Consider the following 72,089-nt stretch of genomic DNA (forward strand, 5'->3'; position numbering starts at 1 on the left):
GCCCCAGCTTCATCATAAGATGCACAAATAGCTTCCAAGTCCTGCTCTCTGGGCTTCCACTTGTCAAGAATGGGTGCCAAAATGGCCTTATCCCCATTTAGCTTATTCCTCATATCCAAAATCTTTCCTATGTTATTATATAGCAATGAGGCATTCATTGTATCTACAAAAATGGAAATTGTAGCCCTTACTTTCTCCTTGTACTTCTTTGCATATAAGGCCTGAGCCTATTTTAAATTTTCTAGTTCTTGAGGAGTAATCTCAACCATTTGAGAGCTAGAGGGTGTTGGAGATGGTGGAAACTCAACGATAGGGCTAGTAGGTGGAGGTCTTGTAGGAGAAGAGGAGAGCATCAGCGTTGAAGACTCACCTTGATGGTGTTGTCTAGTCAACTAGCTCTGCAGCTTAGCAATGATGCTATCCTTACCTCTTACCTCCTTCTTAGCACTATTATAGGCCTTCAAAATTGTCTCCAACTTGACTTGGAGGATCTCTTTTTCCTTGGCTTCCTTTTCTGCTACTGCAACACTAAATTTTGCAGTCTCTAGCACAGTGCTAGCAGCTTCCACCACCCCTGTATTTTGCACTCTCTTCACCATCATTCCACCAAGGTAACTTGACCCTGGGGTATCTTTGCTTTTCTTACTCTCATTTCTCTTGAGAGACCACATGATGAGTGCAACATTATCCTTACTGAAAGTAATTCCCTCCATGGTTTTGGTCTCTTTTCGCACTGTGTCTAGTACCAGGGCATCTACTATATCCCATTCAGGTAGAATAAGCACTCCAGCTTGTGCCACCATATCTCTCCCTTGCTCAGGGGTGATGGTCTTGAATTCTTCCATCATCTCTTTCTTTATTTCCTCCTCTACCAGGGCTAGATCTTTATTAGGCTGTTCACCTTTTCTCTTTTCACATCTAGCATTGTACCTATCTATGTTTTGTTTCCATATAAATTGCATAAATGCTCCTGATGTGACAAAATTGTTGTCAGCCAAGAAGACATTACTTGTCTGCTTTATCTCAGGATCCCATTCCTGGCCTTTGAGTTCAGTTGTGGTAATGTCTAGTTCAGTAGCAATGGGTTCTTCTGGCATTCCTTCTTTCACTTCATCATAAGTGTAGGCAATTTCCCCTAGATTGCCTAACTATAGGAGTTGCTCAGTTGATGCTTGCTCATTTCCTATGTGGATAGGGGATTGGGATGGAGAATACAAAGGTGCATCCAATTGTACTTCTTTCCCTACCCTCTACTTCTTTGGGCTCTCTTGGATGTTAGTGACATCTTGTATCTTCCTCTTTCCTTTAGAGGTAGAGGGCTCCCCTATTGTAGGCATCAACACACCATAACTAGATTTCTTGTGCAGTGTATAATCACCAGGAGGGATTGCTTTGCTAGAAGCTAACCTACTTAGGACCACTCTTTCCTTTTTAGAGTTGCCTTTAATCATAACTTCCCTCTTCTCCTTCAGGGTCTGCATCACATCCTCAAAGCGAACAATTAAAAACTTTATTTTCTCCTCCAGAGGGAAAAAGCTAGACAAATGGTCATAGCTGGCATCAAACTGATGCACAAAATTCAAGGCTTTCTTATAAGCCACCCATTTCTCCTTCCTCAACTCCTACTCATCTAGATCAAACTCATTTCTGATGAGGTCTTCAGCAAACTGAAATTGATGGGGCCTACCTCTGCACACTGCTCTCTTTCTAAACATGTCGTTGAAGAAATCTTCTAGATTAGCACACCTGGATATTGCAGTAGACAAATGATAAGGCTTCAGAAAATCCTCAAAGAAATTCCAACCTCCCTTTGTTATTACAAATTGGTGGGCTATGGTAACTGTAGGGAAAATAGTCTCTTTACCTCTGCCTGTCAGTTCTGCCTCTTGTACACCACCAATTTCTCTAAGGATCTCTGCGATTCCCACTTTGAGGGGGACCTGATAGGGTAACAAGAATGGGGTGCCTCTAAAACCAAATACTCTGAAAACTGTCGAGACTAGGTACAGATAAATGTCACCCCAATTGTGAACTATTTTTATGTTCTCTACAAATTCTTTTGGTCTTATGAATTCCAAAAGAACCTTGGGGATTCTTGGATTCTTCGAGCAGAGGAGAGTCCTAATCGTGGATGCAAAGTGTTTGTCAAACTTCAAGAAACTGGCATCCTCTCTATCCCATGACAACACAATACTCCATAGTTGTACTGGCACCTTTTCTCCTTCTTTCTCTTTGACGAGGTCCAATCCACTAGCAAAGTAATCAGAAACTTTGAAAAGAAATAGATGCATCAGGAGTGAGTACCATCCAAAAGGCCTATCCACCTTTCCATTCTTTATTCATGTTAACCCTCCATGGATATCATCAGCAATGAAAGAAGCATAATCAAATTTTACTGCAAGAGAAGGATTCAAAACCTGAGCAATCATTAACAAGTAGTGATTGGGCATATTCGCTTTAGCATCTTCTCCCAAAACTTGGCAAAGTGCCCAATACATTCCCTTAGCCCTAAGGGTGAACATACTCAATGAAAAGGGCTCTTCTATGTTGGGTCCTACAACCGTCAACCCACCTATCTTCACAAAAAATTCCTTGAGAGGCCCATTCCTAAGATGATTCCTCTATGCACAATAAATTTGAGCTAATGATTTGAAATTTATGGGTTCTAGAAAATTGGTAAACTCATTGAGCCCAAAAGAATTTCTAAATTCTTCAGTATTAATCTCAATAAGGGCTTTTCCATTTATGTCCTGAATGCTTCTTGTGACTGGATCATAGTCGAGTGCAATTTGGGTCAACAAATCCATATCCATAAATACCCCTGGGACTACCAACTTCCCAACATCTAATTCCCAAATACTGTTTTGCGGGGCCGGAGAATTTCTCATTCCAAATCCAACCTTAAATAACCCCAACCCAAACAATCTGACTTGTGGGTCTCTCAACCAGTTACCCTTGTCATACAGTCCTTTTCCTAATTTCCAAACGGGGAGCTCTAGGCACTAATTCTTTTGCTTTCGATGCCTAGTTAGTTGACAATGTCAGCTGTTCAAGAAAATCATCACAGATGGCTCTTTCCGGATAATTGACTTTCCCAGAAAATTCTCTCTTAGGTGCCAATTTAAAAAATGCAAGAAATGAATACTGCCCCTAAATAATTTTGTGACAAATCAATATATTATCTAAAACACACCACACAAAAATTGCTACACAAGAATACGAGAAAACCTGTTCTTAACTTGAAGGAATTTGCTCTGCAACTGAATTGACTTGCTCTGTATCTGAAGAAAATAGCTCTGTATCTACTCCTCTCCAATAATTCTTTAAAAGGATACCTTCATCCGGTTGATACGAAATCATATATTGTACCCAAGGTCTTAACTGCAACATTGATTCCGCATGCTTCGGTCGTCCTTTCAAAATTGAATTCATGGGAGAATTCATATTTTTCGCTCCAACTAGCCACAATGTTCCTGCAATTCTTTCCTTTTGCTCTTTCGCAACTTCATGAAGCATAACCATTGGGCAGTTTGGTCCTGCGAAATAGCGCCAATCGTCCGATCAAAAGAAACTTGATCGGCTGTTACACTAACTAACAGCCTTGGCTCCGCACTGGGTCCCACTTCTTTATTGGCTACATGCTACCACGTGGCACTCAACTACTGGCTTTGAAAAACCTTTAACATTCAACTCAACATCGGCCACGTGTCTTTCTTTTATACCACCAGTTCCACCTTGGCGGGCCCATGACTTCTTTGAAAACCACATGTCCATGGACATGTTACCATCTATCATGACACATTTAGGGTCCTCTTTTACTTTCTCTATTTCATAGGGTATAAAGCACGAGCATCTTACCCTTGTGAAATCACGCAGGCCGTCAGATCATTTTCTAGTTGCTCGGCACTTAACCATCTGAATAGACCCTGGGATGGGTGGGCCCTCTGACTCAACTTTAAACACCTAGCATCCAGTCACCTTCAGAGCTGACATGTCAGTTTTTCATTTGTCAAGAGAAGGCACTGGGCTCTGATTAATTCTTGACACATGTATCTGCCAGGTCATCTCGTATCCTACGACCTGACTCATCTCTGGGACCCACCTTTTAACCTTTAATCCTGACTTGCTGACTGTTGTAGCTTATGTCGCGTGCCGCCATTCTACTCGCCTTCTTGACTAGCTAGATCATCTACTTGGCATGCCATGTCATTTTCCCAACTTCACTGGTTTTAAACCATGCACAAATTTGCCTAGCGAAATAGCAAAAGCCATAGATCCATCCGTGAGATGCACACTACTTACTAGGCCCAACAACTTTAGGAGGAATACACATAATGCATAAATTTTTGCGATTAATTCACATGACCGCCTAGGCAAAAGACAAGGGGGGACACTTCCTACGATCCCAGGACCCATTACTTAAGTGGATAAAGTAACAAAAGAATAGAAACCAGAGGGTTTTTATCAAACATTAGGCAATTTAAAATCAAAAAACCCTAAACCCTTAAGACCTAACACAGAGCTGAAGTAATTGAAAATGCGTCTTACTCAAGACTTCAAAATCATAGCCAATTATGGGAAAGGAAAAGCCCATATTTAATTAGTGATAACATCAGCTCTGATTAGGGATGGTTGATCACAATGTCAACACAAGAAAACTCAGAAACTCTGGGAAACAGACCAAAACATAGACTCAAATAGAAAAACAGGGAGGAAACAAAATATGTACAAACAAAGGACCAACTGTGCATGGACATCAAGAGAAGTAATGTTTCAGGAATTGTCCATGCACTGGAAATTCCTGTACTTTGTCATTCATATTCTTCACAAAATATGAATCCTTACCATTTATGTCACATACCACAAAAGGACCAATCCATAATGATTCAAATTTTTTGTGCTTTCCTTTGTCCTATCCTTTTGCATTCCACTGAAGAACAATGTCATCGATTTGAAACTTCCTTCTTGATGTCCTTTTATCAAAAAGGTACTTGGTTTGCAATTGGATCTTCTAATTTCTTTTGTGAGCTAAAGCTCTGAGCTCTTCCACCTCCACAATTTGGATCATTCTGTCTACCATAGGTTCAGATAACTCCATATCCTCATCTTGCAAGAACTTGTAAACTGGAAGAAGATTATTTACTGGCAATCTGGCTTGAGCACCATAAACTAGTTCAAAAGGGGACATTCCAATGGCCTTCTTGACTATTATTCTATTTGCCTACAAAGCTAACTCAATTTTTGATCCCAAGATCTCTTATTTTCTTCAATGATTTTTTTGATGATAGTCAAAAGACTTTTATTGCTGGATTCTGCTTGTCCATTCCCTTTAGGGTGATAAGGTGAAGAGTAGGACATGAGTATTCCGTGACTAGTACAAAAGCCTAAAAACTCTTCTAATCTGAAACACATGGCATTATCCATCACCAATCTTGTAGGTGTTCCAAATGTAGTTACAACATTATCCATCAAAAAATCAATGACAACTTTACTAGTAGCTCTTCTTGTAGGGATAGCTTCTATCCATTTTGTGAAATAATCAGTGGCCACTATGATCCATCTGTGACCTCTCCCTGACCTCTCAACAATCTCTCCAATAAAATCAATGCCCCACTGGACAAAAGGAGCTTCTACAGAGACTGGATTTAGGGGTAAGGCTCCTTCATACTTCAGCTTGGATGAGAATTTCTGACATGGGCCACATTTCCGAACATATGCATGAGTATCTTTAAATAGAGTGGGCCAATAGTATCCAGCCCGAATTATCTTACCAGTAGTAGTCTTAGCTAAGTAATGGCCTCCACATACTCCATCATGCATTTCAGTCAACACTCGTTTGGCCTGGAATTCATCTAGACACATTAGTAACTCTCCATCTCTTTTCCTCCAGAAAAGGTCACCCTGAATGAGCACATACTTTTGGGACTTGAGTTTCAGAGTTCTTTTTTGATTATGTGTCATTTCTTCTGATAATGTAGCACCTCCTTAAAATTGGACTATCTCTGAGTACGAAGGTTGCCTCTCAATACTAGTGACTAAAGCATCTCTAACTTCAACATTATGTATTTCTACATTCATGAGATTAGACTCAGTCATGAGCTTAACCAAACCTAAACCTCTCACCAATTTGGTGATATTTATTTCCAAATTGAATTCTTGAATTCTATTGATCCATCTGCATCTCTTCCCAATAACCTCAGACTGAGACAAAATATCCTTAACTGCAGCATGTGGGACATAGGCAGTGATATTTGCATTCACCAAATATGGCCTAAAAGCTTTGACAGCTTTGACCAAAGTGTAAGCTTGTTTTTCCATGGTTTCATATTTTAGTTCTGCTGCTTGCAAAGACTTGTTGTAGAAGGCTATAGGATGTTCATATCCCTCATCATCCTTTTGTAACAATACTACTGCTACTGTATGAAATGAAGCAAAGGAAAACAAAGAGAAAGGCTTACTGTAATCAGGAGATTTTAGCACTAGTGCTTCCTAAATTGCCTTCTTGATTTCAGCAAAATCCTTTGAGGCTTCTTGGTCCCAACAAAATTTGGTATCCTTCTTGAGTAGCTTGACAATAGGCTTCACTATCTCTGCAAAGTTTGCATTGAATCTCCTAACAAAATTTACTTTTCCTAGGAAAGATTGAATACCTTTTACATTCTTAGGTTCAGACACCTTATTGATTGCTTCAATTCTTTCAGGGTCTATCCTTACTCCTTCCTTGGAAACTATGTGTCCCAATAGCTTTCCCTCAGTGACTCCAAAATAACATTTCTTGGGGTTTAGTGATACACCAAATTCCAAGGCTTTATTGAACACCTTCTCTAGATGTCCACAATGATCATCAGCTTTCTTAGAGAAACAGGTTAGATCATCTTGATAAACCACCATGATGATGTTAATGAATTCTTTGAAAGCTACATCCATGGCTCTCTGAAATGTAGCTCTAGCATTTTTTAATCCGAATGGCATCCTCACATAAACATATGTTCCCCATGGAGTAGTGAAGGTTGTTTTAAACTGTTCAGACTCCTTCACTAACACTTGATTATATCCTAAGAAACCGTCCATCATGGATAAAAGGTCACATCCTGTCACTCTTTGTAGCATGGCTTCCATATTTGGGGATGAGTAGTTATCCTTCAAGGAAGCAACATTTAAATTCCTAAAATCTATACACAATCTAATGTCCCCATTCTTCTTTCTTACTAGGACTAGATTGGAGACCCAAGAAGAATGCCTTATTGGTTTGATAATCCCCCCTTCTCTCAATTTAGTCAACTCTTGTTGCATTTTAGTTTCTAACAAGGGATTGATGGGCCTCTGTTTCTATCTGAAAGGCTTACCATCTAGAAGTAAAGGAACTTCATGCTAAAAAAGATCTTGTCTATACGCCTTTATGTCTTCATAAGACCAAGCAAAAACATGTTTATACTTCTTCAATAAATTAATAAGGTTAGTCCTGACATGAGGGGGTAGCTTCTTTCCAATATATACTAATTTAGGGGATGATTCAATCCCCAAGTTTACCTCCTCTAACTCTTCTAGCTTGGTGGTAGACTATTGATGTAAGTGACTATCATTATAATTGAACATGCTTTCCAACTCTACCAACCCTTTAGGTATCTCATTGGTTTCCAACTAGACTAAATCATTTCCAAACATTGTTTCCTTATTGTCAACCACCTCCACTAGTGCATTGCAATCAATCTTTTGTCCATTATAATCATCAACACATTGGATGAACCTAAGAATGTCTTCATCATTAGCAAAAACTTGCCAATTGTACACATTATCAGGAATAGCAGGCCTAGATTTTACTTCCATAGTGGAAATACCGGTTAGTGTTGCATCATCATATTTCAGAGAAACACTAGCTAGGAAATATGCCATAATATTCTTTGCTTGCTCTATCCAATTAATAGAAAATGCATCAAAATGCTCAATAACATCCCAAACAAAATGCTTATACTGCTTTAATCTATCATTCTTGGATGCATATTTAGATCTCACCTGAGAGACAACCAATTCTGAATCCCCCATCACTTTCAACAGCTGGATTCCATGCCTTTTTGCAACCTCAAGTCCCAGTAATAGGGCTTCATATTCTACAATATTATTTGTGCACTGGAAGGCCAACAAAAATGAATACTTAAAAGTTATACTTGATGGGGACACAAAAAGAACCCCTACTCCAGTTCCTTCTTTGGAGCAAGCTCCATCAAAATATATCTGCCACAGTCCATACTGTTGTGCTTGTAATTTAACCACAATAGGGTCAATATTCTTCAATTGAGGTAAAATTGGTTGAAGTCTAAAGTTATCAAGATCTACATCAATCATACAATTGAGCATACTAGGGTCTACATTTTCAATTACCCTAGGAGCTCGTGGCTCTCTGTAAAACTTGACTTGATTTCCATTAATTGGAATGGTGGCATAGGATAAGTCTAGTTGAACATTTCCTCCTAGTGTTGCTGCCCATTTCCTGGAAAGTAACATACCATAGTGGGGTTTAGTGTCAGTAACAATAACATCCATTTTGTAAGTGCCATAAGGGAATGTTGCTATTTTTACCTCAACATCTTTCATTGTGCCTATCATAGGCACTTCCCGGTTATCCATAGCATAACATTTCCCATACATAGTAGTTACTGACAGTCCTAATTCTTTCATAACAACGCAGGGCATTACATTAGCAGTAGCTCTTGAATCTATCATGCAATTTTTTATTAACCGATTGTTTACTAATCAAGTAACGTAGAAAGGATCTACCTGTGAAGGCTCTTGAGTAATAGTGGTTCCAACATATACCTCTGGAGTTTGGAACTCTGATTCTTTTCCCTTTCTAACTAAACCAGTGGGTAGGACTGTGTCACTATCAGATGTACTAGAAAATAAAGACAAGGCTGCATCCCTGTGTTCTTTAACCTTCAATATTTCTATCAATGGGACAGTGACCTTCATTTGAGTAAGAGCTTGAGCCATGTCAAATGTAGAACTACTGCTTATTTCAGTGCTAGCTCTAACTCTTTCTGTCTTGAGCTGACTTGCCTTTTTCATCATTTCGCTCCTTGTATATCACCAATATTTTTGTCATTTGTGCTTTTGGATACATCTTTAACTTGTTCCCCCTTTTCTTGACCGATCTTAGGAACAGTGGTAGCACTACTTGATGCCCCCTTTTGAGTGACCTATTTTATGAACATAGAACCCAATTCACCCTGATCAGTGTCTTTCTTAGTGCTTCTCAGGTTATAATTGTGTTTTGCTTTGGCAATGGCAGCTTTAGTGAGGATTTTAACTTCTTCCTCACTAGGCCTTCTAAGATGAACCTCTTCATCCTCAATTGTTACCACATTCAATGTAGGATGCCAATATAAGGTTAATTGTCCTTGAACTAACCTTTCATTATCTAGTACATCACTGTATTCACTTTGCACTAATTCCTCATCACTTTCTATGATGGTTTCAAACATATTGATGTCAAGCTCTATTTCTGGTCTCATAGATTCTTTGAGAGCCTGAGCCACTGCACACTGATGAGGAGAATGTGGCCCATCACAAGCAACACACCAGGGAATATTTTCTATATTATGTATAGTTTTCCCTTTCAAGGGATCTGGAGTGTCCTGATTTTGGGCAATTTTGGGCTTCTCATTTTGGGGCTTGCCATCCTTCCAATTGGTATTATATGGCATATCATGCAATCTAGGGGGTCTATCTTGCTAGTTATCGTGAGGTTTGTCATTTTTGTTAACCTTGGCAGTCAGATCCTTCATAGCAATAACCAATTTATCTATCTTATCATTCTCCTTAGCAACTTTATTAGGTTGTTGTTTTGTTTCTTGCCATAATCTACCATCTGTCCTTCTTCCTAACTTCCTGGATGCTTTTCTATTACTTTCTACATTTATGGCAATTCTAAAAGCATCTCTCAAGTTATGTGGATTCTTATCTCACAAGATATAGGCCATCTTAGAATCAAATGCATTGTAGTATGTATTAAGACACATATTATCATCTAACCTCATCACTTGATACAATCTGTGCATGGCCTTCTGAAATCTGGCATTGAAATCAGTGACCATTTCATTTTTAGACTTTTTGATGTTGTTGAACTCATTGAGCATGAAGCTCACATTAGTCTTGTCACCATACTGCTCTTGAAAACAATTTTTAAAATCTTCCCATGACCCTATGCTATTAACTAGGAGACCTCTGTACCAATCTCTTGCATCATCAACCAGGGATTGGACAAACAGTTTCATAATAACATCTTCATCTACTATCTCATAATCATTTATTAGATCCCTGAAAGATTTCATATGTTCCTCAGCACTAATTGCATTGTTCCCAACAAATTTATGGAGTCTGTCTCTTAACTCAGTAGGAACATGATTGGGATATCCCGGGATCCCATCAAAGAACAATTGTCTATATTGTTCTAAATTGATCGGTCTCCTTTGAAAAGGGGTAATAGCATTATTATTTCCCATGGTCATTTTAACTTTTGGGATTGGAGATTGGGGTACTTGGGTGTACTGCTTATTTAAAGGGATTTGACTTACTGAGGCAATATTAGCATGTACTACAGGTTGAGTATTAGCCTGGGGAAGGGAAATGTGTTGAGGATTAGGCTTGCTAAGATCTTCTAATGGAAATGTAATAGGGGGAGCCTTTAAGTAGCTAATCTTTCTTTTTACTTCTTCATTCACTGCTTCCAACTCAGCCTTTTCCAATTCCATTTGGAGATCTTCCTTTTCTTTCCTCATTTTTACCATTTCTTTCTCATGTGCTGAAAGCCTATGAGAGATCTCTTCTGTAATTTTAGATTCCATTCCATCATTTACCCATTTCTATTTTCCTTTGTTCGCATTAGTTCTAGGAAGCTGAGAGTAACTAAATACTTCCCTGCTTGGCTGGACTACTGACTTGTAAGCTTGTTTAGTTTTGGGGATTAGAATCTCTCTAATCATAGGACCTTCCTCATCACTCTTTTCTTTCTCCTTAGCAAATACTTCAAGATCAGCTATCTGTCTAAGAAGCCTATCTCTCTGCCTTAATTTAGCTTTGACTTCCTTCTCCTTATTTGCTTCCTTTTGGGCTCTTAGGGAAATTAGATGGTGAACTCTTTTATTCAGATCCTCAATTTCTTGAGATACTTTATCTTCATCAGGGAAAGTTTCCTCTGAATCGGATACATTGACTTGATCTATGTCAATTAAACTAATATTACCATCAACTGTTCTAGGCATTGAGTGTCTAATTGCATTTGAACTGGCCCTATCCTTCCTAGAAAAGCTTGCATGTGATAAATCTTGATTCAAAGCATGAGTATTATCTATATTTCCAAACAATCTAGAATGGAAACCTAATACATCATTTTCAGAATCTCTAGATCAGGAATTGGACTTTGCATATACAGGGCGATCAAGTGCCTTACCAGTACTATTTCCCTTTTTCACCCAGGCAACGTTCGATGGTTCATGAAGCACTGACCTCTTCTGACCTCTTCATGACTGTTCTGGCACACCTTCTTGCAAGGTTTCATGAGGATGTTTCTTCATGAATGCTCTTGTGTTTTTTGCTCCTTGCATCTTGCTTGTCTTCCTTTTAGAAATATTTGTATCTCACAAGGACTGGTTCAAAAAATAACAGAGTCGCCACCCACAAAACTATGGGAATTATGAAAACAAGTAGCCTAATCCACAAACACACAATAGTTTTCTTTATAAGCCTCAACACAAATCTGTGTCTGTATCTTTATTGTGACTCTCCCTAGTAGAGTTGCCACTTTTGTTGTCTTCAAAATCTGACTCACTTCAACATCCTTATAATAATATGAGTAAACTCTATGCAAGAGGAATCTTAAGGGGAAGGAAATTCTTAGGACAACATATGACAAGGTTTGATTTAAGCTTCCACATTTTGGACTTATTCATAGTCCAGGCGGGTATACCTTTGTGAACTAGATTCACAATTTCAAAAGATAAATCCACAACAAACCAGTCCAAAAAACCAATGGATCTATTCACCTTGAAACTAACTGAAACAAAGGAATGAAAATTATACTCATATTCAGTATTGTGACCGACAAAACATGTAATAGACAACTTCAATCAATACCAGTGCCTTATCCAAGGTCACAGAGTCATCTAAATTTAGACAATACTCCCCCAAAAAAATATCTTTACACGTCCCATTGGCTCAGCTTCTGTTAATCCTTATACGTGCCTAACACTTTAAGAATTTATGCATATCAAATTAAACTATGATCATCAAGATTCAAAGTTCCCTACAAAGAATTTACTAGTAGGAGTGATCCCCGCATCTTTAATTTCCCTCCTAAAGAGAAAAGCTAGCAAACACATCTACTGAAAATTGCCTTGCAACCCCATTCAAAAAAAATAACCCTGGATTATTCAGAATGAAAACAGTAAACAAATTGCAAACACACTTGAAGATGACACAAAGTTTACTCAAAAGCCAATGGTCTGTATATTGATATATTCTTCAAGAAAGTACTACAAAAACTTTGGAATTTTCTCCATTACACTTAGAAAAGCCCAAATATGAATTTCTGCAGCGTTTTCTTACAATTCTTTGCGATGCTTTTTTACATAGTCTTGGTATCCATTTATAACAATATGGATGCACAAAGCTTTGGACTTTCTGAGGAGAATTAGTTACAATCATTTCTTTTCCAAAAGAGGTTACCAAGCCTTTTACAAAATAGTTACAAGTCCTTTCTAACTTCTGCAGCTTCTTCAACTTGATGTCCGGTTGTAACCTCTTCCAACTATTCAGGAGCGCCCTCTAACTGCTCTACTTCCTGGATGGTATATTTCATTATCCATTCATTGTACACATCATCAGTTGGCCACGTGAAATTAATCACCTTTGTCTTAGCCTTGGTCATCCTTTTCCAAGAATTCCTCATCTTGTTAACCTCTGAATTGAGGAAACCATAATGAGATTTAATTCTTTCTATCTCCTGAATTGTTACAACAAAAAAGGAAGCACCATCTAAATCAATAATTCCTTTTATCCTAGCTAACAATTTGGCTTCTAATTCTTTAAGCCACACTTGTTTGTCCTTTAATTGATTTGGGCTAGCAAAAACTCCTGGAATCAATTCAAAAACCTGATCAGTATATTCCTTTTTATACAGGTTGATCTTCCTGTTAGCATTGTCTACCTCTCCTGCTAGCTTTACTAGATCCTTGGCCGTATCACAAGTGGATTTAATGGTAGGATCAGCCCCAACTTCATCAGAAGATGCAAAAATAGCTTCCAAGTCCTACTCTCTGGGCCTCCACTTGTCAAGAATGGGTGCCAAAATGGCCTTATCCCCATTTAGCTCATTCCTCATATCCAAAATCTTTCCTATGTTATTATATAGCAATGAGACATTCATTGTATCTACAAAACTGGAAATTGTAGCCCTTACTCTCTCCTCGTACTTCTTTGCTTATAAGGCCTGAGCCTGTTTTAAATTTTCTAGTTCCTGAGGAGTAATCTCAACCATTTGAGAGTTGGAGGGTGTTGGAGATGGTGGAAACTCAATGATAGGGATAGTAGGTGGAGGTCTTGTAGGAGAAGAGGAGATCATCAGTGTTGAAGACTCACCTTGATGGTGTTGTCTAGTCAACTGGCTCTGCAATTTAGCAATGACGCTATCCTTACCTCTTACCTCCTCCTTAGCACTGTTATAGGCCATCAAAATTGTCTCCAACTTGACTTGGAGGATCTCTTTTTCCTTGGCTTCCTTTTCTACTACTGCAACACTAAATTTTGCAGTCTCTAGCACAATGCTAGCAGCTTCCACCACCCCTGTATTCTGCACTCTCTTCACCATCATTCCACCAAGGTAACTTGACCCTGGGGTATCTTTGCTTTTCTTACTCTCATTTCTCTTGAGAGACCACAAAATGAGTGCAACATTATCCTTACTGAAATTAATTCCCTCCATTGGTTTGGTCGCTTTTCGCACTGCGTCTAGTACCGGGGCATTTTCTATATCCCATTCAGTTAGAATAAGCACTCTAGCTTGTGCCACCATATCTCTCCCTTGCTCAGGGGTGATGGTCTTAAATTCTTCCATCATCTCTTCCTTTATTTCCTCCTCTACCAAGGGTAGATCTTTATAAGGCTGTTCACCTTTTCTCTTTTCACATCTAGCATTGTACCTATCTACGTTCTATTTCCATATAAATTGCATAAATGCTCCTGATGTGACAAAATTGTTGTTAGCCAAGAAGACATTACTTGCCTGCTTTATCTCAGGATCCCATTCCTAGCCTTTGAGTTTAGTGGTGGTAATGTCCAGTTCAGCAACAAGGGGTTCTTCTGGCATTCCATCTTCCACTTCATCATAACTGTAGGCAATTTCTCGTAAACTACCTAACTGTAGGAGTTGCTCAGCTACTGCTTGCTCATCTCCTTTCTGGATAGGGGATTGGGATGGAGAATAGAAAGGTGCATCTGATTGTACTTCTTTCCCTACCCTCTATTACTTTGGTCTCTCTTGGATGGTAGTGACATCTTGTATCTTCCTCTTTCCTTTAGAGGTAGAGGGCTCCCCTATTGTAGGCATCAGCACACTGTAACTAGATTTCTTGTGCAGTGTATAATCACCAGGAGGGATTGCTTTGCTGGAAGCTGACCTACTTAGGACCACTCTTTCCTTTTTAGGGTTGCCTTTAATCACAACTTCCCTCTTCTTCTTCAGGGTCTGCATCACATCCTCAAAGCAAACAATTAAAAACTTTATTTTCTCCTCCAAAGGGAAAAAGATAGACAAAGGGTCATAGCTGGCATCAAACTGATGCACAAAATCGAAGGCTTTCTTACAAGCCACCCATTTCTCATTCCTTAGCTCTTGGTCATCTAGATCAAACTCATTTCTGATGAGGCCTTCAAGAAATTGAAATTGATGGGGCCTACCTCTGCACACTGCTCTCTTTCTAAACATGTCGTTGAAGAAATCTTCTAGATCAGCACACCTGGATATTGCAGTAGACAAATGATAAGGCTTCAGAAAATCCTCAAAGCAATTCCAACCTCCCTTTGTTATTAAAAATTGGTGGGCTATGGTAACTGTAGGGAAAATAGTCTGTTTACTCCTGCCTGTCAGTTCTGCCTCTTGTACACCACCAATTTGTCTAAGGATCTCTGCAATTCCCAGTTTGAGAGGGACCTGATAGGGTAACAAGAATGGGGTGCCTCTAAAACCAAAAACTCTAAAAACTATTGAGACTGGGTACAGATAAACGTCACCCCAATTGTGAACAATTTTTATGTTCTCTGCAAATTCTTTTGGTCTTATGAATTCCAAAAGAACCTCGGGGATTCTTGGATTCTCCGAGTAGAGGAGAGTCCTGATCTTGGATGAAAAGTATTTGTCAAACTTCAAGAAATTGAGATCCTCTCTATCCCATGACAACACAGTACTCCATAGTTGTACTAGCATCTTTTCTCCTTCTTTCTCTTTGATGAGGTCCAATCCACTGGCAAAGTAATCAGCACCTTTGAAAAGAAATAGATGCATCAGGAGTGAGTACCATCTGAAAGGCCTATCCACCTTTCCATTCTTTATTCCTGTTAACCACGTGGCACTCAACCACTAGCTTTGAAAAACCTTTCACATTCAACTCAACGTTGGCCACGTGTCTTTCTTTTATACCACCGGTTCCACCTTGGTAGGCCCACAACTTCTTTTAAAACCACATGTCCATGGACATGTTACCATCTATCATGACACATGGATGGTTTTCTTTTACTTTCGCTATTTCGTAGGGTATAAAGCATGAGCATCTTACCCTTGTGAAATCACGCGGGCCGTCAGATCATTTTCTAGTTGCTTGGCACTTAACCATTTGAATAGACCCCGGGAGGGGTGGGCCCTCTAACTCAACTTTAAACACCTGGCATCTAGTCACCTTCAGAGCTGACATGTCGGTTTTTCATTTGCTGAGAGAAGGAACTGGGCTCTGATTAATTCTTGACACCTGTATCTACTAGGTCATCTCCTATCTTGTGACCTGACTCATCTCTGGGACCTACCTTTTAACCTTTAATCCCGACTTGCTGACTGTTGTAGCTTATGCCATGTGCCACCATTCTACTCGCCTTCTTGACCAGCTAGACCGTCTACTTGGCATACCATGTCATTTTTGCAACTTCATTGGTTTTAAACCACACGCAACTTCGCGTAGTGAAATAGTGAAAGCCACAGATCCATCCGCAAGATGCACACTACTTACTGGGCCCGACAACTTTAGGAGGAATACACATAAGGCATAAATTTTTGCGATTAATTCACATGACCGCCTAGGCAAAAGACAAGGGGGGACACTTCCTACGATCCCAGGACCCATTACTTAAGTGGATAAAGTAATGAAAGAATAGAAACCAGAGGGTTTTTATCAAACATTAGGTGATTTAAAATCAAAAAACCCTAAAACCTTAAGACCTAACACAGAGCTGAAGTAATTGAAAATGCATCTTACTTAAGACTTCAAAATCATAGCCAATTATGGGAAAGGAAAAGCCCATTTTTAATTAGTGATAACAGAAAGGACATGTGAGGGATTGGATTTAAGAAATGTGAATCCTTTGAATATGGTCAGAGCAATGTAGAGCCTAAGAACAAGAATCCTCTGATAAGACAACCTAATGCTTATAAATTCAATGGTAGATACTTTACTTGCAATAAATTTGGTTATATGGTTAATCAATGTAGAAGTTGGATGAATAATGGAATGAATAATGTGATTAATGGTCCTAGCTTTACCAGTCTGTGTTTCATATGCAATAATTTTGGTCACAAGTCAAACATGTGCAGAGTAGTAATGATTAATTTTTAAAATAAGAGATGTTATGCTTGTCAGATACTTGGACATATCTGATCCAGAGAGTCTTGGAGCTTTGTTTGTTACACCTTCTTGAGTGACTTGACCTACTCAACCCTTCAACTACTCAGTCCTTCCTTTGGAACTTGGCAGGGGTTATGCTAATGGGACCTCCAAGGTCTGAACCTTCTTGACTTTCCTCCTAGATATAGCCAATGTTTTTTGGTCAATCATCTCCACCACTTGAGGTTGTCGCCTAGGTTACTCACACACTCCTCTCCTAGGATCCAACCACTCCTACAAGGATCTTAACACACAATCTCTTCCTATGGTTTCCCAATGCATCAACAAGGTGCCTTGAATGTGTTTTGAGGTTTAAGACTCACAAAATCCATCGCCTTGGCTTCTTAACCCTTCTAGGTCTCTACGGGCACCTAAATAGGCCTAATTGAATTAGCCCTCCCTAGACGGTTTTAGTGGTTTAATTTGCAAAAATACCAAAAAAGCCTAGAAATAAACCATGGATTTGAGTACACTTTTGGAAGTTATAGATAAAACTGGAAAATTGCATCTGGGCTATCCATACAAGTGGGGTTTCCAATGCTGCACTATTTTGAAGGGTTTTAGGCCTAGTCGGTGACTTGGCAAGATGGGTCTAAAACTCTTCACCAGTCAAATCTCTTGCTCCAAAAAATTTGAAAAAATTCAAGGGAACTCAAAGGGATTTCAATTCATGTGCCACTTCGACCTGCACCAATCTCCATGTGCTCACAAATCGCACTTTTCTTGTTGTCCTAAGTCACCTACTCCCAGCGGTGAGCCTAGGGCTTCATTGTTTCTCCTCCTCCTGGACCTGGAACATCACACACCCTATTACTAAGATATGTATAGACACTAACCTATCATTCTTATTGATTTCAATAGGTACCATCAAAGAATGCCTAGGTTAGAGCCATTTCTTGCTCTTAAACCCTACTTGCAAGGGTTTTGCTCCTAGTTGCAAAGAATGGAAGAAAAATCTACAACCTGAAACAATCAAACCTGAAAATTAACCTGAATGAAAGAAAATACAATGAAAATTCAAATATGGCAATGAGTTTACACCATATAGTCTATACTGGACCGTACAAACAAGGAAAACAAGACAAAAACTGTCAACAACCAGTGGAATCAAGGTTGCTTCACAAACCAAAAACTTGCTCTTGCATTTCTAATCCTCCAAACTGTACAATGAAGTGAAATTTGGCTTATATACACTTTTTTTCAGTTGTTTCAACCAACTTCCTAACGCCTATAACCAACAATGCAACTTTTGCAAGAAATTACAAAATGTTGCTCAACAACTTTTTGCTCCACAATGCAATTTTGCATTCTATTGCATTCTAAGACTCTTGAAGGTCCTCAAACACCCTAGAAGACCTAAACATAACTCAATTGACTCCTAATACATGAATACATTCATCTGGAGTATTTTGCATGTGAACTACCTAAGCATCTCACTTCTCAGGCTAACAGCATCCTAAGCACAATTGACTCAAACCAAAATTTGGACAGCTCAACCATGGCACTACCGAGTCCTCAATGGTTGGTCCATTATTAAATAACAAATTTGACACACAAACTTAAAAGAAAAAAAATATTTCATTTTTGGAGTGCTAGGTGCCCTACACCATACCCCCCTCGGTCAAAGAACTCAAGTCCCTTGAGTTATAAGGTCTGAAATCTCCACTCCATGTTGAAGTATATCTACCTTTGCCATCTACATGACATATAAATTAGGTAACCCTTTCCACTTGACAAGATAGTTATTGCAGACTACTTTCCTTGTCTATTTTACTATCTTGGTATCCAAGATACTCTCTAACTCAACTGGTTGACTAGGTGGAAAATCCTTTACCCAATCTTCATGAACCAGTGATGGCATGTCTATCTGATTTCTTGGTGTCTCTCCCTTGTATGGATAAAGATCACATACATTAAAAATAGGAGATATCCCCAAGGTAGGAGGAACTTCAACCTCATAGGCATTCTGCCCATACTTGTGCACCACCTTGAGAAGTCCAATTATCTTCATCATGAGCTTGATAGGCTACTCTTTTGGAAGCCTCTACTTCCTAAGATATGCCAGTACTAAGTCTCCTACTTGAAAGTGTACCTTCCTCCTTGTTTTATCATATTGAACCTTATACTACTCGGATTTTTGTTGTAAGGAATGCCTTACCATATCATGCACCTCATTAATACCTTATGCAAAGTTCTCCCCTTGTGCACTCTTGGGTGCCATTGAACTAAGATCTCTGAGCTCTAATATGCCCCTAGGATGGAATCCATACACTATCTCAAAAGGACTTTTACCTGTGCTACGATTCACTGAGTCATTATATGCATATTTTGCCTCTCCAAGTACTAGATCCCAAGTTCGTCAATGTTGTTTGGTAAGACATCTTAGCAAGTTACCCAATGACCAGTTGACTACCTCTATTTAACTATCTAATTGAGGATGATAGGCAAATGAGAAAGATAGCTTGGTGCCCAAATTCCTTCAAAGTGTCCTCCAAAAGTGGCTCAAAAACTTCACATCTCTATCACTAACAATGCTGATTGGAAGACCATGAATTCTGACCATCTCCTTGAAGAAGAGGCCTACAATACAGGTGGCATCATTGGTACTCTTGCAAGGTATGAACTATGCCATTTTGCTAAACCTATCTACTACCACATACACACTATAAAATCCTCTTGGTGTCCTAGGAAAGCCTAACACAAAATCCATGCTCAAACATTCCCAAGGCCTCTGAGGTATGACCAAGGGTTGATATAAACCTACATTACTTGAGGTTCCTTTTTCTCTTTGGCAGATGGTACATTTCTCTATAAACCTTCTCACTTCTGAGTGCAACTTGGGCCAAAAATAAAACCTACCAACCTTCTCCAAAAGTCTTATCAATGCCAAAATGACCTCCTAGACCTCCTTGATGCTTCTCTTGAATAATATTGTGCCTCATACAATAGTGAGGTATGCAAAGAAGGTGACCTTTGAACAACAAACCCTCTTGTATCATGTATTCTAAATAAGAGACATGTGAAGTATTAGAAAAATTAGTACAAAAATTATATATCTCTGCAAAATCCTTATCATCCTTTTAGAGGTACTTTAACTCACTCAAACCCACACTTTGCAATTGAATCTCCTGCATGGTCATGATTCTCCTACTTATTACATCAGCCACTTTGTTGGACATCCCTTTCTTATGTTTAATAGTGAATGTATTATATTGTAGGTACTCAACCCACTTTAGGTATCTTTGGTTCAACTTCTCTTGCCCATTGAGAAAACTAAGGGCATGGTTGTCAATGAAGACTACAAATTATTTGGGTAGCAGGTAGTGAACCCATTTTTTTAATGCTTGAACCATTGCATACAACTCCAAGTCATATGTGGAGTACCTCTGCTTAGCTTCATTTAACATTTCTGAGAAGAAAGTTGTAGGATGTCCCTCCTAGCTTAAAACTGCCCCTATTTCCCTTTGTCTTGCATCACATTCTATTGTAAACAACTGATTGAAATCAAGCAATCTAAGGGTTGGCAGCTCTGCTATCTTGGTTTTCAACCTTTCAAACCCCTTATTGGCTTCCTCTGTCCACTTAAAGTGACATTTAATCCCTCGTTTAATGGTATTGAGAATAGGATCACAAACATGGCTAAAGTTTCCCACAAATTTCCTATTAAAATATTTCATTCCATGAAAGCTTCTAACTTCACTTATGCTCCTAGGGATAGGCCAATTAAGTATTGCTTCTACCTTACTTGGATCCATTTTTAAACATCCATGAGAAATAACAAAACCAAAGTATACAAGCTCTGTTTTCAAAAACTCACATTTTTCAATGTTAATCTTGAGTTGAGCCTCCTTCAACTTCTTCAAAACCATCTCCAAATGCTTGAGGTGTTCCTCCTTGAACCTGTTGTAGATCAAAATGTCATCAAGATATACAATTACAAATCTACCAATAAACTCAACTAAGACTTCATTCGTGAGCCTTTGGAAGGTACTAGGTGCATTGGTGATGCCAAATGGCATCACCAACCACTCATATAGGTCTGCATTGGTTCTAAAGGCTGTCTTCCATTCATCTCCAGGTTTGATTCTAATCTAATGGTAACTAGACTTTAAGTCCACCTTTGTGAAGTAGCTTGCACCTCCTAGATTTTCTAATAGGTCTTCAATCCTTGGCATGGGAAAATGATACCTTATAGTAATCTTGTTTATTGCTCTGGAGTTCGTGTACATTCTCCATTTGCCTCCCTTTTTAGGCACTAACTGTTACCAAATTTTGCACATGCCAAATTTAGTGCTCTAATGAAAGCCTTTCATTCATTCATTTTGAAAAGGTGAAATCATGAACGAGAAATCAGAAATGCACTTTTTTTGTCTAATTTGTTTTCTTCATGTATAGATACAGGAAAAACGAGATAGTATGTGGGTTAAAATGTGGCTCCCACTTGGGTTGAGCTCAACATGTTGTAGATCACAAAGATATTTATGCTCCTTTGCAAATGAAATGGCGTGGCTGATGTAAGGCCAAAAGAAACTCAGAGCAAATGCAATCTGCCTGTGTAAAGTTTCTACTTGGGTACCAAAGAGGGTTGTTAAAAGGCTAGAGAACTTCCAAACATTTTTAGTCGCCAGACATGAAGAGCATTTATCCCACACTGGTCATGGAGAGGATCATTTTTCTATTTAAAAATAAAGTCACATATAACTATAGTGTCAAATCTTACAGGCTTTTGGCTAGAAGAGGCTCATCACCCAGTGGACCCCGCATGCATGTGCATCTCAAGGTGTCCTAATTTTATGACCAGCTGGTGGGAAGAGGTTAAAGGTGTTAGGACTCCCAAAGATACTGAGAGGGGGGGTGAATCAGTATCTAACTAGTAAATGAATTTTCTTGATTTATAACATGAATAGCATTTCAAAACTATGCACCGGTAAACCAAAACTAATGCAGTAAATGAGAACAACAACCACAACATGAAATACATAACATAACATAATATTTTTAATGAGGAAACCCGGTGTGGGAAAAACCTCGGTGGGATTTGTGACCTACAATATTCACTTACTGGCCAATAAGAGAATATTATTGATACAATAGGGGCCTGCACATGCAGGAAGGCCAAGTGCCTAAAGTTCATTGCTTAGTTACAAAAGAAGTCACACTGACTTACAAAATGGATTATACAAATACAATGTAATATATTGCTTTAGATCAACATCTGCTATGCCAGGTTCAGTACTAGTTTAAGCTCTGCAATAATCATAAACCCTTATCCAAAATCTGCCTTACAATTTGCATATTAGGTTTGCAATAATCCTTCCATACATATATCTCCTAAATGATCTACAAGATCTCATACTTATATGAGTCATATTACAATTCGCCATTTCAGCTTACAAAAGGTTTTTACAATTAAGTACAAAATACAATTAAACAAAATTCCTGTCAACCATGGTGCCGGTAATCTTTCTTTCTGGTGTCGGTGAACTGTATGCCGGTGTTCAGCCTGTTGGTGTCGGTGCCTGTCGGTATCATATGATTGTAAGGTTGCCATCATTGACAATGCCTTCAATCAACTACAATTTCTCATTGGAGTGTGCATTTTCCAACAATCTCCCCCTTTGGCATTGATGGCAACACTCATGAGAAAAATCCAAAAAGTATCCAAAAATGTTTTCCAAAGAGATTTTGCCAAAATTGTCTTACCAAAACTGTGTTATCAAAAAGTGTCTTTCTTCTGATCATTTTTCTCAGTTCCACTACTCCCCCTTTGACATCAATGACAAAGGTTGTCAAAGTGTTAACTAAGTGTAGTTTCAGCTTGATCCTTGTAACCGGTTGGTTACAATCTGGAAAAGGTCTGCCAATATAAGATTCAGGCTCTTAGTGAACCTTTCATTATCCTTCAAAGTTGTCTTTATTCTTTGAATTGTACCAGTGAGGTTATGCATTTTCTCTTCCGGTGTCTTCAGTCCTTGAACAAGTGCCTCTGAGATATCTTTTCTCAAAGAGATGAGGTAGTCCAATTTGGGGCTGAGTCTGCATTTAAGATCTTTTGCCTTTCCTTTTATTCTTTCCTTCTCTTTTTCAAATTTTTCAAGTTTCTCCTCAAAACCTGCTATTTCCTACTCTATAACTAATAATGGTTTAGATGAATCAATGAAATTGTCAGCTATATCATTTATTCCTTTTTGTTCCTTACTGATCTCCTTGTCTATATCTACTATCAAAGTATTAGTCTTACATGTGTCTCTATACAACTCCTTAAACTCCTTTATTGTTTTTCTTAGTGCCAGTAAAAGGGTATCAATGTGTCACATGCACTTCTTTATTTTCTCATCAAAGAATTTCTATTTTTCTTTACCCAATTTTTCCTTAAATGTCTCCTCATTAATCTGATCAACTGTCAAAATGTTACCAGTGATATACTTAGACAATGTGTCTAGTTGATTTAAAGAATCTTTATTTTCCACATTGCACTTAGGTGCTATTAATTTTAGAATAGGAATTATATCATCAATATCCTTATATACTTGTGCACTATATTCTATGATTTTCTTAATGGAATCCAATAATACCTCTATCACATTTGTTGGTCTGAATTCTATCATGGAAAAACCAACAATCTGCATTCCGCCAGTTGTAGTGATAGCTTTGCTTTCCTCTTTCTCTGGGGGATCTATTTGAGTTTGCATTTCTACTAGCAAAGGCTTGGGTTTCTCAACTGTTTCCCATGGCATTGTCTCTGAATGAACCTATACCTCAACCTTTTTCTGTTCCTATTTCTCAACCTGTAACTCAGTGGGTTTCACTATTCTCTCTACTGCTAGTTTCTCTGATGAAGTCTCAATATTCACTATCGGTTTCTTAGTATGCACCATTGTACTTTCCACTACTGATATCTCATCTAGTTTCTCTGTGTTGTCAGCTAGTTTCTCTAACTCAGTGGGTTTAGTATCGGTCACCATTCCACTAGATAGGGGATCAACTGATTGTTTAGTTTGTGTCTCAACCCCAATCTCAATATCTGCAGCCGGTGGCTCAATAGCCACATATTTCTTCTTATCTTCAGTGATCTCTTTATCAACAACAATATTTACCTCTTGGATGTCTATGTTCATAGCGTACAAAATTTTAGACTCAGGATTTGTATCCTCATGAGGAGTCTCCATACTCTTTGTTGTTGGTTTTTTGTCAATAGTTTCTACGAGTGGAGTATCAGAAAGAGGTGGGGGCAAGTTATCAGTTATCTTTAGGCTCGGAGGTCCACCTACCTTACCTTTCCCCTTATCCTTGTCCTTTTGGTAGACTCTGATAGTCTTGGGTCTTTTAAGTTCTTATTGTTTCTCCTTTTCAACAAAGAATATATCCCATTGATCTGCAGTTTCTTCAATGGTTTCATTCACTCTGCCTACCAATAGTGTTACATGTTGGTGATCAGTTGAAAATACTGTCTGATTGGCCTCATTGATTAATTCATCTATCTCTTTAGTGGAGTTCACTGGGTGAACTACAAGTAATTTTTCTATCTTTATCTTTTTATCTAACTCAACAATAGCTACCCTTCTAGCTTCTTGTCTTCTATATAAATCATTGGGTATATCATCAACAATCTCCATCAAAAAACTGTTGTATATGTCTAAGTGTAAAATTACACTATTCTCTATGCTCTCTTTATCATCATTAGAAAGTGTGTTATACAACTTGCTAATATTTTTCAATTTTCCATCCTTAGTTATTTCATTTAGAAGTTTGTCCATTGGAGCAATAGCATGTTTTATGATCTTTTTCTTTGGAGTTAACTTCTTAGTTGGAGGCCTAACTTCCTATTGCTTTTGTCTTGTCTTTCTGGGTGTAGGTGAGGGTGTCGGTGAGGGTTTTCTTTTCCTTACTACCCTTTTGAACTCAGCCGATATATCACTTTCAGAAGAAGTTGCAACTGGTGAAAGATGAGCTTTCGGTTGAAGTCCTTCCAGCTCACTTTCCTTGATACAAGTTTTGTTAAGTACATCTTCTTTAATTGCTTTAGCTTGTCTTGTACCTTTCCTCACTATTTGTTCAGTTTTCTTGACTTTTTCTGAGATTGGTTGCCACTCTCAATTGTTTCTGCATTGCCAAACACTTTCTCAGATGGCTCTTTTGGTGCTTCAAGGAGTGCTTTTGCATAAGTCTCAATTATGTTATCATCTGTCTCATATCCCATCTTGGTTGCCCAAAGAGTTCTAGGGACAACTTCCGCCATCCAGATTTCATCTTTCTTAATTACAAAGCATATCTCTTTTTGATACTTATCAATAATTTCTTGAGATATCCTTATTCTTGTCTTCATTTGGGCCTTCAATGCTTGAAAATGTTCATTTATATGTTTCTCTCTGTCATCTCCCATGTTGTTCAATATGTCCAACAGTTGCTTTCCTACCAGTATATCAAAACCAAAGTCTTTCTTACCAATACTGGGTACTTCCTTGGTAATGTATAGCATTAAACATACAAGCAAATTTCCAAATCTGAAAGTTCCCTTCTTATCACCTTTGATTTTATTCAGGTTGTCTATCAATTCATCTTCAAGCCATTCACACACATCTATTATTTTATTGTTGTTCACCATGTCATATGCACTTTTAATATATAGGTTGGATACAGAGTTTAACCTATTTTCATGTGTAGCCTTATAGCCAAGAATCATACTGAGAAATCTAACATTGATGTCCTTCACGTCATTGACTCTTAGGGATCTTTTGTCAAAAGTTGCACCGGTTAAGGTTGTCACAGTGTCATTTGGAACTTTCTTAGTTCTGCCAGGCCTGCTACCAGTGGAAGGTAAGCCTGTTACTACCCTAACTTCTTCTTTAGTGATCTTATGGATGGAATCCAACCAAAAGAATTCTCCATGGACTCTTCTAAGGACTATTCTTATCACATCTTCAGGAAAATTAGGAATACTAAGAATATCCACAAAACCTAGGGTTTCCACTACCTTGTGTTCTGGTTTGACATTACCATTTTCATCACAGATTATAGTCCTATACATGTTCTTGATTTCATCATCTCCTAATTCCTCAATATGACAATGTATGTATATTTTAGGATCCTCTGCATAAACTACTCCCTTAGGTATTTTCAAAAAGGCTATTAGGGTATCATCCTTCTTCGCAATTTTGGGAATAAGTTTGAACATGGGTCTAGGTCACTTGATAACCTCAATCACAGTAGGGTTTGCAATAAATTCAGGTGCAGATGAAGAAGACATAGTTATAAATACCTCAATCTGCCTTTAGGATGAATTGCTTGAGTGAATTTCTTCACTTTTCACTGTGGATGCCTTCGCTTAGGATTTTTGTGCTCTCAGAGATTTGAATGCTTGGTGAATGGAAAAAGGAGCCAAAACACTTGCTTTATAATGTTATTTTCTTAAACTACCACATTTAATGCCTACCGGTTAAGTCAAAACTGAACTCATCTCTCGATAAAGAAGTAACTCAACTTCTCACCATCAACCAAGGGTGTATTAGCATGTTTTTCAATTTGTTGCCAAACCCTCAAAGGATTTTTTAGATGAAGAGTCTCCTACCAGTGGAGTGATACTCTATTCTGTTGGAGGATTATTCTCATCAACATTCTGATCTGACTTTCTAATCCATTGCTTTGAGAATTCTTACTTTACCCCTTCAACCATATCTTTACCTTTCAAGCTGGGTCCTTTGTTATTTGTCGATGATGTCTTACTTCTATAAAATTTTGCAATATGTCCAATCTTGATACAAGCATAACAAGTCACTTTGTTTTTCTGAATAACTTTCCCATATCCTATGCCAGTTTGTGTTTTGCATTGATTAGATAAGTGTCCAAATCTTCCACAAACATAACATCTTACATTCATTCTGCAATTTTCTAAATTGTGACCAACTTTGTTGCATTTAGAACATTGACCGGTGGATGTATTAGTGGTCTGATAATTTCTAGATCTACACTGATTTGATCTATGACCATAATTGTTACAGTTAAAGCATTCCCATTAAATTTGTAAGCATTAGGTTGTCTTACCAGTCTACTATGATCATGATTGTTTGCAGTACCAGAGCTTTCACCAACTTCATGTTGGCATTTTTGATGATGATGTTGTGATTGTCATTGATGGACACACAATTTCTTTGAGATAGCTTTTTGTATGTATGAGTTATGCTCAACCGGCATTTGTTCCAACTGGTATTATGCATTATAGTCTTTAGACTATCGATGTTTTGCAGAAAGTGTTTACCAATCTCAAGCGGTATGAAGACCCAAAGCGGTATGAAGACCTCAAGAGGTTTGAGGATCTCAAGTGGTATGAAGGAACTAAAGCAACAATTATCATTTTCCTAGTCTTCATTTTTGACAACCGGTAATCAGTTAAATGTATGAACTGGTATTACTCTGTGATGAGTTACCAATCGGTATTTTTGTGATGAGTTGTCATCCACTGACACTTTGGCAGTGATTTTGTGTCATGTTACCAAATGTGTCTAGATGCACTGAACCTAGGAACTTGCAATGTAATCCTATTGGACCGATATGAAATCAGATTCCTTTATAAGGACATCATGTCTAGGGTTTTAGGAGAAGTAAGGGTTTTAGAAGTGTATGAGGTTTTTGTATGTGCGATCATAGAAGAAGATTAGGTCTGTATGAAGAAATAAGAGTGTAATGATATTGAAGACTGAAGTAATGCTGAAATGCATTAACAATGAGCTATCAAGGATCTAACCAAGCATACTAGGCTAGTATCTAGATCACTCACTTGTTGATTACTCACATCTTCGACAAGTCTGAAACTCTTAACTGGGTAGGCCTGGAAAAGCCTTTGTAAAACCATCTAACAAGGTGGTTCACAACTATGGATCTAAAATCCTCTCACAAGGTAGTCTTTAATCAGAATTATCTCCTAACAGAGATCTAGATTCCTAAATGGATCTATTCTAGTGAAGAACATTGTATGACCTTAACCGGTCTGGTTACTATTCTATACATAGTTACTTGTGAGTTTCAGATCACCATGGTTTTTCCCATTTGGGTTTCCATGTCAAAACCTCTTGTGTTATGGTGATCGTGCTCTTGTGCATGAATTCTTTATTTGTTGTTTGGATTGTATTTGTCTTAACCAGTTTGTTAGTAAATCTATTATACTGGTTGACTGCTAAACTGTTTAAGTGTTTAAGTTCAGTATTTATCGATATACTACATCACCCCCCCTCTTAGTATTCATCAATTGGTATCAGAGAAAACATTTCTATAAGTCTAACTACTTGGAAGGAGATATGGGGGAATACACTGTGAGGGAGCTTACTCACCATCTCACTCAATCTGAGAAAGCCTTTATTGAACTCAAAGTCAAATATAAAGCCTCTCTAGCAAAAAGAAGACAGCATGCTGAGAAACTGATGGAGCTTACTGAAAATAGTTCTTCTGATGAAGCGGACATGGAAGCCCTAGTTGAAGAAGTTGAAAAACTGAATGAGTCTAATTCCACCCTAAGAAGGGAACTGGAAGGACTGACTATCAGAATGTGTCAAGAGCTTGAGAACCGGAGGAAAGCTAAAAATCTGGTAAAAGACAAAGATCATGAGATCTGCAAACTAAAGCAAGAAATCAGTGCTCTTACCACTCATCTACAAGAAAGTAAAGTGGAAAAAGAAGAAATGCAAGGTGAACTAAACATGGCTATTTCAGAGAATGCAACCTTGAAGGATTCCAATGCTTCTATTACCAAAGAACTCACTGAGTCAAAGGAAATCGTTGCCAAATTCAATCAGAGTGCAGCTAAGCTAGAGCAAAAGCTTGAATCACCTAAATCGGTAAAGAATACTAATGGACTTGGTTTCTCTAGATATGAGGAAGGTGAATCCTTTGGAGCAAAATATGTGGTATCAAAGAAGCAACTAACACCAAAGGATAAAGGTAAGTGAAAATTCAAACTTGTTTGCTTTAATTGTCTCAAGGAGGGACATACTGCCAATGTATGTAGAAATAAGGCTTACAACAATTTTCCTTATTTTCTAAACAATAAGCCTAGATCTAATAGATTCAATGGAAACCGTTATGCATGCAACAAGTTTGGGCATAGAGCATTTGAATGCAGGTCTATTGTCAACAACAATGGAAGATATTCTCAAAGGATTCAAGGAGTTTTTCTTGAATCCTCTGTGAACCGGAATCCAAATTGATATAATGCCTATGACCATCAGTCAGGTGGTGGTGGCTATCAAACTGCAATTGGTTGGAGAGAAACCTATTTGATCTATCATGGTAGTGGTCACATTGCTGCAACACGCATAAGGAAGAATGGAGAGAACTTGGAATGGTTTGCTATCATTGCAACAAACCGGGTCACACAGCTAGAATCTGTAGGATGAGAAAGAACATATCGAATGACATATCGGTCACTCCGGAAGGAAAGATTGATGTTGAAATTGTTCAAATAGACATGAAGAAAACTTGGAAAAAGAAACCGGAAGAAGTATCACAAGAAGAACTAGTTTTTACACCTAGTGTGGAAATCTCTGAACCGACAAACTAAGCTACATAAAATCTTAGGGGGAGTGAATCGGTGAAATATTTCAAACCCCTGATCTATATCGTAAAAAGACCTTAACCGGTATGTGTTACCTGTCAATTGGTAGAAGACAAGGAACAATAAAAGGAAAAATTAGGGTTTATGCCCTAACAGTGGAGTATTTATTATGGTAGGTGAAGAATTCATTTAAATAGGATTTTCAAGTCATTTTGCCTTATCAATTTGTGAGTGAAGAAATTTTCAAAAGCAGAGCAACTATAGGCAATTTGTTTTGTGATTCAGAGAGATTTCAAAACCTTGAAGTAGAATCCGGAGATAGTATCAATTAGGTAAGTGAAGAACACAAAGCGGTAATCCAGCAACTAAAGTGGTGTGTAGCGAAGCTGAATTTGCAAACCCTAAATTTCAAATTTCTAAAGGTATTTATTGAAATTATTGTTTATCAATTTATCATGGCTTTTGCATCGCACTCCAATTCTAGTGCACTTGTTGATTCAGTGGATTTTATCCAATGGAAGATGAAATACAATGCCCTATCCCAGATACTCTCTAGAGTCATAGTGGAAGGTGATATTTTAGGGTACATTGATTGTAAATTGGAAGACCTAGGATCTCTAGTGATCCATTCTTAGCTAGGTCTGTTCTGTGGGGATGACAAGAAGATCAAACCTGAATACAACATCTTGGAAAGGAAGAAACTTCACAATGCGGTGTATTTTCTTGAAGAGTTCACGAAAGATCACATCCACATTATCTTGAGCAGAGTACATGGAGACAAAATGTATCTCGAGAGAACACATGACATTACGCCTGAAGCTATTCATGTAGTCACCGGTTTCTGCAATACTGGTGAGGTGCCAACCCTAAGGAAAGTCATCAAGACTAAAATGACTAAGCTCACCATTTCAGTGAGCAACCAACGGGGAATGACCATTAACACCATCAAGGATTATTTGGTCAAGTATGCTTGCATGGTGATCAGATATCAGATGTTCTATGCTAGTAGAATAAACTCTGTCTTTGCACCTGTAATGAATGCTACCTACAAAATGATCATGGAAGATGCCTCATTTGATCTATGCACCTGTATGTAGAGGCAACTTTTGGTAAACCTGAAGTCTATCAAACAGGACAATGCCTTAAGATTTAAATTTGGACAACTATTGGTAGGTTTGTTTTTCTACTTTCAAGGCTATTTTCTAGGAGTCAGTGATATTCAATGGTCTGCTGACCAACTGGTTACCAAACAAATCAGAGAAAGTCTTCAAGTAGTGGGAACCAGATATCCTAAAATCTTGAATAAATGCTTTGATGAATTCAAGCGAAAGATGAGCTAGCAAATGAGGATATCTGACGACATTGTTCAGAAGTATGAAGAAGATATCTGCTTTACCATCAGAGTAGATGAGTGCATAATGGAGGCAGTTGAGCCCATAAAGGAAAAAGTTGAACCCATGGGATATGAGGTGATGTATGATATGCTAGATGGGTATGCCTCTACACTACTTGCCTCGCCTCTTGATCCGAAGAAGAAAAGAACCGACACTTACTTGGAAAGGATAAAACTAGTTAAAGAACCTTCAGTGAAGAAGGGAAAGGCAGTACCCTTGGTATCGACACTGGTTACCTCAGCAAGTCCTAAAGTGACCAAGCGGTCACCCACCAAGAAGAAACTAGAAGTTTCACCCGCCAAGGTCTTTGAAAGAAAGTGGAAGACTAAGAGAAACTCACCAAATTTTGAGGATACAGAACCTGAAGTGCAGCCTAAAAAGACTAGGCAAACAAGTAAGAAGACAAAGACAACCAGCAATGAATCGACATCGTCAGCACTACTAAATATAGACATTTCCTCTTACAAACCATTGACACATTGTCAAAGGACTATCAAGAATATTAGGAGAAAAGAGCTAAGTGATTTAATACATCATTTTGATGATTTTAATGACAATGAAAAGGAGGAAGTCAAATAGGAAGTTATTCAATATCTATGTATTAATGATCGATCGCCATCAGAAATCAGATCTATGCCACCAGATTCTTTATACAATTCTTTAGATAACAAATGACACATTGCCATAGAAAAGGAATAGGAAATAAGACAGGAAATCTTTGTACAATATTTTCCTAATGTGTCAAATTTAGTGCTCTATGAAATCATGGATAAGTACAAAGGCCTCTTCTTCATGAGAAGAAGAAGACTCTTGTTACTAGAAGGCAAAGTCTCAAAAGTGGTGAAAGATAGACACTCCCATGCCAAAGCCATTCTAAGGTTGCACCAAGTGTTTGAAGTGAACAAGAAGACTGAACAAGAACCGGAAACTGAAAAACTGGATGAGGTGTATGATAGTGAAGGAGAACCAGTTACTGCATAAATGGACACTATTGACGTTGATGCTTTGGATGGTGAAAATGTCACTCTAGATGCAGCAAAGGAAAAGGCTGATAAAGAGAGAGTGGACAAGGAGAAATAGGACAAAGAAAAGGCTGACAAAGTGCAAGTGGAGAAAGAGAAAAAGAAAGATGAAGAGAAGAGGAAACAAGATGAAGAGAAAGACAAACAAGCAGAAGATGAGAAGAAGAAACAGGAAGAGGAGAAGAAGAAACAAAAAAAGGAAGAGAAGCAGAAGGGAGAAGAAAGGAAGAAGGATGAAGAGAAGAAAAAGAAAGAAGCAAAGGAACAAAAGAAGGTAGAAGAGGAAAAGAAAAAAGTTGAAGCAAAGAAGGAAGCGACAAAGAGCACACATGTGGAGATACCAAAGGCAACTAGTGGTCAAGCCAAACTAGCTGACATTACCAGTCCTATTGACCTCCAATCTGCAAATGAATCAGATCTGCTCCAAAGCATTAAGCTAGCACAAGAGCGACTAGAAGCATTAAGGAGGAAAAAGGAGCAAGATTTTATTCAAACTACTATGGATACTCTTGCCAGTTTGATTCCCAATACTAACCTCCCCAGTACCGATTCATCTTTGGCCCAACTAAAACTTCTATGTACAGTTGTGGAGGACCAGGTACAATGCCTGGAAGAGGTTGTTGAAGCTAACGCATAGAAGAAGCATCAAAAGGCACTAAACACTGCCTTAGTGAAGAAACTAAACGAGCTCTGGTTTGAACTTCAGAAAGAGCAGAAGAACATAAGAGACGCTATGGATAAGGGAAAACTACTGCTCAGTAAGATAAGCCAACCCCATCTTTTTTGTGATGATGTGCTTGCACAGAAGGAAAAACTGCAATCTAATTTGCAAGCATATATAAGCACATTTAAGATGCCCTATGATTCCTTCACTACATATGGGCATACTATTCATTAGTTTCAGCTTCAGTCTGCCAGAATCGAGTTGGAGATTAACAACTAGACCAGAGATTTGCAAGAACTTCAACTGGTTCTACTACCCAGACTACAAATACTTCAAAAGTGCTATCTTAATTTGGATGCCTTAACGGTCACTCAAGAGATGAGCACAATTGATGCCATGGAAGAACACGTATCCCAGATGCAAATAGAAAGTGAGGTGGCTACCTCATTACTTGAGTCATGGTCTTTATCCATGAAGACCTTTATGCAGGATTTTAAATCGGTTTTTGATATATTTCACTCATTATTGTCATAAACATTTATTATATTAATGATAATGAGAAACATGGGTTATTCTGCAGTACTTTGTCATTGTTGACAAAGGGGGAGTAGTATTTTGTATTTTAAATTTTGTTGAATGTTATGTATACTTTCATGTTATCTCATTAAGGGAGTAGTATACATTGTATTTTCTAGAAAAGGGATAGTGTATATGCTTAGGGGGAGTAATTTTGATTATGGCATATTTTTGTTGTAAAAGACTTAGATGTCAAAATTTTCCTAAGTGTTGCCATCAATGCCAAAGGGGGAGATTGTTGGCATTTTTGATGATGATGTTGTGATTGTCATTGATGGACACACACTTGCTTTGAGATCACTTTTTGTATGTACAAGTTATGCTCAACTGGTATTTGTTCCAACCGGTATTATGCATTATAGTCTTTAGACTATCGGTGTTTTGCAAAAAGTGTTTACCGATCTCAAGCGGTATGAAGACCCAAAGCGGTATGAAGAACTCACGTGGTTTGAGGATCTCAAGTGGTACAAAGGTACTAAAGCGGTAGTTATCATTTTCCTAGTCTTCATTTTTGACAACCGGTAATCGGTTAAATGTATGAACCGGTATTACTTTGTGATGAGTTATCATCCACCGACACTTTGGCGGTGATTTTGTGTCGTGTTACCAAATGTTTCTAGATGCACTAAACCTAGGAACTTACAATGTAATCCTATTGGACTGACATGAAATCAGATTCCTTTATAAGGACATCATGTCTAGGGTTTTAGGAGAAGTAAGGGTTTTAGAAGTGTATGAGGTTTTTCTATGTGCGGTCATAGAAGAAGATTAGGTCTGTGTGAAGACATAAGAGTGTGGAGATATTGAAGACTGAAGTAATGCTGAAATGCATTAACAATGAGCTATCAAGGATCTAACCAAGCATACTATGCTAGTATCTAGATCACTCACTTGTTGATTACTCACATCTTCAACAAGTCTAAAACCCTTAACCAGGTAGGCCTGGCAAAGCCTTTTTAAAATCCTCTAACAAGGTGGTTCACAACTGTGGATCTGAAATCCTCTCACAAGATAGTCTTTAATCAGACTTATCTCCTAACAAATATCTAGATTCCTAATAGGATTTATTCTATTGAAGAACATTGTATGACCTTAACCGGTCCGACCTTAACCAACTTGGTTACTATTCTATAGATAGTTACTTGTGAGTTTTAGCTCACTATGGTTTTTCCCATTTGGGTTTCCACGTCAAAACCTCTTGTGTTATGGTGATCATGCTCTTGTGGGTGAATGCTTTATTTGTTGTTTTGATTGTATTTGTCTTAACCGGTTTGTTAGTAAATTTGTTATACCGATTGACTACTGAACTATTTAAGTGTTTAAGTTCAGCATTTATTGGTATACTAATTCACCCCCCCTCTTAGTATTCACCACTTCAAAGACAAGGCCATTTGTATCACCATTAGGTTTCTGATTCTTCAGCATGTCATCAAGTTCTTCTGAACTTTTCTTAAATTTCTCCTTGTGTTGATTTGCAGCAGCCAGTTCATTCTCCAAGATTCCTTTCTATCTCATGAGTTCATTTGTGTCATTTTGTGTATGCATCAAGTCTGTCTTTAACATATCATTTTCATGACTAAGTCTTGTGTTTTCATTTCCAGCATCATTCAGTCTTCTAACCAAGTCATCTTCATTCTTCTTCTGATTTTCAATCTCTTTACAAAATCTCATAGTCATATCTTGCATCTCATTCTTCATTTTATTGTTTTCTTGTCTCAGTTTTTTCACTAGATCATTAAGAGTTTCCTTTTCATCATCATTATTCTACATCTTTTCACAAAGTTATCTTCTCTTATTCCTTGCAATAGTGAGATTTTCTTGAAGTCCTTGAATGATATCTTGTGCAGTCTTCAGATCATCTTCAAGTTTGATATTCTTCACCTTTTCTGCATCATAGTCTGAAAGAGCTATTTCCAATTGCTTTCTCAAGTTATCCATCTCTACCAGTGTCAGAATCTTCCTCAAGTTGTTAGGCTTTTGAAAATAGAGGACCAAGCTCTAATACCAATTGTTAGGATTCCCAAACATACTAAGAGGGGGGGGGGTGAATCAGTATATGACTGGTATATGAATTTTCTTGAATTATAACATGAAAAGCATTTCAATACTGTGTATCGGTAAACCAAGAATAATGCAGTAAATGAGAACAACAACCACAACATAAAAGACACACCATAACACAATATTTTTAATGGGGAAACCTGGTATGGGAAAAACCTCGGTGGGATTTGTGACCCACAATATTCGCTTACTAGCCAATAAGAGAATATTACTGATACAATAGGGGCTTACACATGCAGGAAGGCCAAGTGCCTAGATCTCACTGCTCAATTACAAAATAAGTCACACTGACTTACAAAATGGATTATACAAACACAATGTAATGTACTGCTTTAGATCAGCATCTGCTATGCCAGGTTCAGTACCAGTTTAAGCTCTACAATAATCATAAATCGTTATCCAAAATCTTCCTTACAATTCGCATATTAGGACTGCAATAATCCTTCCATACATATATCTCCTAAATGATCTACAAGATCTCATACTTATATGAGTCATATTACAATTCACCATGTCGGCTTACAAAAGGTTTTTACAATTAACTACAAAATACAATTAACCAAAATTCCTATCGGCCATGGTGCCGATGAACTGTATGTCGGTGTTGAGTCTGCTAGTGTTGGTGCCTGCCGATATCATATGATTGTAAGGTTTCCATCAATGAAAATACCTTCAATCACCTACAATTTCTCATTGGAGTGTGCATTTTCCAACAAAAGGTCGAGCAAGTAAGGAAGATCGGACGCAGATCATGGTGATCCAATGGTTGTCATGATGGTTAGATGCTCACAAGATATCATTGCAACTTGGAGACTGATGATGTGGCAGAGAAGAGAGTATAAGACCAAGGACATGTGGCAGATAGGTGGTAGTCCATTGGTTGGTGACATAGCATAGATGGATGACATCGAGAAGATCTTGGCCATGATGAATCTCGAAAAGGTTTCACCGAAGGCTCATTTCCATCGACATCAAGTAGACCTTGGCCATGATGAGTCTTGAAAAGGTTTCACTGAAGGCTCATTTCCATCGACATCGAGCAGACCTTGGCCGCGATGAGTCTCAAAAAGGTTTCATAAAAGGCTCAGCTCCATTGACATAGGGTATATCAAAGAAATTAGTACTGGTCCTGCCGAAAGAATAATATCGATGAAACTGAAGATTCAATGAGACTTGTAAATGGCTTGCCAAGGGATTAGTTTGGCCAAAAGAATGATATCTGATAGAACATGATGTGGCATGCTCGATAGATAGGTGGTGCCTAGGTAGATCTCCAAAGCCAATCAGGGGGTGACACATGTTGACACACAACATGAGAGAAAATCAGCAGAAGTTAAAGGTCGAGCAAGTTAAGGGTAGATCAATGATGATGCAAGAGATCTAATGGTTGTCCCTATGTCGCGATGGTTAGAATATTGCTAGTTTTCCCCATGACTTGGTGACAAAACACGTGCAGAAAAGGTGAGTGGCTAAGGTGCTAAAGATCAAGCAATTTGAGGCTAGATCAATGGTTGTGGCTATACCGTAAGATGAAGATGCTCAATGGTTATCCCCTTCGACATAGCAACTGCACAGGTGGTAGTCCAGGTGGGATCATAGGTGAGTCAAGATGTGACATGTGACAGAGCGTAATAGAAGAACCAAGCCAGGCCCAAGTCTAATGGCAAGTCCAAATGGTGATTAGGTGGATCTACAAGGCAAAACAGAGGCTGACACATGACACAGATGGACAAGGAGTTAAAGAGAAAGTAGGTTGGAGCTGATCCAATGGCTATTGCTGATCCACTATGTGAAGATGATCGGCAGTTACATATCACAGATCAACGAAAAAGAAAGAATAAGTCCAGTGGTGGTTCCAACCTAAGGTGAGATGGTGGCCATGAACAATTCAAATTGTAACACGTGGCAAGGGTTTCCACGGCTTGGCGACCAAGTGGTGGAGCCTATCAAAGAAATCTGTGAAGCGTATCATCAGCCATTAGAATAAGTGTTTCAATGCTAACCTGATAAGTTGATGAAGAAAGCAATGCTAGTTGCAGTCAGAAGCCGAAAACATGGAAGGCAAGGTAGTGTCTAGGAGTCCATGCGAAATAAGAAGTCATCAGGTAGTTTGAAGGTCCAATTTAAGCTTGAGAGCAAGTTTGCATGAGATATGATAAGGCTTGATATTGAGCGTCACATGAGTCAACCTTTAGTCGACTAAGAGCTTGAACTAAATTGCATGAGTTTTTCTCATGATTTAGAGCCTTTTTGGTGGTTTTTATTTCTACGAGAAGATAAGTTTTCAGAAAAGATTTTTTCAGTGGGAGTTCATCTTCAGTCAGTATGGAGTCATCTTTCCTCTACTTTTTGGAATATTTTTGTATAAAGTGAAAAAGTTTTATCTTTCTTCAGGGGTTCTTTTCCTTTCCTCAACATGAATGTGGACTGATTTTAGGACCTTTCATGCTAAAGGATGGCATTACAATTCAACAACATTTGAGTTTTGTAACAACAGATTCCTTATTTTTCAGTAATATAACAACAAATTTCCTTCTTGGTACTTCTTGTATTATTTGATGAATGAATGATTTGATGATTTTTTAAGATTTTTATCCTCTAATAAGTCTCATTCAATCAATTTGTGGTGCAAGGAGATACATATTAGTTGTAGGTTCTAGTTTGTGTTAGTTGATTTTAATTGCTTGAAGTTGTGAAAACTTGTTGTTTTCCTTCATGCATGCATTAAATTCATCCCTTTCTAGGAAATGTTTATGCATCTACATGCTTAATTGAGTTATGAGATTCAAGGCTATTTGTTGGAAGGTTTTTTGTGAGTTCCGTGTTTACAAATTTCAGATAAAAAATTATTTGGTGCATCACCCCATTAAGGTATATTTTTAGTTACATGCAAGATTTCTATCCCTTTTCATATCAATAGTATTTTTAGGAGATTCATCAAATAGGAAGCTGACCTGATATCTAGAGACTCACCTTCAACTTGAGAAAACCCACAGGCTTGAAGGTGTTTCCATGTGTCACCAAATTGCTTGAGCTTTCAGCTTACGCATTACTGATGGAATTTGAGTGACAACACTAACATAGTAGGAACAACACATGGACTCAAACTCTTCTTGATAAACCCTTTGTCTAAGAGTTCTTGCACTTGTTTGGCGATCTGCTCATTTTGACTAGGTGTCATTTTGTATGTAGCTTTGTTTAGAAGATTGGCCCCTAGTATTAAGTCTATTTGATGATTTACATCTCTCATTGGAGGCAAAGAATTGGGTATGTCATCCCCTATCACTTCTGCATATTGTTTGAGTAGACCTTGCACCTCTTGAGGCACTTCACTCATTGGATTTTCCTTAGCTTCTTCTCTAGGTTTGAACACTATAGCATGGCCTTGATGTCCTTCTTGTTTCAACACTTTGAGAAACTCTTTTCCTCTCATTAGCATCAAACTTGAACCTATTTTCTTTTCTTCCTTTGGTTCAGGTAGTGGATCCATTTGATACTTCTTCTCATTCTTGGTGATAAGATAGTTGTTCTTCTCCCCATCATGAGTAGCTCTCACATCATATTGCCATGGATGACCCAACAACAAATGACAAGAATCCATAGGCAATATGTCACATAATAATATGTCCTTGCACTCACCAATTTCAAAATCCACCCATGCTTGTTCATCAACCAATACATGTTGACCCTGTTTGAGCCATGATACTTTGTAGGGAGTGAGGTGAGGAAATCTTTTTAGTTTGAGTTTGTCCACCATTTTAATCAAGACAATATTCTCAGTGGAACCTGAATCAACAATCATTTTAAAAATCTTCCCATGTGACCTACAAGTGGTCCTAAACAAGACTTTCCTTTGTGGTGGCTCTTGAGCTTGGGGTATCTTGAGCATTGTTTTCCTCATCATCAAGTTTTCTCCATCTGTCACTGGCCTTGCCTTGCTAATTGAAGAAGTTACACTCTAAGTGTCCTCCTCTTGCAACAATTGAGTTCTTCTTTCCCCCATGTATGAGCTTGTGGAGCTTGAGGCTTTCTTGGGGCACTTACTCATGGTATGCCCAACTTGATTGCAATGATAACACCTACCGGTGAAGACTTTCTTTCCTCTTCCTGAGTTTCCAAACCTACCCCTAAAATTTCTCCTTCCTCTATAGGATCCTCTAAATGCTCCTCTCTGAGAGTCTCCACTACCTTCTTGGCCTTGCTGCTCTTCACTTCTTGGTGATTGCTACCCTCTACCAAAGTTTCCTCTACCTCTAATTTTTTTACCTCCCCTATGTTTCTGATTTTGTTCACTCCTCCTTTTGATCTTCTCTTTTGCCCTTATGGCCAACTGAAAACACTTATGAACAGTGTCTGGTATGAGGATACTTATCTCATCTTGTTTATTCTATCTAAGGCCACTCAGGTACCTGGCCAACTTCTCCACCTCATTCTCATGCTTCCTAGCCCTCAAACTGAGCTTATGGAACTCTTCAGTGTATGCATTGACATCTAACTCCCTTTGTTTCAGATTTTGCAGTCTCTTATGGATTTGAACTTCATAATCTCTTGGAAGAAATTGTGCCTTAAGTTTGATCTTCATACGCTCCCATGAAGTTATCTTCTTTTTGCCTTCTTGTATCCTTTCTTCTTGCATCATATTCCACCAAACCAATGCCGATCCTCTCATTCTTGATTTGGCCACATTGATTCTTTTCTCTTCTTCTACCTCTTTGTAATCAAAGTGAAGAAAAGAATGCCTAGGTTAGAGCCATTTCTTGCTCTTAAACCCTACTTGCAAGAGTTTTGCTCCTAATTGCAAAGAATGGAAGAAAACTCTACAACCTGAAACAATCAAACCTAAAAATCAACCTTAATGAAAACAAATACAATGAACATTCAAAGATGGCAATTAGTTTACACCATCTAGTCTATACTAGACCATACAAATAAGGAAAACAAGACAAAAATTGTCAACGATTGATGGAACCAAGGTTGCTTCACAAACCAAAAACTTTCTCTTGCATTTCCAATCCTCCAACTCATACAATGAAGTGAAATTTGGCTTATATCCACTAGTTTCAGTCGGTTCAACCAACTTCCTAACATCTATAACAAAAAATGCAACTTTTGGAAGAAATTGCAAAATGTTGCTTAGCAACTTTTGACAACTTTTTGCTCCAAGATGCAATTTTGCATTCTATTGCATTCTAAGACTCTTGAAGGTCCTCAAACACCCTAAAAGACATAAACACAACTCAATTGACTCCTAATACCTGAATACATTCATCTAGAGTATTTTTCCTATGAACTACCTAAGCATCTCACTTCTCAGGCTAACAACATCCTGAGCACAATTGACTCAAACCAAAATTTGGACAAGTCAACCATGGCACTACTAAGTCTTCAATGGTTGGTCCATTATTACATCACAAATTTGACACACAAACTTAAAAGAAAATAAAGCTTTCATTTTTGGAGTGCTAGGTGCCCTTCACCAATATCTCTAACTAGTGCAGGGTGAGACCAAATCATATGAAATTCATACTTGTGCTTAATTTTGTTTTCCATGCATGTAATAAAAGCAGTCACATTGCTAAATATTGAGGAAGCAAAAATGTGAACAAGAGTTCTCTGGTAGATAAGAATAAAACTGATGATAAAGGAAAGGAAAAGATGGAGGAGACCAGAGACATTCAAGAAAAGATGTGGGTCAAAAAATATGAATCCAAGATAGACAATGGATCTGCACCTGAATTTGGTGCAGGATATTCATACAGTAACTAAGGCATTTGGCCTAGTGGGTGGCATTTTCATGCAAAATCTTACAAAACCCCCATTGGAGAGATCTATGATTGATCATGGTAGATTACAGATGTTGTGAGATGATTATTTGAAATACTCCGTGTCGATCCTTGAATCCGGTGAGTTGATTGATGCTGAATAGGGCATCCGATTGAGCCTTATCAGTGCATTTATGTCAACTTGAAATTAGGGTTTACAAAGTTAAAAAAGGGAAAATGTGAATCATTTCTCACATTATGAGAAAAGAGTTGAAGTTGAAGAGCAAGGTGAACAAGTTATCAAGGTGATCCTAGAGCTTAAAGAAAATTTGACAAGAGTTTATGTGCATCCAATAGACACAAGAGGTGTATGTATGTAAAATTCATCTTATTCAAAACATCAATTAGAAATCAAGGGAAATCATGAATTCCTATCTAATCAAAGAATCTAACAAACAAGACAATGAAATAATGCAATAAGAAATAAGAATTATAAATCAAATCAAATTAAACTCCCTATTCCAAGATTGCATATCGCTTCCATTGCTCTTCTCTTCTTTGTGGTATGATGGCTCTAAGATATTGCACTAGTAACCTACAAATGACACAAAGATTCAAAGTTCGTGATTATTGAAAATGGAGATTGAATGCTCAATTTATAGATTTTTGGAGAAGATTTATTGAAAGGTGGAACAAATTGATCAAGAGGTGGAACTCAGGCGAGCTCAAATGAAAATTGATAGTTGAACTGTTGATTGTAGGAGTCAAACTCAATAGATTGAATAGATTAATGGAGTCAACTAATTGAGAAAAAGCTAACTAAAGGAAGAAAAAGACTAATTGGAGGAAATAAAGAGGATGACAAAGAAAGCTTAATTTAGAAAAAGCTAACTGAAAGATAGAAATAGAGATTGAAGAGATAAATGATTTAATTAATTAATTGATTGAATTAATTAATTTAGCATGTGCTTGCATTTAGAGTTAAATTATCAATTTAATCTTTGCATGATATTTAATTCAAATAATTGAATCTATTTTAATTCAATTTAGCATTTGAATATATTTAGAACTTGACTTTGATTTTCAATTTAATTTTTGAAATCATGCACATGTAATTGAATTTAGAAGAAATTAGAAGAATGTGAAATTAAATGAAATTAGAATCTGGGGATTTGGAATTGCAAGAATTAATTAGTTAATTAAATAATTTAAAGAAACTATATAATTATTAAGAAATGGAATTTAATTGTACAACCTGAGTTGGCCTAGTGGTGGAGAACTTGTGCCCTTGAAAGAGAGGTCACAAGTTCAAGTTCCACAAGGGGGTAGGGTATGTACATCTTATCGGCTTCGGCCCATTACCTATCAAAAAAAAAATGAATTTAATTAAATAATAAAGATTATTTAAATTTAAAGGAATTAAATCACAATTAATTAAATAATAAATATTTAATTAATATTTAGAAGAGGGTTGAATGATTAGATAATGATAGGATTAAGATAGAAATTGAGAATTAATTTATTTAAATAATGAAGATTATTTAAATTGGAGAATTAATCATAATTAATTAAATAACAAATATTTAATTAACATTAAGAAAATGGTTCAAATGATTAAATGATGATAGAATAAGAAATAGAATAATTAGTAAGATGATGAGGAAATATGAAATTAGAAGAATAAGATTAATTAACTTAATTAAATAATTAAAGAATTATTTAAGTAATTAGAGGAATAATTAGTACATGATCAATGAGACATTTTTAGGTGTCTACATTTGCCCCCTCTTTGAGACAATGTCGGAACAACGTTGTTTCAAAGGAAACGAAAATTTTTGCCCTAGTATGCCTTAGTACTGCTGTATAGTGTAAATATGCCCCCTCAGAAAAGGTGGTCAGAAAATTCCAAAATTGAGACCATGTTTTTGATATCAGTGTAACGAGCTAGTGTGTAAAATTTCATGCGATTTCAAGATCGTTTGAGTAGGCTACAAGGTCTTTGAAGATGGCGAGGACCACAGGCGTTGAGGTGTAAAAAAACCCTAATTTTGTGCTATAAATAGAGATTTTTAGGTTTTCATTTGCTCATTTGCAATTTGGTAATTCCTTGGTTTTCTCTGAAATTTGTGTGTTTTTTTCCTGAGTATTTGATCATCATGATTGGATATAGAGCTCGATTGCACCTGTCTGACCAAGTACATTCATATCAAAGACCTCCTAGGACTGGCAGCATGGTATTTTTCCAATTTTTTTGCCTATTTTATGCCTGTTTTATGTTATTTTCCAAAAAAAATTCCATGATCAGTTTTTTGCATTGTGTTACACAATCGCTTGTCGATGTTTACACAAATGCTTTTACTGTTATGCATGTGTCTTAAGTGTTACACATTAGCTTTAAACATGTCCCATTCGTGTATATCTTTACACATAAGTGTTTATTGTTACGCAAGAGCTCATATCATTACCCATTAGCATCAAATATCACGCAAGTCATAATTGTTCCGCATCAGACATAACTATCACGCATTCATTGTATGTGTAATTTTTTGTCATGCATTTGAAAATATTTAATTTTTTCAGGATCTGATATCTGATATTTTGGACATTTTCTCATTGCAAGAGAACATTGGAGTGTTATACTGCCAACAAAGCAGACCTAGTGGACTATATCTTTGTGCGGACTTACCGGATGAGGAGATCGAGCATATCCGACAACTTGGTCTATATCATATTTTACATTTTCCAGAGGTTATAGCCATCAATGCCATGATTACAACTTTGATAGAGCGGTGGCACTCTGAGACTTGTTATTTTCATCTTCCGAGTGGTGAGGCATCCATTACCTTAGAGGATGTATGGCGTATACTGCATATTCCTATTCATGGTGAGAGAGTTGTATATGACCATGATGATGGCATTTCTAGACTATGTGAACTTTTTGAGTGTGAGATACAGGACTTGTAGATCAGTGGCCATTATGACATTCATTGGGCCTGATTAGACTATGATGACCTAACTATTGTTTTATGCGGTGTTGTCAGTGGTTTACTGATACCTAATAGATGAGGTCATGGGTTTCTAGTTGGATGGGGTAGAGTGCTCCATGATATGATTGTTCAGCATTGATTGTATGCTTGGGGTCCTTCTCTTCTAGCCATGTTGTACTATCAGTTGCATGGTATTATGTATCCTGGATACCGTTCTATCAGTTGTGGTGTGACTCTGCTCCAGACTTGGGCATGGGAGCATATTTCTATCTCAAGGCCTGTCATTCATGTTGTTTTGCAACCTGGTGAGCCTTATGCTTTTAGGTACATAGCAGGTATCAGACATAGGGGTTTGGGGAACACCTTGTATTGGAGACATCAGTTCGACATTCTGCAGCATTTTACTTGGAGACCATACTTGGATTGCCCTGGTTGGCCTAATGATGCAGTGCACTTGCCTTTCTACTGATAACAGAGATATCTTATTGGTAGGACCTTTGAAACCCAGTAGATTATCGAGATGTATCTTCCAGGGCGTGTTCTAAGACAATTCGATGAGGTATAGGTGACACCTGTGGTTCCTGCTTATTTTGCTCGTGTATCGTAGGAGGTATCTGATTGGGGTGTTTGCATACAACCACATGTTTCTTCTACTGAGTTTGATTCTCTGCAGCCATTACTCTGGGGTTGGAGTAGAGGTGCAACGGATCCAGGGACGATGGTGGAGTATGATGCATGGTTTGCTAAGCATAGGCCGGTGCCTTTGATTGATCCTGTTGTTCTAATTATAGCATAATAGATTCACCATCCTAGACAACGCTTGAGGATAGACGCGGTGGAGAGAGCCAGAGGAGGAGGAGAGGGTGGAGCTGAGAGAGGAGGTGAGGATGATGAGGGAGGCGATGAGGGAGATGAGGATGTAGACATCGGTGGAGACACCGAGTCTATTAGCAGTGGGGATAGCGATGATTCTTTTGAGTCATCGAGTAGCGAGGATGGAAGTGATGATGAGGATATGCTAGAGCTAGAGGATGTGCCTGGTGTAGAGGGTGGCAGAGGACAGGTTGGTGAGGAGGATGAGCTCCAGACTCTTAGAGCGCGGGTTCAGAGTTTGGAGGATGAGGTCGCTAGACGAGATATCGAGCGAGAGACTTATCATGCAGATTATGGTGCCCTTGAGGCTGAGAGAGATCATCTCCAGAGGGAGAGAGATGAGGCAGTGCAGAGATGTTAGATTACCATGGATTCCTTTGATCAAGTTTTTAGAGAAGGTACAAATGCATGCAACCAGGCAGATAGGTATTTCAGTGCTGCACAGGAGGCTATTTATTATAGATAGGCATATGAGAGAGCCATCCCCGAGGATCAGAGAGAGCCCAACTTTAGTGTGTTTATGGGGAGGAGATTGAGTAGATCTACTTCACGATGGACTAGCAGTGGTGGCGTTATGAGGCCACCTCGACATCCTGGGACAGGATGTAGTGGATAGGATCCACCTGCTGACAGAGGTAGTGTTGGTTGATCATGTTATCTGAGCCTTTGGGATTTATTTATTGTATTCACACACATTATCATTTTTGAGTTATATATATATGATATATGGGTTTTTGATAGTGATCTATTTACGTTTTTCTTTCCATGTATGCTTATATGATGCTATGAGTTTTATGATGCATATCTATTTGATTCTATGTAATGGTAGTACATGTATGTATTAATGGTGCAAATGAAATCTAAATGAATGCCTAATAGAATCTATAATGAATGCTTAATTGAATCTGTAATGAATGCAATGAAATCTATAATAAAAGCAATGAAATCTATAATGAATGCTTTTTTGTATGATAATGGTTGAACCAATTTTAACTCAGATACACCTTGAAGCAATGTTAGTTAGATGATAGAGAGAAAAATTGATGATAGAAAGAATGTGATTTAGACAGAAGATGAGAAATCAAAAAACTATCAATAAGCAAATGAGATGAGAATGAAATTTGAAGGAACCACGAACCCGTCTCACATATTTGATTGTGTCAATATATATTCATCACTAAGCCTTATAATTGAACAGTGAATCTTAGCACATCAGGGTATAAGGAACCAAGATGCAAAGATATCTCATTGTAGAAACCAACACGTAGAAGATAAGGAGTGAACCCTCCATTCTGGGAATTACGCTAGGGGTCGAGGTATGTGTGGCATCCAATAGCTGGAAGCTCCTATCAAAGACACCCACCAGAGAAATTTCCCTAGAATTTCATCATTTCACACCACAAACAGCAAACAAAGAAAAAGATAATACCCATCATGGCTCCTCTAGTCACTTGTGGACATCCTTGAGTAGCATAGGAACAATATCTGTTGCCAAATGATAAAAGATAAAGATTGACCCGGACAAAATTCAGCAGCTATATTGCCCTTGTGCCTTCGTTCTTAGTTGCTTGATGTGATGGTTGATAATGTTTGATCTCAGAAAGTTGCGGACCCAGTTTAAGATCGACCTGTCTAATTTCGAGTGTATCCTCTTCTGTTTAAGACAAGATAATGGTCACGTTGATAAGGATATAATACGATTGATGAGACAGTTTGATCAGTTGATTCTAGATGTTTGACTGGATAGTCGTATCCTTTGTTAACTTCGTGCGAAGTGTTTGCTAGATATTTGCTAGGGTATTTGTTTCTCACAAGACATTTTATTGCAAGTTTTTCTGATTGATTGATTTTCGATTTTTAGTTCTTTTCCAAGAGCTTTTTCGATGTTTTTGGATTATGTAGATTGATATTTGAATGTTTTTGATTGATTTTTTTAGGACTTTTTACAGATGTTTTCTTGGTTGATTTTTTTTTTTCAAGACGTTACATGGATGTTTTTTTGTTTTTTTTTGGTTTTTAATGTTTTTGAGTTTTTCATTGTTTTTGGATTTTGTGTTTTTCATTGTTTTTGGATTTTGAGTTTTTCATTGTTTTTTGAATTTTTTCAGGACTTTATATGATTTTTTGGATTTTTTTAGTTATGCCCTCAGTGTGCAGACCTGTATGACATGATGATTTGCAGAATGTATGCGGAGACTGAATTTTTGACATGACCTATGTGAATGCAATATGCAAGATGAAGATGCATTTCCTATTCGAACAAGGTTGACTATGTTTGTTTTTGCATTTGTAATACACCAATTGAAATAGAGGTGCAAAACATTTCATAGATAAGCAGTCAATTGATCCGTAAGGTCCCTTGGATCATTCAAATCAACACACTTAGTGACTAGGATTTACAAATGGAGATGCAGAAAACTTCCCCATTGGTTCTTGAAACTTTGATCTTCTTTTGCCCATGTGTGTGGAGATGAGTTAATTCCTACTCTTGTGTTCACTAAAGATCCTTAGTATCCTATATGACTAGCTACATGGATTATTCTAACTTCAAAAGCATCTTGAATAGATCCTTGCTATCAACAAGCCTTGAGAGCTCCAACGAGGTTATAGACTTTAATTTCTCAAATATTGCTCCATTGCCAGTAGGCGTTCATAACCCTGATGGAGTTACTTGCATGTTCCCATAGTCAAGCTTTTTGTCAAACTTGCATGCATGATATTTCAGTTATATAACATTGATCTTTTTCCTTGAGATGGATATTTGGCATAGCTCTTTTTCTTTTTATTTTCTTGCGTTGACTTGTAAGTAATGAAACCTACTTGGGTTTGACAATTACAGCGGTGTTGAAGTAGAATTTTAGATTTTTCACTAGTCATATGATCAACTAGGTGTCTAGATTGAATTATAGATCTTCTTAATATGTTTGAGATATAGCAATTGATAGATTGTAGGTTAACAAGTCTCAAATAGTGAAATCACTACCCAATCATAAGTAAAGCGTTGTCATAGGGTAATGTTGAAAATGAGTGACCTTAGGACCTCAAGAGTTCATGTCCGAATATCTAAGAAAGGAAATGACCCTTGTTTTTCTTAGATGCAAACGAATGATAAACTTAGACAGTTGCCTTGTTTTATTGATGCTTCTATATGTAATTTCTGAAACTTTGAGAATGTGATACATTTAAGAAAAGAAACTATATCTAATGCAATGTTTTAAATGATATGATATGCAACGCAGAAAGTAAAACCTAAACTACATAGCCCTTAGGTATACTATCACTTAAGGTGCATGTTGTTCATAGGGTCAGACAGTGGATCTCCCTCCTTGGTAGCCAAATTATATGCTCCATTGCCTATAACCCTTGTTATAATGAGAGCACCTAGCTAGTTAGATTTGAATTTCCCTGGTCTTTCTCATTCCGCTAGGTTCCTTTGATTCTCTTTGAGTACTAGATCTCCTACTTGAAAATTTCATGGGTGGACCCATTTTTATAACTCCATCTTAGTTTGTTTTGATATCCTTGTAGATGGTTGAACGTTGTTTGTCTTTTTTCATCAAGGGTTTCAAGTTCTTGTAACCTTGCTACCCTGTAGTCTTCCTCTGATATGATGTTCTATAAGGAGACTCTTAGAGACAGTATTTCTATTTCAATGGGAAGTATCACTTTTGTACCATAGACCAAGGAATATGGTGTTTCTCCTATAGGTGTGTGTACTCCTATTCTATAAGCCCATAGAGTGGGATTTAACTAGAGATGCCAGTCCCATCCTATGTCAGTGACTACTTTCTTAAGAATTTTTAATATTGTTTTATTTGTAGCCTCTGCTTGTCCATTACTTTGTGGATAATATGGTATGGCAAATCTCTGTTGTATATGAAATTTGACACACAACTCTCTCACTTCCTAGTTTTTAAATGGACACCCATTATCTGTAAAAAAGCACATTGGAACTCTGTATCTACATATAATGTAGTTGAGCATGAATTTTGTTATATTCTTTCCAGTAGTGTATGTTAGAGGAATTGCCTCAACCCATTTGGTAAAGTACTCAGTGGCTGTCAACATAAACTTGTGCCCATTGGAAGAAGTAGGGTTGATTTTACCCACTAGATCTAATCCCCATTGTGAAAATGGCCATGGTGATGTAATGGGTTGAAGATATTGTGCTGGTGCATGAATGAGGTCTCCATGCATTTGGCATTGTTTACACTTCTATACATACTTGTAAGCATCCTTTTCCATAGTTGGCCAGTAATAACCTATTCTCAATAATTTCTTTGACAATGGTGGACCACTTTGGTGAGCTCGACAGATTCCATCATGGACTTCTTTTAAAGAAAGGTGTGCTTCACTCTCATCCAAACATCGGAGAAGAGTTCCATCAAAACCCTTTCTATACAAAGTATCAGCTATAATGGTGTATCTAGATGCTTGACGAATAAATGTCTTCTTTTGATTCCTAGACAGATTCGGTGACATGTATTGAGTATGTAAATATGTATATATTTCATTGTACACCAAGGTGATTCTGGACCCACAATTGCACATACATATTTTGATAGGGGAGTCTCATATGCAGGTAGCATCAACTGTTTTATGATGAACTCAAACTGAGTTTCATTAGCAGGCATATTGAGAAGAGATCCTATGGTTGCCATTGCATCTGTTGCCTTGTTTTGTATCCTTGGGATCTATTCGAAGGTAATTTTACTAAAGTTCTCCTTGTAATCTTCGACCAACTTCTTATAAGGCATGAGGTTGTCATCCTTCATGTTGTAATCATCATTGACCTGGTTTACAATCAACTATGAATCGCCATAGACCTCTAACTCTTATATTCTCCATTGTACAGCTATATGAAGCCCTATGAGGAGAACTTCATATTCAGCCATATTGTTGGTGCATTGGAAATTGATCCTAAATGACTTAAGTATAACATCCCCTTGAGGGGTGACAAAAAGAATCCCTGCTCCATATCCATGACATGTATATGACCCATCAAAATATAATTTCCACATTACAGAGGCAGTTAATGTAAACACGGATTTGTTTTGAAAGTCTATCAGCAATGGGTGACTGTCCTGTAAAGGAGCCTCTGCTAATTGATCTGCTATAATTTGTTCTTTGATGGCTTTTTTGTCTATGTATTCTATATCAAACTCACTCAGGATCATAACCCACTTAGCCAATCGCTCATTCAATGTTTCTCTGCTCATTAGGTACTTGAGTGGGTCAAAGCGTGCAATGAGTTGTACCTTATGACTCAGCATGTAATGTCTTAGCTTTTGCGATGCAAAGATTACTGCTAAGCATGCTCACTCTATAGGGGTATAATTAAGCTCATAGCAGATCAGAGTCCTACTTATATAATAAATGTCTCTTTCTTTTCCATTTTTGTCATATTGTGCCAATAGAGCTCCTAGAGCTGAGTTTGTTGTTGATATGTATAACAATAGAGGTTTTCTTGGAGTAGGAGACATTAAAAATGATGTGTTCAAAAGATAATCTTTTAGAGCTTGGAAAGCTTCTTGGCATTGTTCCATCCATTTAAAAGTAACTCCTTTCCTGAGTAAATGCTAGAATGGGTGACACTTATCTGCCAACTGTGCTATGAATCTCCTTATGGATTGCAATCTTCCTTGTAACCCTTTGAGTTGTTTAAGTGTTGATATGATTTCCTTGACCTTGGTAGGGTCTATTTCAATTCCTTTGTTTGACACTATAAACCCTAATAGTTTACCTGCTGTTACGCCAAACACACACTTCTTCAGGTTTAATCTGACATTATACTGTTCCAACCGATCAAATATCTGTGTAAGAATTGCAAGGTGACTTTCTCTTGTTTGTGATTTAGCCAATATGTCATCCATGTAATCTTCCATTATGTTATGGATCATGTCATGAAACAATGTTGTCATGGCTCTTTAGTATGTTGCTCCGATGTTTTTGAGACCAAATGGCATCACATTCTAGCAGTATGTTCCCCATGGGCATGTAAAGGTTGTTTTATGTTGATCTGCTGGTGCAATTTTAATCTAGTTGTATCCTAAAAAACCATCCATTAAGGATAGCATCTCATTTCCAGCTGTTATGTTAACTATCATATCGATATTTGGTAGTGGGAAGTCATCCTTAGGACAAGCTTTATTTAGATCCCAAAAATCGGTATAGATTCTTATGCCTCCTATGGGCTTAGTCATAGGTACCAGGTTGGATATCCATTTTGCATAGTCAATAGGTCTAATAAAACCTACATCCAACAACTTTTGTAGTTCTATTTTAACCAGTAATGCGATACTTGGATGCATTTTTCTCAATTTTTACTTGTAAGGTTTAAATCCCAGTATCAAAGGTAAGTGATGCAACACTAATTTAGAGTCTAAACCTGGCATGTCTGAATAGGACCAAGAAAAGTTGATAGGTCTTTGTTTGAAAAAATGAATGAATCTATCTTTTTCTTCTTTGCTTAGTGATTTTTCCAAATGGATGTTATGTACAACCTCCCCTTTTGCTATGTTTACTTCTTCTGTTTCCTCTATAAGTAATGTTGAACTTTCTCTTTCCATAGGAAGATTACCCAAGTCACTCTTGTCATTATGGGTAGTTTTATCCTTATCTTCTATTTCAGAATAAATTTCTTCTCCAAAGTATGTCGTTCTATTCAGGTCTATAACAAACCCTACTTTATGATCACCTTATGGAAATCCCTCTCCGACTGCTAGAAATTTTAAATTGCTTCGTCGTTTTCAAACCAATCCAGCATTTGTTTTCCTTCTTGCCCCAAATCAATCAAGTGTGAATGCACTAGGGGTAAATCATTACTCCCTTCTTTAGTAGCCTCTGATAACATGAAGACTTGATTGTTTGGCTGACTTTGTGTATCTTCATCCCGTATAAGCTTTATTTGATACCTTGATCTTACACTTTCTGGTGGGCTAGAATATGGAGTGATAGGAATTCATAGTCATGAGAGTCTGTCTCACTTTCAATATATGTTTCATCATATGAGCTATCATCACTTATTTCTTCTTATTCCTGTCTCTGATTTTGTTGTAGGTTGACTGGTCTTCTGTGGACATTAATTACCCTTCTTAAGTCTGGTATAAGCCTTTGCAATCTTTCTTCATCTATTTCATTAGGTTGAGCCTGAGTTGTTTCTCGTGGTAGAAGTAGTGACAATAACCATAGATGGGATTCAAGTGGTGGTGGTAAACCTACATCTATTGCCACATTAGCATGTACTATTGTGTCAACAACTGCATCATTTTGTAACTCAGTGGTAGGATCTTGCAGGAGTTGTCTCATATCTTCTCCATCTGATTCTGCACTAGGTGATGTGGGTACTTGATTGAGATGAAGATGGAAGTGCCTGTGTGGACAAATCCCTTTGTGGTATGTAGTTTGATGGTTTGCTTGGTCAATTTGGTATATCAAGGGTATGTTGTCTTGCTTCTATGATATGTTGTACATGCTTATATCCCAATCCTTGATTCCCTGGATTATCATTAGGAACAACAGGTTCTAGTCTTCCTTGTTTTTGCAACCCAAGGCCTATGGTACCATCATATCCATGTCTTTGGAGTATTTTGAATCCATTGCCATATTGATCTACATCTATTCTAGGTATTGTCATATGATCTTATTCTCTATATATCCAATGGTTAACATCTCTGTTCAGGGATTCTTCTTGTAAGTCACCCCATCTAATGAAAGAGCATGAGTCTATGTATCTGACAATTTCTTTTCCTTTGTCCTATTTTTGCACTGTAGTGTGAGATTTCCTAAAGGACTTAGGAGAAAGAGACAACTGTCTCCCACTTAAAGTATTTGCAATAGAATACTCTCCACAACCCATATCTTTTATTTGTAAGGAGGGTGTTGTAGGCATTTCCTTTTTTGTTTCTATGATCTTTAATGTTTCTAGTTGTGTAGTGAGAGGTGCGGCCTGATTGATAGGTACCTAATTATCCACATTGTCTTTTAGGTAATTGCAGTGTTGGAATGGCTTTGGATAACCCTTTATGGTGATTTCAATAACATTGTATGGGAATTTGACACACTAATGAAATGTGGATGGTACTGCTTGCATGGTGTGGATCCATGGGTGGCCCAATAACATGTTATATCCTATTTCTCTATCCAAGACTTGAAAAGAGACCTCTATCATTATAGGTCCTACTTGTACAGGTAATTTTACAATGCCTTTTGATGGATGTTCTTCATCATCGTAAGCCTTGATATTTATCCTCTTAGAAGAATCAATATGAAGTTTAGAATATCCTAGTGCTTTGACTAGTTTTAAAGTACAAATGTTGAGACCAACTCCCCCATCTATGAGTACTCTTCCGATTCTTCTCTTATGAATATAAGCTTCCAAATGTAGTGGGTCATTATGAAGAAGTCTATTACTATGAATATCTTGTTCTGTGAATGCAATACGTGTTCCTTGTGTTAGATTTCCCATGATAGACTGGAAGGCATTTTCATCTATATCTTTGTCCACTACCAAATCTCGAAGTGCTTTGTCTAGTATAGCTCTATGAGTGGGTGAAATATGAAATAGTTTGAATAATGATATATGTGCTAGAGTTTTCTTAAGTTGCTCAACAACATTGTAAGTCCTTATTGCTGGTGGTTGATTTTATGGTATTCCTTGTAAACTTACCTTTGATCTGCGAGTAACTACTACACAGTCTCTGTCTCTGGGAGTTATGGTGATTGTAGTGACTGTATCATTTGACGTACAAGATTTGTCTGTATCATAGGTTGTTTAATCAAGATTTATGTTAAATCCCTCTTCATGGTCTTTATGTGTATGTTTGACATCCATGATGTGTTCTATGAGTTCATCTTCAAACCAACCTGAGTGAGATGGTTGATCATGCCCCTAGTCTCTGAGACAAAGATTTCTATCATCATCATACTTTGGTGTTTCTTATATCATGCAAATTTTATTATCACCTGTGTGAGTGTTTTGATCAAGTGTTTCTTGTGAATCATTGTTTTCTATATCTCCTGAGGTAATGGCATGAATAGTGTAGTCGTATGAGACCTTTGTGTAATTAGTTGTATTGTCTTGGGTACCTGATGTGGTAGCTTTCCCTTTGTCATTCTTCACAAAAGGATCCCTAAAAATCATATGATTTGTGTTTGCTAAGGTTTTATCGATATCAATTGTGATGTCCCCTTGGTCTATCATATCTTGGACCAAGTTTTTCAATTTGTAGCAACTTGTTGTTTTGTGACCTTTAGTTCAATAATAATCACAAAAATCATTATCATTCCACCATGTGGGTTTGAAAGGACCTGGTTCATACACTCTTACTTTAGGTAAAGTGATCATGTTTGTCTGTATTAACTTTTTGAGCACTGACTCAATAGGTTCTCCTAGAGGTGTGTAATTTATTCTCTGAGCATTTACCCTGGGGTATCTTGTGTTCATGTTTTGTGTAGGATTTACATTTGCTGAGGTTGTGTTATTCCCTATATGTGGATTAGATGACTGACTCGTTCCCAAAGATAAAATGGGTTGAGTTCTGTTTATCATTCTGGCATCTACAATACCATCATTGGTAACATTTTTGTTTTTCGACCAAAACTTAGATTTGTCATTGTTGTTGGTGTTACCATAATTAATAAGACCTTGTTCTACGAGTCCCTTCTCACATTTGAGAGCCTTTTCCGTGATTTGTTTGAATGTGGTTAAACATTTCATTTGTATCGGATATTTAATCTTAGGAATCAAATTTTCTGTGAACATATCCACTTGCTTTATTTCTGGGATAACTGTCTTGCACTTCCTATAGAGGGCCCTCCATTGTTGCATGAAGGATGCAAATGTTTCATTCTCATATTGTTTATTGGCACACACATCCATCAAAGTAACTAGGGTATCAATGTTGTGTGAGAAGTTTGCAATAAATTGTTCAGCTAATTCTCCCCATGATGTGATGGTTGGTGGTAAATGTGAAAACCACTCTAAAGCTGGACCTCCCAGACTTTTAGGAAATAGTCTCATTAAATATCTTCTGAGGCAACTTCTATACATGCTATAAAAAAATCTCTGTTATGATCTCTAGGATCACCCTTCCCTCAATATCTATCAAATTTGGGTCTTTCAAAATATTGTGGGAAAGGCAACATGTATAATGTGTGATTGAATGGATAAGGACGTAAGTCCTGCGTTGTGTAGCTCTTTTTATCATTACCAGTTTGCATGGTCGTCATTTGTTGTTGTAAATTTTGTATTTGTTGTGTCAAAATATCTATTTGTGTCAAAGGTATACCTTGTGTTTGTGTATGTCCCACAAAAGGATTCATGGTTGCATAGCTAGGAGGTTGTTGGAAGGTACCCAGATTATAACTTTGTGTGTTGTGCATTCCACTACGTGCTATGAAATAGGTGATATGAGAACCTACGTTTGGTTAAGTTGTACTTGTTTTTTGTGTTTAAATAGGTACTGAGTCATTTGATATTATCGATATGCTTTGTGATGGTATACTAGCATTGATTGTCGAGGATGACACACTTGTTTGAAAGTTTTCTTTTATGTTGACATTTGTTTGGATAGGTATGTTTTGAGGAAAACTGGAGGTCATTGCTTGTATTTGTGTCAAGGGTGTTGTTTGACTGTTATCTTGACCTAAAGTTTTTCCTGGTGGTAAGATTTTTGTGACATCAAAATCCTTAGGTATTTTTGCCCCATTTTGTATTAACAACGAAAGATACTTGTCCCTATCGCTATGTATAAGTGCATTTAGGATCATGAGGACATGTCATGGGTCTTGTTGTGCAGACTCAATTTCTTCCTTTGTCAAATGTTGTTGTAATTCATTTAGGGTGGAAATTGTCTGTGTAACTGAGTGTTTACCTATTGACATATCCATATTCCAAGTAGGGTTTATAGACTGTGTGTTGTTCGGGTCCATTATTCCTTTCGCTTTTTGTGACCTTGTGATGGGCATCTAAACTTGCTTATATGAGGGTGGTTCTATGCAAGATGATGACTTAACACTAGACTGTAGACATAAATATGAGGTATGCAAGGCTATACTGGACTCTCTATTAAGGATTTTGATGTGAGACCTTTTGAGAATTTTTAGATTTCTCTAATGCAAGTCTTTCCATTTCTTGACGAAGTTGTTCAGCCCTAATCTCTCTATCAATTCTATGGGAAATCTTAGACTCAATGTTTATCTCATGTATGACTCTTATATATTGAGGTGCGCTTCTTCTTAAGTCCCAAGCTAAGTTAGCTAGACCATCAATGATTTCTCATTGACTGCCATTTGGAACTAGATTAGGTTGCTCGAAGGGGAGCAAATCATCACCTGGGAGACCCATGAAGACACATGCTATGAATCTATAATTGACAATGAACATAGATGTATATGAGGTCTATATGACGACATATATGATAATGTAACTAATATGGATGATAATGCAAAAGACTTAGGATGATAATGAGGACGTAATTTTGACTATGCAAAAGGACATAGGATGATAATGAGGATGTAAGTGGGACTATGCAAAAGACATAGGATGATAATGAGGACGTAAGTGGGACTAGACAAAAGATGTAGGATGATAATGAGGATGTAAGTGGGAGTATGCAAAAGACGTAGGATGATAATGAGGACGCAAGTGGGACTATGCAAAAGTCGTAGGATGATAATGAGGACGTAAGTGGGACTATGCAAGGACTGTGTAAAAGACTGCCTAGGGTCACAAGTATGTAAGGACTTTTGAGTTTTGGTTTCAAAATGGACTTTGTTTTCTATAACTTTGTGTGTGGGACAATGTTTTGTAGTTTTCCAAATCTGAGAACAATTGTTGGTAGGTATGTATAGCTGACTGACTCAATTTTTATACAATCTTGGAAAATTTGTAGATACATGGGATAGGGCCTGAAATAGCCCTAGGGACTGACTCAATACTGGTCTAGCACAATGATACATAAAAAATAATGGAATACAATCTTAGACTAGATAGGGGAAACCATTCAAATGAGGCCCTTACAATAAAATATCGAAACATAACGAATAGATAGAGAGTTTGGTAGCACTGGCTCCACTTGACGGCACACACTTCTCGGGTATGCCAGTCTCTCTTACCCCAAAGATCCTAAGATCTTATCGCCAAGGGATTTATGTATCATAGTGTAAGGTACATGAAGGGTATCTATGGGGTATGATCTGCACTCCCAGAATCACTGAATATAGGATATTTGGAAACTAAATTGGTTCATCATATTAGGTTTCGAGGGGTCCTGATTCAACAACGGATTCTCAGAGCAAGCCACTTAAGACTTTAGTTGAGCTTATTGCTGTAGGGAAGGCCCCCACATACATCGAATTCACTCAACACTCTAGCCACATGACAAGTATATTTATATAGCGGCTCGAAAAACCCGCTCGAGAGTACACTGGGAGAGATGATATCCCTAATGCATCCCAATTCAAAGTACCTCTGTGGGGTGATGAAATCCCCAGTCAAAGATACCCCTCACTACGTAGAATAAAATAAAATTTGGATGTCATTGTCACCTTCCTCCTTTCTTCCAAGACCCCAAAGGCAGTTGGAAAGTCAGTTAGTGCAATAGTAGGTCCACCCTAGACACAATAAAAATTCTTTACCTTAAGAAAAAGAAAAAATGATTTAATCTAATGTAGCCTGATTCATGTTCATTTTATAGCCCAAATTTAGGTGTTAGATATGCATGTGCATGTCTATTTTAAACACCAAATCGAAATATGAAGGCATACATGTCAATTTTAACCATTTGTTGATTTTAAGCACCAAAAAAAACCAAGTGTGAGATACATGCATGTCAATTTTAGCCCATGTTCATTTTAAGCACCAACAACAAAGTGTGAAATTATCCATGCATGTCCATTTTAACTGTTGTTGATTTTAAGCACCAAAAAATGAGGTGTGAGGTGATGCATACAAAAATACTAATCTAATCCTCTTTGCAAATCTACCACAAGCTATAAACAAAAGATTAGTAGTAAAGTCCAACCAACAGAAAATAGAAACTCAAAACTTGACAGAAATGAATGCGTAATCCTACCTGTGCGATTGTGTAATACTTATAGATCGAATGGGTGAACCTGACAAAGAGAATGCATAATTCTGATAGATCGAATGCATGATGATGACTGATCGATTGCGTAGCACTAACAAGTTGATTGCATGATAGACAAGCAGACAACAACAAAAGTTAAAAACTAAAAAAAATACGAAAACTAAACCTGATCAGGAACCTGCAAAACCAATTGTGAAGCCCTAGCCAAATCTCTCATTAGACATTCAATATTGATTAGATCATATTTAACTTGATAAGAAAGAACTAAGCTATTATATCTATCAAAGGCTAGTTGTTCTTCTGAATCCTGTATCAATTTTTCTACCTAAAGAACCTTTTGATAGTGTTTGGCTTCTCTTCTTTGTTGTTTGGTCCATCTTGCACCTGAAATCCTGAACTATACTTTTCTTGCCATAAACTGTTATAATCAAATCATGAAATAACAACAATTTGATCCTAGATTAACCCAATTTGAAATAGAATTAGACAGAAGAAATAATAGAGGAAATAAAAAATTCGACAGTAGTTTTCCCTGCAAATGCATAATTGGGAAAGGGTGATTGTGTGATCTAGATAGGGCAAGTGCGTAACCCTATCAGAACGGATGCGTGACCTCGAGGGTTCAAATGCATGATGATGTCTATGTGATTGCAGGACGATGTAATCGCTATTGCGTGATGGAATATTTGTTCTTGAAATCTGAAAAAAAATGCAAAAATCACTACAACCTTGAAAAATTACACAGAGAACAAAGAAGGTAAGTTAGTTGTGCTTCACGCCGGGTTCACCAAAATGTATGCATGTAAAATTCATCTTATTCAAAACATCAATTAGAAATCAAGGAAAATCATGAATCCCTATCTAATCAAAGAATATAACACACAAGACAATGAAATAATGCAATAAGAAATAAGAATTATAAATCAAATCAAATTAAACTCCCTATTCCAAGATTGCATATCACTTTCATTGCTCTTCTCTTCTATGTGGTATGATGGTTCTTAGATATTGTGCTGGTAACCTGCAAGTGACACAAAGATTCAAAGTTCATGATTATTGAAAATGGAGATTGAATGCTCACTTTATAGATTTTTGGAGAAGATTGTTTGAAAGGTGGAACTTAGGTGAGCTCAAATGAAAATTGATAGTTGAACTGCTGATTGTAGGAGTGAAACTCAATAGATTGAATAAATTAATGGAGTCAACTGATTGAGAAAAAGTTGACTGAAGGAAGAAAAAGAATGATTGGAGCAAAAGCTTAATTTAGAAAAAGCTAACTAAAAGATAGAAATAGAGATTGAAGAGATAAATGATTTAATTAATTAATTGATTGAATTAATTGATTTAGCATGTGCTTGCATTTAGAGTTAAATTATCAATTTAATCTTTGCATGATATTTAATTCAAATAATTGAATGTATTTTAATTCAATTTAGCATTTCAATATATTTAGAACTTGACTTTGATTTTCAATTTGATTTTTGAAATCATTTACATGTAATTGAATTTAGAAGAAATTAGAAGAATATGAAATTAAATGAAATTAGAATTTGGGGATTTGGAATTGGAAGAATTAATTAGTTAATTAAATAATTTAAAGAAACTATTTAATTATTTCGAAATGGAATTTAATTAAATAATAAAGATTATTTAAATTTAAAGGAATTAAATCACAAATAATTAAATAATAAATATTTAATTAATATTTAGAAGAGGGTTGAATGATTAGATAATGATAGGATGAAGATAGAAATTGAGAATTAATTTATTTAAATAATGAAGATTATTTAAATTGGGGAATTAATCATAATTAATTAAATAACAAATATTTAATTAACATTCAAAAAATGGTTTAAATGATTAAATGATGTTAGAATAAGAAATAGAATAATTAGTAAGATGATGCTGAAATATAAAATTAGAAGAATAAGATTACTTAACTTAATTAAATAATTAAAGAATTATTTAACTAATTAGAGGAATAATTAGTACATGATCAATGAGACATTTTTAGGTGTCTACAAGAGGTATTTCAGAAGTTTATTGTGAACCCTAAATCTTTTGAAATGGCATCATCTTTTTCTAATACTCCTTTGGTAGTTGAATTTTCAGAGAGAGAAAGGCCACAATTCAAGAAGCACCCATTTAAATCAATTGAGGATGATCCAAATGGTGCCTTCGCGTATGTTCCCTACGGTGTTCTATATATTGACGATGTAAGAGCTTATATCCACTTCAACATTGAACAAACTAGTAAGGAAGCGATTCTAGCACTTTACAACCAACACCTCTGAGATAGCAGTGGAAATCTTAAGCTTGAATACGAGTAATTGCAGAGGAAGGGTTTCATGCAGTTCATGCATTTCCCTGTGTTCAATGAGGTTGAATGGGTAAGATATATTGTGATTTGTGTGCATGATGAATTCATCTGGTTAGACAAACCATACAAGATCACCAAGTAGGCCATTCATGAAGTCACATGTCTCCATCAAACAAGTGACAAGCCTAATCTAAGGAAAGTAAAAAACACAATGGTGACAAAGTAAACCAGTATGAAGTTTGATAATAGGTCCATGACTATTGATGACATCTAGGAGCATGATGTAAGATTTGCATCCATGATCATTGGTTACCAAGTTTATTAGTCTAGACAAATGAATTTTGTCTCTGATACAACCATTTATGTAGCATACCAGATGGTGAAGGAAGACACTCACTATGATCTTTGCTTAGTTCTTCTTGAGGAGCTCCTAAGAAACTTGAAAAAGATAAAATATGAGAAGAAGAATGTATTTAAGTTTGGTTCTCTGATTGTCTGTTTGGCATTGTGCTTTATGAACCAAGTTCGCGATACAGGTAGAGTGCAATGGGAATTTGATTTATCGGTGGCTACTCAAATCAAACAAGGTTTGCAAAGATTAGGTATCAGAGAAAATAAGACAATAGCCTTATGGAGTTTCTTTAAAACTTTCCAAGGCTAGATGAAAGATAAAGAAAGGATCCTGAAAGAGATTGTTGAGAACTATGAGAAGACTATCTACTTCATGGTTGAAAAAGACAAATGTCATATGGAACCTGTGGATCCTAGGATAGTTTGTATTTTTCTGATGGGTTATGAGGTGGATGGTCAGACACTTGAATTTTATTCTTAACACCTCTTAAGCAAACCAGTGGACCCCAAATAACCCAAGTTTGGCACCTTCAAGGAAAAGGATATGGAGTTGCACAAGGAGTTCACCATGCTTGCAAGGAAGAGAAAAGTATCTAAGATGGCTGAATAAGTAGATGTGCATATCGGATTTACCTAGGAGGAAGTAAACCAAGAAAGGGAGAAGCATGCTCAAATGGAATCTAAGGAGGAATCCAAGAAGCCTAAGGTCAAACCAGTTCCCTCTAAAGCCAAGACAAAAGAGACCAAGTTTTCCCCTACTCTGGTAGTTCCATGATTAGGACAGAGCTCATCCAGAAAAGGAGTTTTGAAGAAAAAGGAGAAGCCTAAATGAACCTATGTTGTTGTATCTCCAATGGAATCTGAGACTTAATCAGACGAAGAAGCAAAAACAGCTAAGAAGAAAGGAGAATTTGTAAGGGTGGTGAGGAAACCACAATTTGGTGGAGCCTCATAGAGAAAGAAAGCTAAATATGAACCTACCCTTATTGGAAGACCCAAGAGGGGAAGGAATATAAGAATTCAACTAGAAGATGATCTTGAATCTAGTGATTTGCAAGGTAAATATACATTTGTTCCTCCATTGGCAATAGATCAATTGATTGATAAAATAATTGTTGATGGAAATTTGAATAATATTGGAGCATATTATGAAAATCTAGATAAAGAAGATCAGAGAAAAGTTGAGGAAGAAATTTTTTTGTATTAACATAACTTTAGTAAAACCTTGATTGAGTTGGAGAGTAGTATCCCTAAGGATCTATTCAATATTATTGATGCAAGAAGACTAACTTCTAGCAAAACAAATAAGGAAACGAAAGAGAGAGAACTAATTAATAGTTGCACCTGTATCTCCCAAGATAAAGATAAAAGGCTCATTGAGGAAGAAAATGAGAAGGAATTCAGAAGAATAAATAGGGTGAACAGGTTGATGATTGGTAGAGTTGAAGAGGTGAGGAAGGATATTGAGGATATCTAGAGAAGAATAATGAAGAACAATCCTTTATACATTGATGCAGTTCAGACTTCTCATCCGAAAGTAAAGGAAGGTGTCTCTGGTGATCAAAAGGATGAAACTCAGATTGAGGAGCATCTAGAAGACCAAGGCTATATATCACTCTATATTGAGATCAATGTGAATCCTCCGATGGTAGATAGTACTCTAGAAGTTCTCGAGATTCAAACAGATCATACTACACCAAGTGGTAACACCAGTGCACATGATAAAGGGAATGATGTTGAGGTGAAGGAGCTAGAGAAGATAGAGGTGCAGGGTGGTGAGGTAGACATGTTAATATGAGAGGATCTAGTTAATACTGAGAGGGAGGGTAATCAGTATAAAAAAACAATTCAAAAATTGAACTTAAACTTATAAAACTTCACCAAATCAATCAGAAACCAGTAATAAACTCTTTACCAGTACCGGTAACCACTGATATCCAACTGTTAAACTAATTTATCCTAACTCCTCATTAAGTGTTCATCAACAGGGATAAAATGAAAGAAAATCAAATCAACATATCAGAAGCATCTACCACACGAACACCATAATTTTTACAAAGAAACCCAAATAGGGAAAAAGTATGGTGGGATTTGGTACCCACAAAAATTGTGCACTCTTTTAGAATGTGCCCTATTAGGAGCTTACAATGATGCCCTATTAGGAGAAGACCTTGTTAGGAGTCACCCAGTTAAGAAATTTCTATGATGAGCCCTATTAGGAGATTTTCCCTATTAGAAGGAACCTTGCAAGAGGATTTCAGACTCAGACGTTGAGCTACCCGGTTAAGGGATTTACTATTTAAGGCCTGTTAGAACCTACCTAGTTAAGGGATTTTGTCTAATGCAACTGTTAGGGAATAAAAAATGAATGATTTGGAAATAGAACTAACTAATTTCTTATTCAGATCCAATTTATCTTGACTCTACTACACTCTTGCAAATACACCACATTGGTTCGGCTTCACACTCTTTATAATTCAATTTACTGACACATCAAACATCAACTATATCGACCTAAATAACCTTTACTTCTTAGTTGGTTACAAAACCCTAGATACATCAAAATTCAAATGAATTTATAACATAGATCATCATAGATCTTTACAACTAATTTCAGATCATCAAATGGATGATTACAATTAATTATAAATCAATTACAATAATTGAATGATCACCGCACCTCAATCTGATACACTTTCAAACCCTTAGCTCATTTCAGTAAGCACTTTCAACATTCTCAAGAAATTCACTCTTTGATCATGCCAAAACATCATTCAAACACTTCACACAGTTTCATTCATGTCATCACTAACTTATAAACATAATGTAATACACCGCGAAACTCAAAATCATTAATGATTATAATAATTGAATATTGGTTCTTAAACTCTTCTTAAACCCTACAAAAAATACAATAGAAATCATAAACATGATTTTCAGTAATCAAAGAATGATGCGGTTGCGGTCAAAAATACATTACAATGATATAAATATATGTTCCAAACCTCAACACTTGACTCATCACCAATCACCAAAACCAATCAAAATATTTCCATGTTTACCAGTTAAGGTCCAAATTCCCAGTTCATTTTTTTTTTTTGATCGATAAAAGGTTGAGGCCAAAGAATTTTATTAATTTTGAAAAATAGATAGAATTACATTTACACCTCCATTTGGTGTGGGCACTGGTAGGAAAGAAAGGAGGGAAGAAAACCTCCGGTCTAGCCTAGAGCCCTCAAGGATCAGAAAAAATTATGAATGCGATACAAAATGGAGATACAAGATCATAAAGGGAACTTGTCCAAAATAATGAAGTTTGTCTATAGAAATCCTCTATGTAAAGTTGAGCATCAGATTGCCCATTTCTTGGGGTGATGCTGCCATTTGTGGGTGACAGTTTTTGCTATTTCTGAAACACAGGGTTAAGCAAGCTCTGCTCCACATGCTGCACAAAATCTTGAGAAAATCTCTCACCAGAATGTTAGGAAAAGGAAAACCGAACAGGTCAACTTATACAATATATCATACCTTCCTGGATGGTCACCCTGTTAGGATACACAACTCAAAATATTAGTCTCAAAAAATCTCCAGAAACATAATGCAAGAGTGATTACCCATCGGAGAGTATAAACTCAATAAATATTAACGAGGCAAATTCCATAAGTATTCCTGTAAAGAGATCATGAGGATCTACCATCTTAAAGAATATACACAGCTTAACAAGATTACGAAGCTAAGTTAAAGCAACCTGGAGACATTAAAGCTTGAAATCTTCTTAAGAACAAAACAAGAGACAAAACATCAAGAATATAGGGGACCGAAAAGGTAAAATAGAGATGAGGGTAGCTAGGTAAGTGTTAGTCCTAAAAGAAGGCAATATCTACATAAATAATAATACCTATATATCTGTGATCACATATATCTGGGAGAAAGATAGGCCAGCACGTTTATATACCTATGCTCATTAATGTAAGGTATTGCCTCCTTCTAGTCTTAAATCTTATCATAGCAAAGTGGCGATGAACTTCAGAAAAGACTCATCGAAGACAGTAATTCCATCAACAAAAGATAATGAGGAGAGAAAAGATGGTTTTCATCGACGGGAAAAGGTCTTCAAGGATATAATACCATCGGTGTAACATAAAAAGGGCTCACCAAAAGGGAAGTTCTCATCGAAAGAGTAATGTCGATCAAACAAAAGGAAGCTACATTGATAAAGATATCGATGAGGAAATAGGTATTGAGGACGCTAAAAGGAATTCCTCTAATACACATGATTTCACCCTATGTGCCTTTATCAGTGGAAGATGAAAAGAGAGGATAAAGAAAGGCTTCAATGAGACAATAGATCCATTCATCGACAGGGCATAATGATTTCGGTGGAAGAAGTGTTTCAGTGGAAAAAAGGTCATCGAAGCCCAAGGTTTCTTCAACATGAAAACCCAATGGATATCAGATAGGTATTGGTGAGGAAACAACCATAGTGACCAAATATAGTATTTCAATGAAAGAAGGATAATCTGTGAAGTTAAATTATAAAAGTCCCCTATTGTTAAAAGAAATTGTCATTTTCATTAATACCATGGCAGCCCACAAGTCATCAAACGGGTGTAATAGGATCCTATTTAAGATATCCAGGTTCAAATAATATCGATGAGACACAACGATGTCTCATCAATATAGAAGGGCCATTGAAGAAAGGAAGCACCGATGAACTTTAGAAAAGACTCATCGAAGATAGTAATTCCATCGACAAAGGATATTGAGGAAAGAGGAGATGGTTTTAATCAACGGGAAAAGGTCTTCGAGGAGATAGTACCATCGGTGTAACATAATCACCGAAAGGAATCCTCTCATCGAAAGAATAAAGTTGATCAGACAAAAGAAAGCTACATTGATAAAAGATATTGATGAGGAAATAGGTTTCAAGGAAGCGAAAAGGCATGCCTTCGATATGCATGGTTTCATCGATGCGACTTTATCGATGAAGGATGATAAGGGAGGATGATAATATCGATGAGACCCAATGATGTCTTCATTGATATAGAAGGGCCATCAAAGAAAGGAAGCACCAATGAACTTCAGAAAAGACTCATCGAAGACAGAAATTCCATCGACAAAAGATATCGAGGAAAGCGGAGATGGTTTTCATTGATGCGAAAAGGTCTACAAGGAGATAATACCATTGGTGTAACTTCTTACCAAAAGGAATGTTCTCATCGAAAGAATAAAGTCAATTAGACAAAAGGAGGCTACCTCGATAAAAGATATCAATGAGGGAATAAGTTTTGAGGAGGCTAAAAGGCATGCCTCCGATATGCATGGTTTTACTGATGTGACTTTATCGGTGGAAGATGATAAGGGAGGAAAAAGAAAGGCTTCAGTGAGACAATAGATCCATTAACCGACAGGGCAAGATGATTTAGATGGAAGAAGTGTTTCAGTGGAGAAAATAAAGGAGGTCACCAAAGCCTGCAGTTTCTTCAACATAAAAATCTACTGTATATCAGATAAGTATCGGTGAGGAAATTGCATTAGTGACCAAATACAGTATTTTGATGAAAGAAGGATTATTTGTGGAGTTAAATTATAAAAGCCCCCTATTGTTAAAAGAATTATCATTTTCATTAATACCATGGTAGCCCACAAGTTATCAAGCGGGTGTAATTGTATCCTATTTAAGATATCTGGGTTCAAAAAATATTGATGAGACCCAACGATGTCTCATCGATATAGAAGGGCCATCGAAGAAAGGAAGCACCGATGAACTTCAGAAAAGACTCATCGAGGACAGAAATTCCATCGACAAAAGATATTGAAGAAAGCGGAGATGGTTTTCATCGACGGGAAGGTCTACGAGGAGATAGTACCATCGGTGTAACATGAAAAGGACTCACTGAAAGGAATGTTCTCATCGAAAGCAAAATGTTGATTAGACAAAAGAAGGCTACATCAATAAAAGATATCGATGAGGAAATAGGTTTCAAGGAGGCAAAAAGGCATGCCTTCGATATGCATGGTTTCACCGATGCAACTTTATTGGTGGAAGATGATAAGGGAAGAAAAAGAAAGGCTTCTATGAGACAATAGAGCCATTCACCGATAGGGCATGATGATTTCGATGGAAGAAGTGTTTTGGTGGAGAAAAAAAAAAAGGAGGTCACTGAAGCCCGCAGTTTCTTCGACATTAAAACCCAATGGATATCAGATAAGTATTAGTGAGGAAACAACCATAGTGACCGAATATAGTATTTCGATGAAAGAAGGATTATCTATGAAGTTAAATTATAAAAGCCCCCTATTGTTAAAAGAAATTATCATTTTCATTAATACCATGGTAGCCCCCAAGTATTAAGCGGGTGTACAAGCATCCTATTTAAGATATCTGGGTTCAAATAATATCGATGAGACCCAACGATGTCTCATCGATATAGAAGGGCCATCGAAGAAAGGAAATGCCGATGAACTTTAGAAAAGACTCATCAAAGATAGTAATTTCATCGACAAAGGATATCGAGGAAAGCAGAGATGTTTTTTATCGACAGGATAAGGTCTTCGAGGAGATAGTACCCTCAGTGTAACATAAAAAGGACACACCGAAAGGAATGTTCTCATTGAAAGAATAAAGTCGATCAAACAAAAGGAAGCTACATCAATAAAAGATATCGATGAGGAAATAGGTTTTGAGGAAGCAAAAAGGCATGCCTCCGATACGCATGGTTTCACCGATGCAACTTTATCGAAGAAGAATGATAAGGGAGGATAAAGAAAGGTTTCGGTGAGACAATATATCCATTCACCGATAGGGCATGATGATTTCGATGGAAGAAGTGTTTCAGTGGAAAAAATAAAGGAGGTCACCGAAGCTCGAGGTTTCTTCGACATAAAACCCAATGGATACAGATAGGTATCAGTGAGGACACAACCATAGTGACTGAATACAATATTTCAATGAAAGAAGGATACATGCATTGAGAGTGCTTATCTATCCCAGATAATTCATGAAAGGGTACTGGGCTGCAAGAATGTGAGATAAAACCTGCATATATGTATATATATGTAAATATATATATATATATGTATTTATATATATATATATGTATATGTATATATACATATATATATATGTATATATATATACATATATATATATATATGTATATATATGTGTGTGTGTGTGTGTGTGTGTGTGTGTGTGTGTGTGTGTGTGTGTGTGCATGTGTGTGTGTCGATGAGAGGCTGAATATGAGGATGGATGACTGAATCAAGGTGAGGATCTAAAAATGAAAGTTCCCAGATAAGTATATACAAATATATTAGATGAGGGGCCTCTCCTTGGGCTAAAGGATGGAAGACTAAATGGGTATGAAGGAGAGGAATAAAATCTATGATTGAGATTTGTGTTTTAATGATTATATCCAACCATGGATTGAGCCTAACTACCTGAGTTAAATTCTGGGAGAATAGATATATGGGCATATTTAAACTGAATGTTTGTCTGAGTATCTATACATAAATACAGGGGGTAGGAAGAGGAATAAATAAGGGGGTTAAAATAGGGTTTGGGCAAGAGAAACATAAGGGGATGAAAGGAGAAACATGCTAACAACCACTTAGGACATGAAAACAAAAGAGGGGGTTGCCTTAAGGTGACACAGATAGGAGATTGATGCCATCGGCTTCCAAGTTGGCCAACTCATCCGCTCTTTTATTGCCCTCCCTATAAATATGATTGACTGTGAACCTATCAAAATCTCTGCATAAGTCAAGAGATTTTGACAGCAAAGTATTTAGTCTCTAATTAGGCATACTACCTTTCCTCAGAGCATTGACAATTATAGCCGAATCTCCTTCAATTTCCAAGTTCTTAACTCCTAGTTTCCTACATAAATGTAGACCCTCCACCAAGGCCATAAGTTCCTCCCAATTGTTGGTGTTGATGCCAACTGGAGAGGCAAGGGTTGCTAGTTCCTTGCCTTCCCAATTATGAACAACACATCCTATCCCTACTTGCCCTGGGTTGCCACGAGATGCCCCATCAAAGTTTAGCTTCACCCAACCTTCGTCTGGGGCCTGCCATCTGCATGCATCCCTTGATCGAAGACTTGCAATAGGACCATCTCCTACAAAGGGAGGAAAGGATAAGCCTTCCCATCATTTTTTCATCTTTTCATCCCAATAAGTGATAGAGACATTCTTCAATGTGCTTGATGACAGTCAGTCATTCATGAGCTTAGTGATAGCCGACTCTATCCTGTTAATGATTCTGGGAACCTCTAGTTTTTCATTTTTGAAGAGACATCTATTTCTTTCCTTCCATAGTTCCCACATAATGGAAGAAGAAAGAGCTATTCATAAACCTTCAAAGAGAAAGCCACACCTAAGGAGAGGCCATGCCTTGAGCATTCCAAAGATGGTGTGGGGGAAGGTCGTAGACCATTCAAGTTTGTTGGTGAACCAGATCCAACATTTGTGAGCAAAGGGACAGTTAAGGAGGATATGATTGGTGTCTTCCTCATTTGCCTCACAGAGAGGACATCTACTAGGGCCCTCATACCCCATTCTTCTAAATTTGTCCGCAGTTAGGAGCTTGTTCTAAACTGCAAGCCAAGAGAAGATATCCGCCTTAGGCAAACAGTATTTTTCCTAGTAAAGTTTCAAGGAAAGCTCAGTCATAGGTCTTATAAATGATTTGGAGATGAGAGAGTACCCATCCTTGGAGTTTTATTGTCCTCTTAGGGAGCCATCCTAGACAAGCTTATCCTTATTCTAACCTAAGGCAATGTTCCTTGATTTAAGAATTTTCATAAGTTTTTGTTTATCCCTTACCGGGATATCCTCATCTTCCTTCTCAATCCACTACCAACCAGCCCCATCCTCTAAAGGGGAGATATAGTTTTTTAACAGGGGTCCTCTATGAGATTCAAGAAGGATACAAGTAGCACCAAAGTCATGGATATTATCAATAGCCTTATATCCACCCCATGAATTTGACCAGAAAAGAGCTTTATCCCTAGACCCCAGGTTCCAAGTAATTCTATCTGAGATAATCTTCCTGCAATCTAACATAAAATTCTATAGGCAGGACCCTCTCGGAGGGTTGGTTTCTTTGAAGATTTGGATAGGATTCCCTCCATTAAGGTATTTTTGGTGCAGCAAGTGAGTCCATTTGAGGTGGGGGGTTCTAAACATTCTCCAGACCAACTTGGCACCCAAGGCTTTGCCCTGATCATGAAGGTTTTTAATGCCAATTCCTCCTTCTTCTTTAGGTTAGCATATCTTATCCCAAGATATGAGTGATATTTTATGATTGTCATTAGCACCTTGCCAAAATAAAGTCCTGAGATGCTTGTTGAGCTCTTCAAGTTTAGAAGAAGATAAATGTTGATAGGAGAGCTGTTAAATGGGCATAGCTGACAAGACCGATCTAACCAAGGTTTCTCTACCTATAGATGAGAGCCACTTTCCTTTCCAAGTGTTAATCCTAGACTTGATTTTATCCATTAAGTTGTCCCATAATTTTGAGGGTCTTCGACCCTTGTCAAGGGGAATGCCTAGGTATTTGCAAGGAAGAGTTCCTTCACTAATCTCTAGGACATTGTTGATGACTTTCCCTAAGAAGGGGTCTATGTTGAACAGAAAAACTATAGACTTGGCCAGATTCACCTCTTGACCCGAGGCTAGAATATAGGAATTAAGGATGCCTTTGAAGGTGCTCGCTTCCCTTACACTTCCCTACCCAAAAAGCATCGTGTCATCGACAAATTACTGGTGGGTAAAGGAAGGGAGGTCGCTAGTAATGGGGATTCCTTGGATCCATACTTCCTCTTTGGCCTTAAAGATGGATCTACCTAGGGCTTCAGCCATGATGATGAAGAGGAAGGGGGACATAGGATCTCCTTGCTTGAGCCCTCTTGAGCTGCTGAAGAAACCTTCCGGGGAACCCTTAACCAAGACCAAGAATTTGGGGGTGGATATACATTCAAAGATTAGGTTGATCTAGGATTTGGAAAATCCAAAGGCCTCCAAGAATTTGCATAGGAAGTGCCAATCAACTTTGTCATAAGCTTTTCTTATGTCTAATTTGACTAGCATACTTGGGGCCTTGTTGAGCTGGACCGAATGAATGGCCTCTTGGGATATAATAACCCCATCATAGATTGATCTATCTGCTACGAAGCTAGTTTGTTCTTCACTAATGATAATGGGGAGAAGATTTTGGACTCTAGCTGCTAGGGTTTTGGTTAAGAGTTTGTACAGAGTGTTGCAAAGGGCTATTGGTCTGAAGTCATTAAAGCTTTCAGGATTCTCTTTTTTGGGGATGAGAGCTAAGAAGGTATTGTTGATTTCTTTGAAAATCTTACCAAAGTTCCTAATACCTTCTAAGGCATCTGTGATCTCTATCCCCATAAAACCCCACCTTTTTTGGAAAAAGCTAGTGGGAAAGCCATCCGGGCCCAAGGCCTTGTCGGGATTCATCTTCATAAGGACAGATTTAACCTCCTCCTTAGAGAATTTCTTTGACAGGATTTTGTTGTGGTCATCGCTAATGAGTTTTGGAAGATGCTTGATAATATTGAGTTGGCCTTTGAGGTTGGAGCCTTCAATATTGTTTAAGATTTCATCAAAAAACCTTGCTGCCTTAGAGGCAACATCATCCAGTTTAGACAGGATGGAACTCTGGCAATTCTTTATTTTAGAAATTCGATTGACCCATCACCTCTACTTAGTACTATTGTGGAAAAACTTACTATTTCAGTCCCCATCACTCAACCAAGTCTCCCTCAATTTTTATTTCCAAAAGATCTCTTCATTTGAGAGTGTCTTTTCATACTCAGAGAGTAGCGCCTTTTCTTTGAGGAAGAGATGTTCATCCTGTTAGGGTTCCCACAGATACTAAGAGGGGGGGATGAATCAGTATTTGACTGGTAATGAAATTTTCTTAAAACTGAATATGCAGAACATAAAGTAACAGTATACCTATATGCAAGAATTAATGTAAATAATAGAATAAAAAACATCCACATGAAAAGAACACCATAACACAAGATGTTTAATGAGGAAACCTGGTGTGGGAAAAACCTCGGTGGGATTTGTGACCCACAATATTCACTTACTGGCCAATAAGAGAATATTACTTACAATAGGGGCTTGCACATGCAGGAAGGCCAACTGCCTAGAGTACACTACTCAATAAGAAGTCACACTGACTTACAATGAGGATTATACAAATCCAATGATCTGTACTGCTTTACAATAGCATCTTCAATGCTAGATTCAGTACTGGTTCTTGCTCTATTCTTTACATATACCCTTGACCTACAATTCGCACATTAGGTCTACCTTATAATTTATTATGCTTCCTATCCATATCCTACAAATGACTACAATGATCTCTTTTATATAAAAGAGTCATTTTACAATTTGTCAAGTCGGCTTACAATAATAAACAAAATATTACATATCAAAAATCCTGTCGGCCTCTGTGCCGGTATACATATTTCCTTCTGTGCCTGTGCCAGTGT

This window comes from Cryptomeria japonica, chromosome 5 (assembly GCF_030272615.1).
Source record: "Cryptomeria japonica chromosome 5, Sugi_1.0, whole genome shotgun sequence".
NCBI lineage: Eukaryota > Viridiplantae > Streptophyta > Pinopsida > Cupressales > Cupressaceae > Cryptomeria > Cryptomeria japonica.